A 55,848-nucleotide genomic window follows, 5' to 3' on the forward strand; every position below is an offset into this window, starting at 1 on the left:
CTTCTCCGGGATCGGCAGAAACTGGGGATGAAGAAGGAAACCATCTTTCAGAGCGCTCAGCAGGAAACGAAGGGGAGGAAGGGGAAGGAAGAGACGGCAGGGTGAGGCCTGACCCCTCCACGGAGCCGGTGATGGAGTTCAGCTGTGGCTTGGAGGCGAAGGAAGGGGAGTTGGGAGGAACTTCGGTCTGCACAAGAGGAGGAGGAGGAGCGTCGGAGCTGCACCAGTACGACGGTGTCCTGGAGGAGGCAGAGGGCCAGAACGGTCTGGACTGCTTCCTGATGCCCAAAGTCCCTGCTGTCTCTGTAATGGACAGACTGACGGAGATCCACGGCTCAGAGGCTCTCAGCTTCAGCTCCGCCCTCGCCGCTCAGGTGGCGGCGCGCTCGCATTCACTCATCAACATGGAGGAGCAGACGTTCGGAGATGAGGAGGAGGAGGATGACGACGAAGAGGAGAGCGACAGACGAACCCCTGAGAAGGACTGAAATGAAACCTTGCTGCTTTAACCGAGCACTGAGTAGAGACTGTATTTATGTCTGATTGTCTGGGTGTCTTTTATCGATGGGGTCTGTGTTACATCTTAACTGTTTCTGGTGTCGAGGTATTTCAAATTTACGCCACTCTCTATTACCCGTCCGTCCATGTTACTGTACTTCACCCACGATTCTTACTGCTCTTTTGCTGTTAAAACTCAGGTACCAGAACCACTAAAACAAAACATGACCTTACAGTGTTGAGGTCAGAAGACCAGAATGTCTGCAGTTCACTTGGTGACATCCACATAGTGTATATTGTTCACACTCGTTCAAGAAACAAGTCATTGGCTCCAATACATAAAGAGTAATAATGTGTAGTAGGATTCTTTGAGAAGAAAATAGTTTTAATTGCAGTTTTCTCGTGAGTCACTGTAATCAAAACACTCCAATCTGAGTGACTGTGAGGAAGTGTTGAGAGCATTATTCTGAGATAGAGTGGTACTTCTGTGTTCAGGCAGAACGCAAAGATAAGAAAAATTCGAGCTTATCCCGGGGCTTTATGAAATGTACAGAGATGAGAGGGGAGGGGAGAGGAGAGAGACTGGAGAGAAATAACAAAGAACTGGAGTTTCTGATGAGTTCTTAGCTGAACTAACACAGACTCACTCCCACAGACATGGTCGGTGCGTCTGTTATTAGCTAGCTTACAGCTAAGCTAACGTGTGTAACCTTACAGATGGTCAGTGGTGGAAGAAGTATTCAGATCCTTTCCTTCAGTAAAAGTAGCTGTACTTTCCTATATATAAAAACACTCTGTTGCAAGTAAAAATTTGCATTCAGAATTCAACAGAACCTAAATATTGCCAGCAAAAAATGTAGCTAAAGTATTCAAACAAATAAATTTAAAAATAATGTTTTTTCAGTAATTGAGTAAATGTACTAGTTACTCTCCACCACTGCACTTGGTCCAGCGGTCAAGTTCGCTCAAATGACTTCGCTTTGCTGTCTATCTGTACACACTTTATGCAGAAAGCTGAACCCAGCAACCCAAGTGAGCGAGAGGGAGCTCTGCAAGAAGAGGAAGTGGAAAGCTATTTTTACTATCAGTCTATATTTTTGTCCCATCCATCTCTCTGCTGTCTAATTGGACACAATGGAGGGGTGACAGTTAAGTGAACACATAGCTGACCACATATTCACAATCCTATTTGGAATAAAACACTACTGTATCTAAGAACAACTCATGACTGAAACAATCCCATTTTTTCAGTGTCTGTGTTTACAGGGGCACACACGTAAAGATCAGGAAGACTTGTTTATGACTTGACACTTTATGGACTGAATTGTGTGGCATGAATCCAATGAGCTGTGCTGCTGTGAGGTTTAAAATCAAATACCTGTACGGGTACAGTAATATAAATATACAAAAAAAGAGGTTGATTTTCTCTCATGTGAGGGCAATCTATAACTTTATGTTTCATATGAAGTTGCCATAAGAGTCTGACAGCCCTGATGTATGTCCCTCCACCTTCCCAGTCTTTCTTGTCACCATGTCTGCCTTGTCCTGACCCCTCCTGCACCCTCTCTCTGGGATGAGGTCTACTCCCCCCTCCTGCATTTTCCAACGTGAAATAAAATACCATTCTGAAAGTGTTCGTTGTGTCCTGAAGTCTTTTATGACGCTCATGTCTCAGAGACTCTCACGGCGTCGGGATAACGAAACAGGTTCGGTGAGTCACTTGATATGTTTTGTGGGATTTTGCATTTGTCTCACCCACAACAGCTGGTGCTCCACTTTAAAGCCACTCCTGCCTGTGGAGACTTGCATACAGACCTGATGAAGAGGACTAAAGACTTAACATATAAGTGCCCCTGTCTTGGGATTTAATACATATAAGAAGGGAAACACCATATTTCAGTAACTCTAGCTCTGAAGTTTTAGTTTAAACAGATCAGGTTAGCATTTGACTCCCACTAAAGCCACCCACACTGAAACTGTCTTTTCTATGAAGACAACGAAATGTGCATCAAGTGCACCGCAACAACTTAATTAATGCCATTATTTTATTAAGTTGTTTACTGTTATAGCTCTGCCATCTAGTGGTGTGTGACTGCCACACGTGCTTGTGGCAATAATGCAGGATTTCATTTATCATGGGTGACAATGTGTGCCAGCATCTCAAACTTCAAATACTTTTATATTTCTGTGTAAAAAACAACTTTATATAAATAACAATATATATATGTGATGTGCTGTTTTTGTGATAAACGATAGTTTTATTTATTTTTTTTTGCTCACAGATCACAGCTTTAATCCGTTTGGTTTTATTTAACCTAACTTCTGATATTGTTATTTACATCACATTGATGATATCGTGATCAGTGCAGTTCATCCGTGTATTTATACCTCTCCACAGGTTATTTCCTCATTAGGCTCACTGCTCAGTGCTCAAGCTCCCCTTCAGCTGATTCGGCATGTTTTACTTTGTGCTGCCTTCAAGTGCTCCCATTAAGGTCCGGATTTCGGAAACTCATTTTTATAAGTCCAGTTATGAATGCTATCAAATGTTTGTGATAGGATTAAAAAAAATTTAATACATCTGTATCAAAATAGACACTCTTAAGATGTTATTTTAATTTACAATAAACAGTACTTAGAATAAAGAAGAAAAAATAAACTGTGACACAGAATCTTCCTTTTGATGCAGTTTTGCATAATAAAACGCTGGATTACCAAAAGGGCAAAATGGGCAACTGCACCGGGACCCTAGACCATCAAGGGGCCCCAAGGTTCACTGTGATGCCCATTAGATTGTGATAATTAACGCAACTACTAGTACTAATACTACCAATACGAAAGGAAGAAGAGAAAGTATATTATCGGTAACATTTTTAAAAACACCGAGTGACCATGAAGGCAGCATCACGCACAGCACTCCCACAGTCCCTCGCGCTTCCTTTTCCAGCAGCGCCTGCGATCATGGCGGACGTGGTTGCGGAGCAGGTAGCGGACCAGAAACCAGTCCCGGACCGGGAGCTGAATGGGGAGACAGAGGACAGAGAAGAGGCCGACCCTGTTGAGGAGACAGCTAAAAAGAAGAAGAAAAAGAAGAAGAAGAACAAGTCCGCAACGACAGGTGAGACTGGTCTGATCAGTTTCTTGCTAACAGGCTAGCAGAGCTAATGTTACTTATTAGAGCTGCGTCTAGTTAGCCAAATTTAGCTACGACACACCCGGAAATCACAGGAAGTTGCCTTCAAAATAATGGAGCCCAAGTCTTCGCTTGTGGGAAGTCTTGTCTTTTACTGGGTTGTATTGAAGAATCCCTGCTTATTGTTGTTATACGTCATGTTATTGTTTGAAGAGGAGACTGGCAAGGGACTGATTGATTTTTATCAACTAGTAATATAAATAACAAGTAATGTTTTTTTATTTGCGTATTTACATTTGTGGATACGTCACCAAATTTATAACATCCAATTGTATTGATATACGCAATTAAATATACAGTAAATTAGTAAAATTGTTGTTTATCAGATTGTCGCTGCCATACCTTGCACTTACAGTATATTTTGCATGATATTTGTAATCGTTACTTGTAACATTGGAGACATGTAGCCTATATGTGACGTTTATTTAGATAGCCACACCGGAAGGTGGGTGTTGAAACATGTGTAACTTGACGCTGCTCCTCATTAGCCATGCGGGTTGGGAGCAGTGTGGATGGTGTTGCTGTAGCGCCTGTCAGGCCTTATGAAACACGCCGGGCTTTAGTCAGAGCCACGTCCAGGAACAGTGACATTTAGCACAGCTGAAACAATAAGTAATTTACTGTTGATTCAGAGAAGAATCACAAGAGGCTGGTGATGTAACCGCTCCACTCAGTAACTGTTTTCCTTGCCGACTGCGCTGAGCCTCAGCCAAGTTTTCCTGTTTCGTAATTCCCCCTTTGCCAGAGATATTATGCAAGGAAAGATGACCCAAAGGACGATTTCCTTAATAATGCAACCACATCAACACACCATGAACATATGCTCTCTTTAATCTCCTTTCACTTAGAACTCCACTAAATCACCTGCAATATAGAGACATTTTACTAAATGTCAAATTTTCATATGTTACAGAACATACCCCAGGAGCATTTAACATGGGGTTTATTTGTGATAACAATCTGTTTATTACATTTATACCTGCTTGTAGTGGAGAAATACTTGCTCATACCCTTTAGAAACCCTTTAAAGCAAACCTAAGGAATATCAAGTGTTTTGTACAGAATTGTGTGAATTGTCATGTTAAAGTTGCTGAAGTGAAGACGGACATGATTTGATTGTTGAAGAATGACTCCTTCTAAGACCCACTTAACATGGGTCTTATGGGTTATGAGTTAGAGTAGCTGTCACTTTGACAGAGCAAGTAATTAATGTTCAATTAGCAGATCCTCCGCAATACACTCAATGTTTTAAAAATCAAATGATCCACTACTCACCTCCAGTGAATGTATGAAGTGGATCTGGTATCGGCCATGATGTGACAAATCCACATTAAATACAGATTGTCCGCCAGCGTCGCTATAAAATGCAGTATTTCCAGTTACATTAGTTTAAGTCACAACACGTTTTTGTTCTTTTAAGTGATGCAGATGAGTTCCTCTTAAATTTGGGGAAAGGAGAATGCTGGTGTCGGGTCGGTAGTCAGAATTGATAGATATTCGGAGTTGAAGTATTGTAATCAGGAGAGAGACAGTCGAATTGATGCATCTCTAATTTTTGTATGTATTTTTCTCTGCTTTCCTTGTAGACAATAGTTTACATTCTTCGTTCACACGTAGCTGCTGTGAATATACATCTAAGAGATCTGCCAATATAGGAATTTGTATCTCTTGTCATGGCACTTTTGTTTTCCCACATCGCCCTCTCCTTTCTGCTGCTTGTGCTGATGCAGCATCTTTTGCCTGCTGCTGGTTGATTGCTTGTTGGACTGTGTATGTGTTCTTGTTGTTGATGGTGTTGTTGCCGCTGCAGGCACGGAGGCGGAGGCTGATGGAGTGACCGAAGTGACCAAACAGCTGGAGAAGCAGGCGATAGAAGACAAAGAGAAAGAGGAGGATGGCGAGGAAGGTGATTGTCTGATAACACACACACACACACACACACACACACACACACATCTTCTTACTAAAACACAGTACACTTGGTAGTTTGTGTGACAACAATATCTTCACTCGCACAGATGGAGATGATGGAGAAAACTCGGCAGGGAAAAAGAAGAAGAAGAAAAAGAAGAAGAAAGGACGTGAGTGGACCACATTTTAATTTGCTTTATAATCTAACCGTTGAAAAGAGCAATGGCCGCGCCTCGCTGAAGGTTCACTGTTTGTCTTGAACTCAAACACAGAGTCAGTTTGATGATGTGTTTTCTTTTTTCTGCCTGCAGCCAAATCTCAGACTGATCCTCCATCTGTGCCCATCTGTGAGTTATACCCAACTGGAGTATTCCCCATCGGACAGGAGTGTGAATACCCCACCTTACAGGATGGGTAAGAAGAGCACACATACCCCACACACGCACACTTATATTAGCATTAAAACTGCTTCCATGTCTAAAGTAAAATGGCAAACATTTTGCCAATCACAAAATGTATTCCACTTACGGGTGGACTGTGTTCAAATATTCAGATTTGCGTGTTAGTAAAAATAGGCGATACCCTTGCAGCTGTCTACACTATGTGCTTCTGTGCAGATGATTCTGTCAGGTGACATTAGCTCGACGACGAGTAATGAGCGTTGCTGTTGCTATGTTGTAAAACCAGTTCATGCCTGAGCGTTAACATGTTCAGAATTACTACACCTCTGAAGAAGAAGCATTCTTTCCTTGAGGTCCGTAATTAAAGATGTGTGTTGTTGTTGTTGTTGTTGTTGTTGTGTTCTTCTCCCAGTCGCAGTGCAGCGTGGCGTACGACCAGCGACGAGAAGCGGGTGATGGATAAAGCCAACGAGGAGGTGTGGAATGACTTCAGACAGGCAGCCGAGGCCCACAGACAGGTCCGCCAGCACGTCCGGAGCTTCATGAAGCCCGGCATGACCATGATTGAAATCTGGTGAGACTGCCTTTATCACTGCAATCCTCTTCATCAGTATTATTATTTACATGTATAATTATTATCGTTGATGTGCACCGCAAATAAATTTACTTATATCTGCGCAGAAGTCATAGAAAAAAAGAACCTCCTTCTAACTCCAGATCTTGCCTGAGAATCATCACATTTTAAAGTTTTCTTCAGTATGAAAGTAATCCTGTGATAGTTCTCTGTACATCCACAGGTACATTGCAAACAGGAACTAAGTCGCCATTCTTTTAATGGTGCTAATTTGCCAAAATGTCAGCTAAAGAAAATGGGTGTTGGGGATTTGAAAACCCCTGAACCAGACAAAGCAGTTGTTTATAGGTTCAACATTGGGAGTTGTTTTCAGACCAGGATGCTGCTTCATTTTAAGCTAATTTCCCATTAAATACTGTTTTATATCCACGTTAATCTTCTCATTTTATTTTTCATCCCTCCACCCAGTGAGCGATTGGAGGACTGCTCTCGTAAGCTGATAAAGGAGAACAGGCTGGATGCCGGCCTGGCCTTCCCCACCGGCTGCTCCCTGAACCATTGTGCTGCCCACTACACTCCCAACGCCGGAGACACCACCGTCCTGCAGTATGACGACGTCTGCAAGATTGACTTCGGCACGCACATCAACGGTACCACAGGAATTAAGTGCTGCTTCAACTACATTTTGTGCTGATGGTTAAAAGCGATGCATTCAAGGCCCACTCTGTATCCATAATGGATAGTCAGAGTAGCTGCAGGAGAAGATTTACATTTCAGGCAGCTAATTACATTCATTACTGTACGAAATGAAAATCAATTGTCAGGCTCTTGAGACTAAACTCATCACGCTGAACAGTTTGAGTCGGTAATCATTCTCCAAACAAGTTCCATTTAAAATATAAATGGAAACAAATGGCTGCCCGAAAGGAAAACAATACATGCAGAAGTCGAATACACAGGATAATTATTAGCTGTAATGTCATGAACATGTAGTGCTTGAGTATAATATTTTAAAATCTTCAAAAGCGATGATAGATGAGATTTTAATTTCCAGCCCCATTTGTGAGAAGCACAGTATTTAAAACTATTTTTTAAACTTCAAATTTTATCCCTTAACTCCACATGAAAGCACCAGATGCTCAGATGTTGATCTTGGTCGACTTAAGAAAACCTACCAAAACAAAACCAGTTTTTCGTCTGCTTTGCTGGAGGTTTGAAAATAGGCACACTAGTTTCAACAGTACCTCTAAAAGAAAAGAAAGAAAGAAAGCTGTGTTTATAATACGTCAGCTAAAAGATTTCTGCTTGGTGTCTGTTTGCAGGGCGAATCATTGACTGTGCCTTCACTGTCACATTTAATCCAAAGTATGACAAGCTGCTGGAGGCTGTGAGAGACGCCACCAATACAGGAATCAAAGTATGACTAACACAGACACACACACCTCTCTGATGTGTTTCATCTGCCTGAAACTCATGTTTTCCTGTTTGTTGCAGAACGCCGGCATCGATGTGCGTCTGTGTGACGTTGGAGAGGCGATTCAGGAAGTGATGGAGTCCTACGAGGTCGAGCTTGATGGCAAAACATACCAAGGTAGGTTCTTCTAACTACACACTCGCTGCACGTTAGAGATGCCACGATCTGAGTCCTTTTTTAATGTTGGTTATCTGTTGATACAGAGTCCGATCAGATACTTAATTATACCTATGTCAGTAATAACAAGAACAATGATAATGTTTCCTGTTTATTTATTAAACTTGTTTCTTCTGTTCCAGTGAAGCCAATCCGAAACCTGAATGGTCATTCGATCGGTCAGTACAGAATACATGCTGGCAAGACTGTGCCCATCGTTAAAGGAGGAGAAGCAACGAAAATGGAGGTGAGTTAATTATGACCATCGTCATTCTGACTAATGTTATGTTTATTTTTTTTTATCTCTGTAGCTGTGAGTTAAATGCAGCTATGTGTAAGGCCTCAATTTCAGTTGACTTCAGAGGCTTTTTATTGATCTTGTGTTTTCACCCTGCAGGAGGGGGAGGTTTATGCAATCGAGACATTTGGCAGCACAGGTAAAGGTGTGGTCCACGATGACATGGAGTGCTCTCACTACATGAAAAACTTTGACGTCGGCCACGTCCCCATCAGGTAAGAGCTTGTCTGTCTTCGGATATTTGCTGTGTGTTTTTAAACCTGTGGACGTACAACGTGTCCTACAACATGACCTGGAAAGAACAATATTGCCATGCCCAGCTAACAATGTCAATAAAGGCAGTGAAAACAGAGCCTGGGGTTCAGAAAACGTTCAGGTAAAGGTGGTTGCATTATATGTGTACCTGCTGCAGGGACTCCAGGTGGCTAGTTGGCTATCTTGTTGTGAGGCAGAACAGAAGTGCGCAGACAGGTTGACTTGTCACCATGCAATAATGTAACTGAACACTGTGAATATTTAAATTGTGGTCTTGGAGTCGCTCTGGTATAATAACGGATGTTTACCTCCCTCCTTCCTCTCCAGGCTGCCCAGAGCAAAGCACCTGCTGAACGTCATCAACGAGAACTTCGGCACTTTGGCGTTCTGTCGGCGCTGGCTGGACCGTCTGGGCGAAAGCAAGTACCTGATGGCCCTGAAGAACCTGTGCGACCTGGGCATCGTGGACCCCTACCCTCCCCTCTGCGACACCAAGGGCTGCTACACCGCTCAGTTCGAGCACACCATCCTTCTCAGGCCCACTTGCAAGGAGGTGGTGAGCCGGGGAGACGACTACTGACACACCAACACCACCCTTCAACAGCACCACACCCCCACTCACCGCCACACAGCACCTCCAGACCCTGTTAGCAACTCCTCCTTCAGAGAAACAAAAAAACAGAAAAGAGCTTCTAAAACAGGACGTGGTTGTCTCAGAGCAGCTTTGAGGGATGCCAAATGCTACTGTATTCTACCCACAATGCACCACTCACAGCTTGCAAGGAAGAAGGACTGGCCTTCTGAGTTTTTCTATCATCAACCACAGCTAAAGAAATTGTAAACAAGCCAACACGTTTCTGTTGGAGGAAGCATTGTAGTTTCCTTCAATGTCCTGTGGACCTCATTTTACAAAACCATTCAAAAGTTAACTGTCAAACAGTTAAACGTTTATTTAAGCTGCCGCTGAATCTAATGCACCGTCAGTATTCAAAGAGGTGGTGAGCGTGTGAAAACCCACCTTATACCTCCCCTTCATTTTCAAAGTTTCTATGGCTCCACTCTGAGCCTCCAGTGCTTTTAGTGCTCAAGTTAAATTAAGCACAAATGCCACTGATGGGTTTAAGAAGTGGGTAGGCCGATGCATGGCCAGAAATATCTGCAAACTGACAAGTCCCAACATTTAAAGCTCGGGGTGTCGTAGTGATAAATGCCATCTTGCTACAGACACTGTGCATCTGCAGCTGTATGTTTGGCTTCTGTCGCTACAGGAGGGAACTCTGCACTCTGGCCCTCTAGTCGTCGTTTCTTTGATATTTGTAAAATATCTTTGAAATGGTTGCTGCCACTGTATGTTCCCAATTACAAAGCTTCATTTTGGACTCCCTGAAAATGTTTTTGTAAGAAAAAAAAAAAAGAGGATTAAAATGATTTTGCTCATTGTGGCCTGTTGTCTTCTGATGTCTCTGATCACAGTACGAGAAATCTAATCTCACAACAGTATATTTAAGTTATTGCTGTATATTAGTTCTCAATCTGCTTTTTATTTTCTTGATAACCTGTTAAATGTCCATCAAATAAGTTTTCAAATTGCTTGAAAGGTATTCAGTTAGCTGTCGCAGAGGACTAAGAAAACCAGCAAATACTAATATTTTAGAAGCTGGAATAAATCCATTTTTGGCAAGGAATAGTTTGATATTTTGGTAAATGCACTTCTAAAATTTGTTTTCTTGCTGAGAATTGGGTGAGAGTGTCAAACTATTAATTTTATGCAATAAATAAAAGCAAAAGATCGACTGATTCCAGCCTCTAAAGTATGAATGTGTTAATTTTTATAATAATATATGTAATCTGTTTGCTATAATATAATCTAGCTAGCTATCTTTGGATTTTGGAGCTGTGATACATTTGTTAATACATTAACCCTCAAAATATTGACATAAAATATGTATCTGGCTGTGAAAGGTGACATTACCATTAGCAAATTTGTGATTTTGGGCTATATAAATAACTGACCTGACTAGCTTCCTGGACAAACTGACAAAAAAGGAAGACACTGGCATCTTATGTAGAAAAATGAAAAAATATTCTCATTTATTGAGGTAATTTTCTCTAGAAAAAAATTGAGGTAACAATTTGCATAGTATAACTTCCATAAATTTTACATTCTCTCTCATGCACGCGCACACACACACACGCACACACATGCATACATCCATGGAGTAGTAACCAAAATGCCAACAAACAATGTGTCACAACATCTGACAATTAAGAAAAAAACAACATGAAGTGTGCTTTGAATTCCCCTCTGATGGAGAAATCAGAGGGAACATGGTTGAGGTGGAGAATACCTTTTTTTGTACAATTTTCTCCAGTATGGAGAAAAATATCACAATCTGTATACACTGTAGACAATCTGGATGTTGTACTGAACAGATGGTAAATAAAATACAGTATGTATACAGTACACACACACACACACACGGTGGTGGGAGAACAGTGATATCTGTCATAACTGCTGGTGGTGTTGAACAATCAGCCGTTGTATAAAACTTTAAAAACAGTCAATGGCCTCTTTTCTAAAACCTCTGAGAAGGATTGTATAAAATTACATTCATAATCTAAATGCTGGTCTGTGTGGGACTGCAGCTGTGCAGATTCCACTTTGCTGATTTGATATATAATATAAAAAAATACATCTGCTTTCTCAACAAAAGGGCACTTTTATAGCACACTACTTTGTATGGTTGGGGATGGTTCACACTCTGAAGATAATTACATTCTGGAGTAGAGAGGTGGCAGCGTTTAGCCAAACAAAAAAATACATTGCTTTGGAAACTCCACCCCCACACCCCCCTCACTGAAAGAGGGGAAAAAAAACAAAAAAACACCCAGAATGCTGAACCGTTTTGGAAATGCTGAGAGGTTTTTCCATATACTTCCCCCAAGGCTTTGGCTTGAGGTCTGCCAATTCTTCCTGACAGACTTACGAGTACTTGAGAGTGAAAAATAAACTTCCTGCTCTGCTTGTGTACAGATCTTTAACAATGAACCAACACTGAGTTAAAAACAACGCTGACGACCTATTCTGTAGAAATTAGTGCATTTCTGACAAGAAAGTGGCCATCTTTGTTAATATACCTGTCTAGAACACAGGGAGGCCATTTCTAATGAGTGAATGACATTTTACAAGCCTACATCCAGTTCTGTGACGACTATCTAAAGTGACTGAGAAACATTTCAGTTGATTTAAACAAACGAACAGCATTTACAATCAACAAGCCACCAAACGCAGGTTGGCAGAATAAACCTGTACGACCTGCGGAGGACACATGTAGTCGTGCCCTGGGCAGAGTCTGTCGGCTGCTACTGAGACACATCTTGGCTGATACTCTTTTCTTTATAAAATACAACTGTACACAAATCACAAACCAGCTTTTAAAAAAATACCTACATATAAACACCATATACAAGAAGTTCACAAAGCAGAACCAGGTTTTAAAAAGGAGTTCTTCCTCTCTTTTTTTTTTCCTTATTTAGAAAAATAGACTAAAAGACCCATCCCCCCAGGATATAAAATGCCCAAAGAAAGAGAGAAAGAGTGATAGGTGGGGCTGTGCTGATATCGTCTCGCTGAGTGGTCAGGCTGCAGCGGAGGAGAGGAGGTGGTTTCAGGGGGATTGTGGTCCTACACGGGCCGGTCTTTGTCCTGAGTTACTCGCTGTGTGTAGAAGAGGATGTAGGCCTGAGCACGACAGACCTCCTCCACCGAACACACATTCATCTTAGAGTCATTACAGTGAACCCAGAAGCCTGCAGGACACACCAAGGAAAAACTATTTAACACGAAGGCAACAACAAATCAGTGTGAATGAACCTCAGTGATTCCGTAAATATACGTATTTACAAAGCACTGAACCAATTCTACACATAAAGATTAGTTTACTCAACACGAGGAGCATTCTCAGCGTGTGGAAACAGTTGTAGAATGAGTGTGTTTACATGCAAACTAGTATCCTGGTTTTGTTCTTATTCAGAACATGATGTTTACATGGATACATCGCCGATGATTCTGACAGTATCCAGGTTTCTGATAATCCACTAATTTCTTTACCAACAAAGAACGTTCAGAGACCTGGATAAGGTGTTTAGATGGCACAGTATCCTGGTTTCTAACGGAGGTAGCAAGTAAAAGTTATTTGGGCGCACAGGCGTGACTTCTGGCTAAGGATGTCCCCGGAAACCTGGTTCTGAACTGGAGGTAATTCAGTTAAAAAGAATTAAGTTCTATATTTACTCACCTCCTTCTGTGTTGTAGCAGTAGGAGGTGTAGTGGCCATAACCGAAGCCCTTCCCATGATGCATCACCACAGCGGAGAGGTCGTAGAGGAAGTGCTTGGGGCGCGGCGAGCCTGCAGAGCTGGGGCTGCTGGGACTGGTGGGACTGGCGGGACTGGAGCAGGGCACGCCTTTGGGCGAGGGCTCTCGGCAGCAATAGGGCTCCATGTTGAGAAGCTGGTCGAAGCTGACGTGGACCCCGATCTTCTCCCGGTGGTTCCGCCCAGACCACCTGGGGGCCAATCACAAGACGGAAAGCCAATGAGCTACTAGTCGACACATTGCATCATCACTGTGTGGAAATTTAAAAAACTTTTTTCCCTTCGATCTTTTAACTGTAGTTAGAGCATGAAAGTAAGTGTTGGCGGTTTACACCATTTTATTGGAGCCTTTAATTGGTAACATTTCCTTTTTACGTAATAGTTTGCATAGTTTTAAATTAATATTCCAACTGGAAAATTAATTTCACGTCATCTTTCAGTTGATAAAAGCTACTTGTCACTCTGACTCTGGTGTATCATCATCATACCTGAAGCGTTTGAGGTGAAGCCGGAGGACCTGAGGCAGTTTGTGGACCATCAGCTGTTTTTGTGCTTCGGTCAGGAGGACTGGTTTCGAGGAGGTCCGCCGTCGAGCAGCTGCAAGCAAGAGGAGAGAGTCAAGTTTATAGACTTAAATTACTGATATGAATAAACGTTTAACTGGATGAGCGTGACGTGGTCAGCTAGAGAGAAGACACTAGATTTGTTGGGACTACAAAAACAACAGTCCACTTGCGGTTGTACAGTGGTGTTGTGGAGTGGAGGTTTTTCCCTCACACACAATCTTTGGCAGAGTACAGACACCGGCTGCGGAGAGCAGACAAGCTTATTGTTCGCCTGTTATCAAGTCAGTCACGGAAGTAATGTTAATTGCTGATGTGACCTGTGGCACGCTGTCATAAAGGAGAGCAGCGCTGCAACACTAGCAGGCTGAGATGAACAAAACATAGTAAAGTATAGAAAGGAAAGGATCTGTATTCGATCTGGTTTATTTCAGCAGATACTAATCCATTAAAATATGTCCAGACTGACCCAGATGCCGATCCTTTGGATCACATAACTTTGATTCTACTCCAATCATTCTGATTTTGACTTGCACAGCAGTAAATTAAGGACACATTTCCAACATGGATTTTTAACAATATTGTCCTCATACCTTTCTTGTTGCCATCAGTATGTATTCTATTTGTTTAATTAAGATGTAAACCATAGTAACAGGGCTACTCCTTGGCTACTTGCCACACCTGTTGCCCGTGTCCTGTCTCTACTATCTCTATCAATAAAGGCTTCACAATATTACTGCTGCAGTTAGTTTTTATTTGCACTGAGTGTAATGAGTTCTCTGTGTAACCATGTTACACTCAAAAGCAGTCCGGGACTTTTGTGCGCTATCTATCTTTTCTATCTTTTATGTCAATTTAACAGAAAGGCCACAACAATAGTCAATAAGAAAACCTCCATTAAAATTGCTTATAGTTTTCAGGTTTCCAGACAAATATGAACATTTGCTTGCAAGGTTTTAAATGAACATCCAACTTTGGGTAAACAGACAGATCATTATCACTTTAACCACAAGCAAAACTGGTCCAGGACATGTTTAGACTAGCTTAATACAACAACCGGCATTGGGGAGGGAACAGAAAAGACTTAGCCACAGTCTGGATTTTAGATTCACATTAAAGCCAGGTGTAAAGATAAAGTGTGTGTGCTGACTCACAGTTACAGTGGTCACAGGCATAGATGTTTCCCTCCAGTGCTTCAGTCTCTGTAAACTTGGCCAGCATTTCCGTCAAATGGCATGAAGCCTGAGCAGCCGACTCCCTGCTATTACTGTGATACCGCTCAGGGAACTCCAGAGACAGATCCCAGAAAGGCTCCACAGTGTTGGAGCGATGGTCGCAGGCCACGCACGTCACCTGCACACGAGAGAGGGAGGGGAAATAAAGACATGAGCAGGTGTAGTGGTGTATTATACGTATAATCTAATAATATTCTTCTTATTAGGCTTCTTGTAACTGCCCATTCTGTGTCCTGTACTACTGTCTCAAAGCTATAAAAAAATAAAATACAAAGAGGTGATTTGCTTTAATTCTCAAATACAAAAAACAAACTTCAACCAACTAATTTCAGGTATAGTGATTACTGCCATTGTCAGAGTGCAAAACAGTCCAAGTGCTGTTAATAGCCACAGGGCCGAGATACCCCCCAAGCCCCTTCCAGACACACAGCCCTCTATTCAGCAAGAGCAGGTGTCACCGTGTGTGCTCAGCCTCCACAAGTAGACGCTAATCTCTTGTCCTCATACTCTACACTCCCTATGTCTCTCTTCACCAGCTACGAGAAGAGATACTGAACTTTGGTTGTATAAATCAAATGTTGTCATTATCACACTCTAAATCACATATAAAGCAACAGCAAGTAGAATTTTTACAATAAAAAGCGAGTCCTTTTACTTATTCTTGAGAAAATGAAACTATTCATGTGATATCACACTTTCAATTTGAGATGCCCCCACTGGAGCTGAGACATCCCAGAAGAAGAAAATACAGGTGGTGTGCTTTCATAAAGTAATTCTGATTCTGTTGATAAATGACAAAGAAAAGCAGCAGAAAAGTCCCCACACTGGTAAACCAGAGAGTTTTATTTTTTTATTTTTGCTCAACTCAACCTTAAAAATATGCTAAAAATGTTAGACTCATGTCAGTGCTGGAAGCTTAACCTCCACTTAAGGATTTAAAGTGATGAATCCATCAAGGCCAATTTAATCTGAATTATGAATAAGTGACACAGTGCAGTCAGAGCTGATGATGACTGTTGAATTATCAATGCAAGTGTGGGCTGATGTGAGTGGGTGAATGTGTGTGGGCATCATGATGAGTCAGATGAAGCTTATGACCACTGCTGAGTTAGTCAACGATTACAATGATGAAGGTGTGTGTGTGTCGTACCTGGCTGAGGAGCTGGCCATGAAAGATGGTGTTGACCACACTGAGCACCTGCTTGATGAGTCGTTTCTGTGTCTGTGGGACCCCTGCAGTGGTTGTGTGCTTGCCAGTGCTCTCCAGCTCATGCTGCACCTTGTCCAGCAGCTCACACAGGAACTCCTGAGCATCCTGCTGAGCGTAGCCCCTGAACGCCGGGATCAGCTGCCACACCGAGTGGAGCATGGCAAAAGGCGAAACCAGCGCCCACTTGCCAGACCACATAACCTGGAACAAGGTGTGCAGCTCATGGCAGAGAGAGATGTGCTTCGAGCTGGGCTCTTTGGGTTGTATCAGCTCCATGCTGCGAGTCCGTGAGGCCCCGCCGCTCAGCCCTGCCCCAGAGCCTGAGCTGGCCTGGAGTACCTTCCTTTGGGTCAGGGGGAACTGGGATGAGGCCTTCCCTGCCAGTTGGCCGTGGACGGCAGATGCCAGTAGCTCCAGGGCCTGGGTCAGATCCAGGCGCAGAAAGCACTCCCTGAAGACAAGTAGGTGGCTCAGCACTTGCAGGATGGAGTTCATATAACAGGTGTTGCCTAAATTCCTCAGGCCTGTCACTCCAGGAGTGACAGTGGGACGGCGTTTGAAGGGTGAGCCACCCTGTTTGGTACTCTGCTTGCGGCGAACAGGGGTTTGGGCAGAACGGGGGGTCGCTGAGGGTGTTTTGGGCTTAGATTTGGTGGTAGAAGAATGGCTTCGGGGTTTGGGAGTTGGTTGGACCTTTTTCGTCCGTCCAGCTTTCTTGGGGGTAGCAGTGGCAGGGCTTCGAGTCCTTGGCCTGCGGGTGAGAGACGGGGGGACAGGGGTTTTTGTCTTGTTGCGTGCCCTCCGAGATGGTGTTGTGACTGCCGCATCTGCAACTCTCTGGCTCTTCCAACGTAACCGGCGACTCTTCCTGAGAGGGGCATTCTCCAGCTCCTCCTGTAGCTGCCTCTTTAGAGCCCGCCTCCTCTCCCTTGCCTCCCTTTTCTGCTCTTCCTCCTCCTCCCTCTTTCTCTCTTCTTCCTCCCTCTTCTTTCCACCTTCAGTCAATCCAAACCAGAAGCGAAAGACACGTCCCATAAGCGCCCTGCGGCGGTGCCAGAGAGCAGTAAACATCCTGTCCTCATCCCTCAGCTGCAGCTCGCGGGCACCAGATGGTATGACAGCATCAGGGGCAGCGCTAGCAGAGCGGAGGGTGCGCCCACTGCGGGTGGTAACCTCATAGCGCTGGCTCTGGATGGCGCTGAGCGTACTACGAAGCAGCTTCAAGTCTCCGGTGGCATTATCATTCAGGACATAGTCGTCACACAAGTAACAAAAAACATACAGTTCATTAACCTCCATAGCCAACGGGTGGTGCTGCTGCTGGAAGTGCTGCAGAGCATGTTCCTCGATATAACGCCCGCACGCCACATGAGCACAGCCCAGGCAGGCCCACATAGACTCTGTGGTGTTGCAGTCCACGCAGTGCCACTTCTGGGGGTTGAGGATGGAGTGGTCTGGGGCCAGCCGCAGCCGCCCCACATGCTTACACCTGTCCATTACACACGCCTGCCTGCCGAGCTGGCTGGCTGGCTGTGTCAGTCAATAACTGACCGTCGGTGTGTGAGTCTGTGTGTGTGTGTCAACGCTTCACACTGGCTTCATATCACCATGGAGACCATGGTGAGCTGAGAAATGGGACCCTCCCAGGGCATGGTGGTGTCTAGAGAGGAGAGAGAATAGATCCGGTTAGTCAAGATGAATAGATGGAATAAGAAAGCAGGTACAGGACAATTAAAATGGACTTTAGAGAGTTAGATCTAAAAGTTCTAAATAATTAAAAATTATATGGTTTCCTTTTGCTATCGTGTGTTCATTGTTTGACCATCTACTCTTACAGGCCAAAAACATAATTAAAAAAAAGCACATTTGGTATATTTTTATATCATAATGACATCCTGTTCTTTTCTTGGAAACGCATCAAAACACACAATAAAATTACTATCTACAAGTCACATCATCTAACCTCGAATTACTCAGTTTTATGAGGCCATAGCTGCACAGTGAACTGTGGCAAACTGCCAGGTGGCAAGTAGGATTTGACATTTCCCAACATTAAAATAACTGGTTGACAAACATGACCACTGAAAAACAGAAAGGTGTGCACGTTAACAAGACAAACCTTGGAACTTCCAGAGATGGTATGGAATAAAAGCTCAACAGGCACAGTCACAGTAGCCTGAGGTGTATTCACAGGGATATGAACATATATTCACGTATCAAAACTTTCCAATATGCCCTATATTAACACCCTAATAAGCAGTACAGAAGCTCCAGGATTTGCCGCTTGATGAAATCCTGTCTTTGTGTTTTTTTAAGCCTCCAACTGCGGGAGAGTTGTTCAAAAACACTGATTGGAAAATGGGTCGTACTTTGGATTAAAGACAGAAGAACAACTAAACTCAACCAAAACCCAACAATGAAGTCTCCACTCAACCTATTCTGGCTTCTTTTCACATCCCTGGGGGTTGGTGTATTTCAGCTGAGAAAGTGGGGATCCTTGAGTGGGCTGATCCCCATCAACCCCCCCAACTGAGGTCAAAAAAGTAAGATTATCCAACAAAAGGGGTACTGGGCTTGCAAAGTGGTGCAACCTTTGTCTGGGTACAGGACTACCTTTGCTGGGGAGATGAAAGAGCAGAAACCAAGGGAAGAAAATTGACTGATTGTTAGGAAATGGCTTAGGTAACAGAGAGGGAAAGTGATGGAGAGAGTGGAATACAGGAAAGATGCTATATTATCCCTTCAATCCATTAAGCACTTTTAAAAAGCAAAACAAGCTCAAAGTGATAAGGTCAAAGTAGGCGTTTGTTTATCAGATATAATGTGGGAGTGGGTGTATTTATTCAGTAAGTGTTCATCAGATTGTGCTGCCAGGAGTGTCTGCAGCCACTGTGATAAATAAAATGTCGTTGCTGTCAGTGATCCAAGACAGACCCTGCTGACTTGATAACTACCATAAAGGCTTGATAAGATTGCTAAATCATGGAGCACGAAATCCTTTCAGGTTGAGTCTTCAGGTGGTACAATACAGAGTGATAAGCGATAAAGATGCAGAATAACGTGGCACTTTGCTGTCGCTCCAGTCAGTAACTTCAATGTCCACATCTGAACCTCGCTAAGGATTATCCACAATGTAAATTACAGAGCTACAGTAGTAACAGAGTTTAAGGAACAAAGTCATTGAGCTGATATGTAGAAAGAAGTGGCGTCTAATACAGCAAATAGTGCGAAGACTCGTGGGAGAGTTGTTCCATGGTTTCTAATGTCACCGAAGTTTTATCAGCAAGTTAGCGCGCTTTGCCTGGTTTGTCCTTGTGACTGCATGGTGTTAAGTGGCTGAACAACGCACAGCCTTGCGTTAAAACGCGCAAAACAAGTAACAACAAAACACCATCCGCTTGTCTAGCCTTTCAACAAACTGTACGACTTAGCAGTAAAACGCGACGGACGATAAGGGTAGTTGAAACAGCCCAACTTTAAAGTAATGCTACCTCTACAGCTAAGGTTAGCTAACTACAGCTAGCCTGTAATTGATACAGCTATGGGGAGTTGCAATTGCAACATACTGAAATCATACACAAAGAAAATCTAAACCCCTGTAAAAACCTCACAGAATAATTGTCTAAAATATCTTAAAATATAATAGGAGTACACACAAACAAGCGCCACTCTTGCCAGCTCTATCGTTTTTATTATATTTATACAAGAGATTAGTGAGCCCTAGCTGTGCTGCTAACCTAGCCTAGCATGCTAGATAGCATTAGCCTGCCAGGCTAACTGCGATAATCCTAACAAGTTCATGCGTTAGCCGGAGGTCAGCTCCTAGCGGCAGGCTCGGCTTCAAAACCACCCTGCTGGATGTGTTTAAACAAGAACACACGTATCATCGGCTACAGTGAGACACATTAATTATGAATGACTCTGTGTGAAAAGAAAACAGCATACCGAGCCTCTCCTTCACGGCAGTAACTCCTCTGTTTCTAAAATGATCGCCATCTTGTCAGTCCCTGTCGCGTGGTGTTGGCTCGAGCGCGTCCTCGATACGTGACGTTGTTGTTGTTGTTGTTGATGATGATGATGATGTTGAGCGTGAAGATGTTCACTTATCTTCTATTAAAACAATTTCTGAGTACTCAGAGTCGTGTTATACTATCATTCTAGTGTTTTTAGTTCCATTTGGTATTTTTTAGTTTAATGTCAGAATGTTGAATGTTAGTTTTATTATAGTTTAAGTCCTTTTTCACCCCCAGTTTAGTGTTCCTATGAGTTGTTGCATTATGTTTTTTCAGTGGGCCTACATGTTGTACTGTTAGTTGTTGATTATTGTGTCATTCATAAAAATAATCAACAAGCCAGAGGGACTGGACAAAATCACTGCTTGGCACTGATGGTGAAATAGAAGTAGTACAATTTTATACCACTAGGGAGAAGTGTTGCACCATTTACACACAAATACTGCCCCAATGACTTTTGTTAAGACAAAAATACTATAATAAACTATAATACTGACAAACCAGAATTGTAACCAGTTTAGCTCCATAACAGCTGATTCATTAAAATCATGGTCTGAGCGAACAAATGATGTGGGTCATGTACATTTTATTTAAAAAGTACAATATTTCCCTTTAGAATGTGGAGTAGATGTATAAAGTAGCAGAAAACGAAATTCCTCGAATAAATTACCACAACATATATAGTATAGTACAGTACTATACTATAGTATAGTAAATTTACTTTCCACCACTTGAAGTAGCAATAGTAAAAGTATGTATACAACTAAAACACATTACAGAGGTAGAAATGATTCCACTGTGTGTGTTTTCACTATTTTAAATATTTAAATGCAAACATTTCTCTTTATAGTTGTCTGTCTCAGGTAACTAATGGGATCACATAACTATGCCTAAGTATGATTTTAAGGTACTTGTACTTTACTTGGGTATTTCAGTTTTCTGCTACTTTATACTTCTACAGATATAGTTACATGTTACTTCACAAATTAAGATTTTACATAGAAAAAACATCTTACCATCTTATAAAATGATGCTTTATTATAGAGTAAACTACAAAACAGTTTATAAAATACTCAAATGTGTTCCACCCTGACCAGCTACAACATTAACATCCTCCTTACATGTTCACTTTATCAATAATAATCCATTAATATAAAATATATAATAATAAAATAGTGTGAAAGGGGCCTTTCTGCATAACACAAGTTGTTTACTTTAGATATTTTAAGTATATTTTGTTTATACTTTGTTTATACTTATATAAAGGTTTAATTCAGGACTTTTACTTATAATAAAGGTATTTTACAGGTGGGTACTGCTGCTTTTACTTAAGTAAAAGCTCTGAATGCTACTGCCTTTTACCTTGAAAAGCCCCTTCTTTTCATGGATAACAAATGTGTGTGTATTATCTTTTGCCCTCTGGCCCCGCGGTTGTACTTTTAGGAGGTATGTTAAAGTCTTGTGTGCTGCTGTGGGATGCAGGTGTAGCACTTCATGCTGGTTAATGGGGGCTGGTGGCACTCACTATGTAGATCCTATCAGTGTAAGGCGGCGTTTTTATAAGACAACAACACTTTACTGTCTGCTGTGCCCATATAAGTCTCAACTCCAACAACCATAACAGGGGAAAAAATATTGTACAAGAATATTGTGTCAGTATACAGGGGAAGAATCAAGACGCTCATGGGAGAAATAGTGATGTTATCATAACACATTGTGAATTGCTATGTAAATATTACAGTAATTTCACATTAGGTAAACATCTCTATGAGAGAATAAAGGGAGGAGTTGACTTTTCATTCAGGAAATTGTGCCTGAAGGAGGACTTTTAATCTCAACACATGCATGTGAAGAATCCCTCTCATGTCCTGATTAGTGGGGAACTGATCCACACAAGCCTCCTTAAACCCCCACTGAACAGGGGGAGTGTGGTAATAGGTGTGTGTTTTTATGCCAGTGTGTGTCTGTCAATGGACCAAAGGCTTGTGTGAGAGAGATTAAGGGGCGTTTGTGAGTGACTTAGAGAAAGAGGTATGTGTTGATGTGCCATGCGATGCCTGTGGATCACCTCTAATGTTTTTCTCCCTCTATGTCCCCGGGCCTTTACCGCCTTCATGTCCACACATGCTAACTCTCCCTCCCTCTCTCCCTCCCTGTCCTCTTTTCATCTGCACTCTCTCTCTCTCTCTCTCTCTCTCTCTCTCATAAACACACGTTTTTCTGTTACTATACTTCTGAGGACCCTATGTGATGTGATTCACTAGCTTCTATCTTTAAAGCTGCACTAAGAAATATCTTTTAGTTTAGAGAGCTATCACTCAACGCTGCAGCTCGACCTTGCTTTGCTGCTACTTTTAGCTCATTGTTTTGGTTTTACGGCATATCTATGGTTGGTATGGTTCGATGTCACTTTTCTCATGAAGCCTTGTTGTCATCAAATAACCTGATGAAACCCAGTATACACTACCTGCTCAGCATCAAACAGTAAATAGATAGTTAGCCTGAAGCTACAGTGTCTGCTGAGTGTGTGAGTGTGTGACCTAAAGGATACACACAAGTTTGTTGACAAGAAAACTCCACAGAGGAACTTTAAACTGTTATACTGTTCTCTCTCATTGTATAGAGACAAAGCCTATAGCCAGTTTATTAAACTTCAAAGGAATAGTTTGACATCTTGGGAACTATGCTTATTGGCTTCCTGGAGTCTTGATGTCACTGTGCGCAGAAAAGAAATAGTCAGGTACATGTACCCTGTACAACCACAAGTTGTCATTTTTACGTTTCATTTTTTCCAAGAATTAAAGAAATGAGACATAACTTGTCAATTAGCGAGCTTTAGAGGTGCTGGTAGGCAGATTTTGTTATGCTTCTTTTGGACAGAGCCAGGCTAGCTGTTTCCTACTGTTTCCAGTCATTATGCTAAGCTAAGCTAAACTGGCAGTAGCTTCATATTTACCGTGCACAAATGTGAGTCAATCTTCTCATCTAACTCTCAGCAAGAAAACACATGAGCATATTTCCCAAAATAGTACTACTACTGGCAGCCAAGGTTATGTTTAAGGCAGCAACAATGTTTTGTTTTGACTGAACAAGACAAATAAATTCGTCAACAGTGGCACCTGATTAGAGATAAAGTAAAAGAAAGAGAATTTTGAACATAATTGTAAATAAATCCTCATCAGTGTATCGTATCATATCCTAATGTTGTACTTAACTTTTGCAAAAAGGCTGACAAAATTGTAGCTGGTTTTAAAGGGTTTGTCACCTGGACCTCATAGGAATAGAAACTAATAAACACACACAGAGAAACACACAGCTTTGTAACCTGTTTTCATTGAGAAGTGGTTGATAATTTCAGTGAAAGGAAGCCATTCCGGTGGTTTCACGGTGGTGTTAACGCAGCTGGATACGGTGTTGGTTTTGTGGCGGGTGAAAACACAGGTGCCGGCTGAAGCCAGGGGGAAATGCTTTACAGCCTGTAAACAAACACATCTCCTGTAATTTCTGCTCTGAGATCTGCGGCCTGCCTGCTCTGGTTGGAGAGGCTGAATGTTAACGTTGGCCTCTCGACAGCTTCTGATGTTTAATCTGTTTTTTAAAGAGTGTCCCAACCTGTCATGAGCGCCTGTTTTCCCTCCCAAACTGTCTGTCTGTTGTCACGTTGATGCGCGTGTTCCTTCATAATGACTCGATGACATCAGGTCCTTGTTTGCATGGCAGTGTAATAATCAGCAGTAGCGTCTCAATCGCTCTGCTATGTCAACATCGCCCTCCCTGTTCTGGCTTGCTCTGATGCACTTCAGGTAGAGAAACATTCCTGATGCGTGTGTGCATGTATGTGTGTGTTTTCATGTGCAATTAAGGAAAGACCAAAGAGCCTGGATGGTTTCTGAGGACAGAGCTGGATGTTTTCAGGTGAGGGGCTTCAGTGAAGGAGTTTCAGTCTGGCTTCCTATGCCATAATCTTCTCATTTCCTCTGTAAGTGAATCACAGCTGATGGGATAATACTGACCACATGACTCACTTATCCAGCACACACTTCCTCTGACCGTATTCCTGAGGAGAAATCCCCTCTTTGCTTTTATTTTACTCCTTCTGCCCTCCTCAGGACCTCTGGGTGCTGGTAGCTGTGTGACACCCATAGCAGGCCAGTTTCGGGGCGTCTGTCTCAGGGTGATGGGTGCTGCCGAAGAGGAGCATTGTGACTCCCAGCGAGAGGAGGGGAAGGTGGGGGGAGTTATTGTCCCCGAGCCTGCGGGAGCTGCCATGCACTCCGAGGCCAATAGCAACACAAGAATGCTGACAGGACAAAGGCCATAACTCCATTCTATAGCAACACAAGCGGGGCATTGTGTTCATACAGGCACGCACACACACTCCTATACACACACATGCATGCATTTGCCATTACTACATTAACACACACACACACACACACACACACATAAACTATACTGGAGCAAACTATGCATCTGTGCAAGCATGCCAAACACTCATTCATCAACTAGTTTCCCACACCATGCAACCCCCCACAGGACATCTCCATCACAGGCTGAGAATGGCCAGTCAATCTGTGGACAATGAGTGAGCGAGCGGGCAAGAGAGAGAGAGAGAGAGAGAGAGAGAGAGAGGAGGTCTATAGTTCAGCTGCAGCAGTTCATGTGTTTGTGGCTCTCTGTTGCGTCTACGCTTCAAGGCCAGTTCCCACCACAAAAAACGCCTCCTTCCCCGACTACCCTGAAGGTCTGAGCAGAGCAGTAGAAGAAGTACTCAGCTACTTGTATAAAAGCATCTTCATTTCAAGTGAAAGTCATTCAAGCATTCAAGATCCTACGTAAGTAAAAGTGCAGTCATATTATCAGAAAAATGTACTTAAAGTATCAAAAGTAAAAGTTGCCCCTGATTTATTATTATACATAATATTATTGTGTATCAGTGTGTGAGCAGCATTTTCCTGTTGTAGCCTGTCGAGGTGGAGCTAGTACCGCTAGTGACTACTTTATATACAGTTAATCCAGTGGTTCCCAACCAAGGGGTCGGGCCCCCTCCAAAGGGTCACCAGATACATCTGAGCGGTTGTGAGATGATTCTTTTTCAATTTAGAAATATTGCAAAAAAAAAAAGTTTTTACACTTGGCTGAGGTGGAAAAGTTGGCAAAAAGAAAATGCAACAAAGCGGATAAATCATGGCGTACATGAAGCACGTGACTTAAACGTCCACTGAAGAGATGAAAACATCAGATCTGTGTGGAGCGACGAGGAGACCGTAACCTTCCTCAAACTAATAACTAAAACAAACATATATGCCATATTTCCATCATGTTTCTACGTGGTTATCCATCGTTTGAGGTTTGCCTGATGCTCTTTTAATTATGTAATCTCATTGCACCCTCTTCTTCAACAATGGTATAATGGCACCAACTGTTTATCTTGATACTCCTGATATTCGCATTACAGTCGTGGATAGAAACGCTCATTAATTTGCATTTTCTTTTTGCCGATTTTCTGGTTGTAGACATCTGAAATTTGGTGCTTTTCTGTGAGGAGTTGAAAAAATTACTGGATTTTTTTAATATGGCTTTTAAATGTAAAATCTTTGTCTGTAAAGTAACCAGTGACTCCAACTGTAAGATAAATGTAGTGCAGTAAGAAGCACCATTTTTTCCTCTGAAGTGTGGTGGAGTAGAAGTATATAATAGCATAAAATGGAAATACTCAATTAAAGTACAAGTACAGTACTTAAGTAAATGTACTTAGTTACTGTCCACCACTGGCACCGAGGCATTCCTTCCAGTCACATTCCTCCTCCTGCATGCACTCGTTCACCCCTTCCCCTGCTGTCTGGAAACAGCTTGGCAGAAACTAGGAGGAGCCGTGACCCCTCTGCCACAAATCTGTGAATGGGCCGTGAATGAGGAAACGTGGGTACACGAGGCTATCCGGCCACGGCTGTGATAAAAAACATCCACTCCCGCTCACCTCTCGTTGAGGAGGCGAGGCCGGCAGACAGGTGAGCGACCTTCAACCCGGCCTGCCGCGGAGCGCCGCTCGACGCGCCAGGAATGTGTCCACACCTCTCGGCCAACCAAGTCACAGCGAGTGGGCGAGGAGGCGGTGGAAAACACGCACGCCGCCTAAACCCAAACAGAGTGTGTGTGCTCGCCCCGGCCTCTCTGTTATGGTCTACATTCTGTGGCGCTGTGTGAATGTAGGGGAGAGTGTTTTGGGAGCGAGAGTGATGGATGACTTAATCTGAAGGGACACGGAGAGAGGAACAGGAGGTGTGTGTGTGAGAAAGAGAGTGGGGTGATAAGGATATTTTTGTCCAATTTATGTGAAGTATTTCAAGGCCCTGGCAGTTATATCAACTGTTGTTGAGAGTTGGAGTTCATGTCTGGGAATAGTTCTGCAACAACCTTTCACTGACACAGAGAGAGATTGCGGCAACCTATTAAAGGATAAGTTTATTACAACTTGGGTCTAATTCTTGTAGTTTTGGACATCGTTTCTTGTGGTTGTTGTTCTTAGTTAATTGCTGACATATGGGAACGTTGCTAAGATAAACAACGACAGAGCGCAAGCAAGTTCTGAACAAACCCTGGGTTAGCCAAACTTGTTTGGAAGAGAACATGAGTGCAAACGTAAAATTTCTCCCAAACTGTCCGTAAATATCCATCACAGTTTGGGAGACTCCGTATGGACCGCTACAACCTGCAAGGCGAAGGTCACGTGACCAACAGAGGAAGTCAAGCGAGCACTACTGCTAGCAAGCAAGTCTGCTAGCATGTTAGCTGCCCGCTATTGGCTGTTAGTTAGTGTAACACAGCGACTGTCGGTTTGACCTCGTTCTTTATATCAGCTTTTATTTATGAAATGTGACAACTGACACATTTCAGTAGGAAGTGATTATTTAAGAAGACGGTTTTTGTCTTTTTACTAGCATAGCATCATGCTGTTTCCTCTGGTGGAGGTCTTTGGGTGTGCTCACATTCAGGTTTACCTTCAAATACAGTGGTTTAGGTAATCTGGCTCAACCGTCTGATCATCTAACCACCCATTGGACTTTCTTAAAGCGATGTGTTCCCAGATCTCACCAAACACTTAAGCAAACACAACATTATGATAACCCATAGAAATGATGGCCAAACCTGCGGAAATATGACCAAAGTTGTAAATAGGCTGGAATTATCCTTTAATATTACCATATACAAAAACAATCAAACAGAGATGAACAATAATATTTATATAGATATATACAAATAATACTGTACAAGAGCACAAAGGAAGGAATAACAAGAATCTTCTGAATTCAGCAGTGGAGTGTAATATGAGATGAATCAATATACATGACGCTGTATCATTGGAAACATTGGAACGGTTGTTTTTGAAAGTGTACACAAACCTACAGAAAGAGCTGGACTGAATCTGGACTGTGCTCGTAAATATACCTCTGCATTCAACCACTCTCTCTCTCTCTCTGTCGCTCTCTCTCTCACACACACACACACACACACACACACATTTGCAAAACAGGCAAATACATTCACGTTCGGGGTAAAATCCACTCACTCTGATTTCAACACAGGCACACCTGGACTGGCTAAGATTTAACCACCTGTAGTGGCTTGTATGGCTTGTTCAGCGTCACTCTGGGTGCTTCGCACATTATGTCAGCAGCACACACACACACACACACACACACACACACACACACACACACACACACACACACACACACTGCTGCCTGTGTGAGTGAGTGTGTCCACTGTAAAGGGGCACATAAGGAATGGACATGCTCCATCCGCAGTCCATGTCAGGGGGTCATTTAGTGTGTGTGTGTGTTAAATCTTCCTCTCTTTGTGTGTCCATATTCCCTCAGTCCATCTTAGGCTAAAGTGCTGCAGAGAGGAAGAGATTCAGTCTTTCTGTGTGTGTGTGTGTGTGTGTGTGTGTGTGTGTGTGTGTGTGTGTGTGTGTTTTAATGTATGTCAATGGGTCCAGGGAGCATCACTCAAAGCAGAGAGCGCACTTGGCCATAGCGCTGAATTCCTCAATTTCTTTCCAAAGAAATCCTACTTAGGAACGTGCAGATATGTCTTAATAAAATTAAGTCCCGTGTGCTTTTAGCTGGTGCAGTCCGCCACTAGCGTCAGGCTCTCATTGGACAACAGCAGAGAGATAAAGGGGTTTCAATCGTCTCAGTTCAGCCCCCAAAACCTGCTCCCAGACCTGTGCGATTCAATATTCCACATCTGGAGGGCAAGAAGACACAAATCCACTGCGTTGTTTTGTTAAAAAAAAAAGCAGTCTCGTCTGTGTGTCCCAGTCGGTCTACCAGTTGCAGTCTTTCTTGAGTAGCGTGAGGACTTTGCGCCCCAGGCTGGCTTTCCAAGGCTTGACGAAGCTCTTCATGTTGACCAGGAGGCGGCCCTGCTTACGGTCCGAGTGGCCCGCCACAACGTACTCCACCCCTGAGGAATGTCGTCAAAGGTCAGGGACGCTTTAAATGTAGTGTTCAAAACTGATGTATTTTGCATTGTATATCAGGACATCTTGTACATTATCAATAAAAGGTGTTGATATTCTGTATTTTTGTTATTGAAAGGGCCAAAACCAACAGCACGTTAGTCCGTCCCTCGATACTTTCTGACTTTGGCTCCCAACACCAAGCCCATTGGTTCCTACTGATGAATCTTTAAAAATTGGTCACAATTACATAGTTAATTAAAAAAAAAAAAAAAGGATAAATAATTTCCTTAAACAGCTGGTTTCTCAAACAGGAGGAAATACTGCATTTGTTGGGGACTATTTTCAGTGGCGGATTAATCCACATTTGTTGCTCTAGTGAGTATTCGGGCCAGCAGGATGCTGTATGTGGGATTGAGTCAAAGTATTTTTTAATAGTTTTTGGACAACAATGGAGCTCTATGGCTCACAGGAAGAAGATCACTTGTTAGTAAGATTTATTGTTGGTTTTGGTCTTTTCATGGGATTTGTTAACAATAGCAGATAAATAGAATATCACCTGCCTAATCTGTTAATCAAAAATCAGAAATGGTTCAGACACACATCTATCTCTGATATGAACCGCAGTTTGTTTGATGGGGAACATGCTGAAAAGTCGAGGAAAATACTTAAATCTGATTTAATTGTACTGTAACATTTATAGAAAGTACATAAATTCATCTGAAATCTTGATCGAAAAGCTGATTTTGTGAGATTTTGATCTGATTTTTAACACATGTGCATGATTATTTTGTTCTGTTATTATGTTTATTCTGGGTTTCTGTGGGAAGCTTGAATATATTTATGTGTTTATTTAAGGAAAACTTGACCAGTCTCTGAGTGAGACAGTCATAGGTGAGTGTTTGTGTTGGTCTGACCTGGGTTGAGGATGGGGCAGGTGCAGCCCCGTGCGGTCCAGGACTCGGGGTAAAGCGTGACCCGACCCCGCTGGATCTTCACCTTGGTGTTTTGACTGAGCACCTTCTGAACTTTGACCTCCACCTCAGCGTGGGAGCCCTTGTCGTGGGCTGACAGCACTTTCACCTTCAGTACTGAGAGTCAGGTAGAGAGACAGGATGTAATAAGACCTTCAGTCTACATGTTTGTGTATTTGATTTTGTTTTTAAGACAGGTGCTATATTTCCCCCACAAGTGTCAAACTCAGGAGCACTTTCAACCAAAAGTTAGGACTCTGCAATCCTGTTTCGCTACCGGAGGAGCTATACAAATTATTATTTAATTGTCATACAGGACAAGATGAGAAAATGAGGAAAAGAAACACACTTTACCGTATGCATAATTCATGGTGCAGAAGAGTTTACTGTTGGTCAGGGCTTGCTCTTTGCACTCACACTTCTCTGCGGGAGACAGGCACAGATTAATATTTGTAACATAACTGGTGTGTGTGTGTGTGTGTGTGTGTGTGTGTGTGTGTGTGTGCGTGTGTGCGTGTGTGTGTGTGGTCTCAGATACTGTGCATGGCGTCCTAAGAATGCAAGCACAGTGTGTGTGTCCAGTGAGGAATGTGCCTATGAAAGCTGCAGTTACATGGTGGTGGTGGTGGGGGGTCTACGAGAAGGGACACTTGGAAACTGTCCATGCGCGCGCACACACACACACACACACACACACACACACACACACACACACACACACACACACACACGCAAACACACACATCCATCTTTGTTCCATGTCCTTCTAAGGCCCTATCAAGACTTTCATTACTTAACCATTAATGCTTGGTCACTGGACTGTGGAGGAGGATGAATAACACACACACACACACACACACACACACACACACACACACACACACACACACACACACTGTCTGTGTATCTCACCTGAGTAGTGGAGAGCAGAGAAGAGTTCGTCTGCTCTGAAGATCCTGACCGGCTCGCTGGAGTTTCCCTCTAAGTTGTACAGATCCAGATCGGAGCTGCACAAACACAAACACAAACACAAACACAAACATAAACACATGGGGATGTAAACTGGAATCTAAACTAAACAAATTGTAAGTTTAAAAAGGTATTGGAACTGTTTTGGTTTTTTTTACTCACCCAAACATACAGTCTCCAGTAAACGGATCACAGTCTCCTGCACAATCACACGGACGGCAGCCATATTCATGGAAGCCCCAGTATCCCACCATGCACCTGTCACAGTGGGCTCCACCTACTCCAGGTTTACAGATGCAGTTCCCGTTGGAGGGGTCGCAGAGTGAGCCGTCAGCCAAGTGGAAGGGCATAGAGCCCAAAGGGTGACAGCTGCATGCTGGGAGAGAAAAAAGTGAGAGAATGAATTCAGATATGAAGGTTTTACGTGCTGCATTTTGACATCAATAAATCAAAATCATTTCGAGGCAAACGTTGTGGTTGAGTGGGATTTCTCTACGAAAAATACTTTAAAAGTAAAGCCCCAAAAAGATCAAGAGGAAGAATGACATAATTCAGGAAAGCAGCAACACCCTTTTTGTGACAGGAAGCCCCATGATTTACAGATGTGGTCTGGCTGTTTTTCCTTATTACATCGCTGAGAATAAAACAGGAAACACAGAGAGAGACAGAAGGGTGACATGTGAGGTCTGAGTCAAACCAGGGACAATGTGGTTAAATGTTAACGTGTCTCTGGTGTCAAACAGAGGCTAACATTCGTCTCAGCCATGGTGTTATTCTTCACAGCGGTTATACCAAAGTATCACATTTCATTTCGATGATATGTTGATGTTTGAAAAACCACTTTTTTACATCCTGTAGTTTTTAGCAATGCTGGCAGCGTGACTCTGAATGCTGCAATATTTGAATTAAGAGCCACATCACACATGAATATTTACAATATTTATGATATATTTTGTGCAGACATTCAGGATCCCCAGAGGATGAATCCTACTGACTTTAGCGAGCCCCTGATTTTGAACTTATGATCAAACATACTTTGCATTTAATGCCACAAAGATGCACCACACATCATTCCCAATTCATGGATATATTCTCCTGGAAAATTATTTGATTTGTTTATCACACTAATGGCAAATAAACGTTGAAGAAATCTTCTTAATGGAAAACTGAAGCGCAACAGGAAGAAAAATGGGAAAAATTGACATTATACATGAGTCAAAATGCCAACGTTGGAAAGAAGCTATAAGTGAATCCAAGATTTAAGTGGGGGAAGAAGTAAGAAATATCGGCATGCTAACACTAAACTAAGATACATTTTGACTTGAGGATTTTGCTGAATGAAAAGTCAGAAGTCATCCTCTGGACACCATGAATGTCTGATCAACATTTCATTTAAATCCATCCAATAGTTGTTGAGACTGTTGCACGGACTAAAAATACAAAAACATGATGAATAGAAAACAATCGAAATGAAAAAAAAAAAAAAAAAGTCACATTGAGTCTAAAGGTCTTTAAAGCTGACGTGCAAATTATAATTTATTACCGGGACTTAAGTATTTCATCACTCATCAGTTGTTCTATTTGTCTGTCTGTATTGTTGCAGGAGCTTGTAATACAAAGGCCTCTCTCTTTTTCTTATCACACACACTCTCTGCAGCTTTCTCCCTCCCTCATGTCCCCTCTAATTGTGTGCTGATAGGGTGTTCTTTAAACAACCTCCAAAAACAATATACTTTCACACACACACACACACACACACACGTTTCCACTGGTAGTCTGAGAAAAAATGACTGCTGTCTTTCTACTGTTATCAACACTACGACCTGGAGCCTTTGCAGGAGGAGGTGTCAGACCTCCCCCATAAATCTGCATAAATCCCTATCTCGGGGGCAGACGGGGAGAGAGGGCAGGGAGGGGAGGTGGGGGAGACGCGGTGAAGGAGAAGCAGAAGACGAGGAGAGAGACACAAAGAGGGGGCGTTGTTTGGAGCCATTTCTCTGCTGTTTAATGATGCTTGAAGCTCGACTGGCAGTAAATGACTCTAACTACTTACTGTACACCCAGAGGCCTGAATGCTGTTTGATTATAGATTACAGGCAAAAAAGAGTCATTGTTGTAGTTCGAGAGGTTGTTTTCCCTCAAACCAAAGTTCATGATGTGATATTGTCGACTGTAAACAAACTGACACGCTTTTAAAAAACACCTCCGAGTTCATTCTTGACCTTGGAAACAGTCGTCAACAAAACAATCTCACCACATAAGTGTCTTCGCCTCATTCCTGAAGTGTTACTGCGGAGAAAAGTCTAGAGAAACAGCAACACTTTCAAGCCTATTTAATGCTTTTAAATTGATTACTTAATGATTAAAATGCTCTAAAACTCGTGAAATCATCACGTGGTCCTGACTTCAGACAGACTGAACTGTTGGTTGAACAAAATGAGACATTTAAAGATGTTTAAACTACTAAAGTAATGCTGAAACTATTTACAGATTAACTGATTAGTTGATCAATAGAAAATAAACATCATAAAATACTTCAAGGGTCACAATTTCTAGCTTCTTAAATGTGAGGATACAAAACAATAACAACAAATCATGTACAATATTTTGTATTATTGATTGTATTGATTGTTGATGTATGATTTACGCGTATGTTTTTCTGCTGGTGGGTTGGTAAGTAGTGGGTGCACATGGTTAGTTGTGGGTTATATGAAAGTAATATTATATTTTTCTCAGAATTTCCTCAATAAAAAGGGAGCAGGAATGTTGCTTTTCCCACATTTGACTTCTCAAATTACGGATTAAGCACATCCGTGTCTTTCAGCCTGTAAAAACGATGTCACATCAACCTGCCTGAGCTCCAACGAGACGTTTCATCAGACAAATCGCCCGGGACAACAAAGATAAGATAAACCTTATCGTAAGACCGAACTGCGCTGTATCAATAAAATCATAAAGATATAACATTTATAGGCCTGGACAAGCACGCAAGCACACACAAGACACACAAATACCAGACATATAACGAACATTAGAAGACAATATTTCAATATACAAAGTGAGAAGCTTTGTGTGTGTGAACAGGGCACACACACACACACACACACACACACACACACACACACTCACACACACACACGCACACACACACACTATTGTTTAGGGAGCAGCCTCCACATGTTAATAATTAACTGAGATTACAGCACCGCCTCAGCACCACGTAAAGCCAAAACACGTGTGACGATGTGTTTGGTGAGCGTGTGTGTTTACATATCTGCGTGAGAATTTATGAGCATTTGAAGGGGGTCACCACACAAGGACTCCTGTGTGTAAATATGTGTGTGTGTGTGTATCTAAGATAGTTGTCAGCTGCAGGAGCTCTGACTATGAAAACTTCATGAGCGTGTCCTGAGACATGACAAGACACCTGCCTGAGCAGCCAGTGGAGACAACAAACTCCCCACACACACATATATAAACACACACTGTAACCCCCCCCCCCCCTCGCTAAAGTGTTTTGGTGTGTACGAGCATGCGAGGAGCTTGACAGGAGTGTTTTCTTTCCAGGGCCCCTCGGAGCCTGGTATGAAAAAAATGTTCCTCACGACGGAGGGAAATTCCTCCATTGTCAGCGAGCGGCCACGGTGGGATTTCACAACCTGTACCTTCGTCTCAGGGGTTCTCCACGCATGCCATCGCTCCCTTTTCTCCCTTTTTTCCATCAATCAGCCGTCAGTGAGGATCATTAGCCCTTCAGCCTCCTTAGTTACACCACAGGTGAGTTTTCAGGTGCCAAAAACACACGCACGGCACCCAAGCCAATCGCTGAAATCCAAACCCTAGAACACGTCTGTTTTGACAAAGGTGGAGCATTAAATGTCTATGACCTTATCAGACATGCAGACACACTTAAACTCTATGGCGTTAAATACATTGAGGACAACACTGAAGAACAACAGTGGAATAAGGCTGTATCATGTCGGCATACCTCTGCTCCAAATGCAATACATCAACTATGAGACCCCGATAAGATCGATGCTAATGGACTCCAAGCAGAATGGCTCGGCTCAGACTAAGAGAAGATTTATACTGACGCTGTCATAAGAGGTTGATATACATGTACGACTGTGACAAGGTTACAGATTTATGGGGGAAAACTAGACTAAGAGTCTACAGCCATGCTAGCATCTCTGTGGGGCTGTACTATGAGCTAAATGCTAACGTCGACAACACATTATGGGTTAATGGGCAAATACCTGCAAAACTAATGACACTTCCATCAACCTGAGCTGTAGTTTGTTGTAGCGCTAATTAGCTAATATTAGCATTAGCATAGTCAGCATGGTAGCATTGCCACTGTGAGCGTGTTAGCATGCTGGTGTTAGCGTCTAGCTCATAGTACAGCCTCACAGACCTGCTAGCACGGCTTTAGACTCTTATTCTTGTTGATTGCTGATGTTTATCTGTATTGTACCACTATTTATTATCATTTCTGTATCATTTATTTGTTTATGATACAAAGTTTGGTGAGTTGAGGGGGTTAAAAAATAAAAAAAGAGAAATGTTTGTATTGTTATTGTAATGGATGTTTTGATATGAAAAGTAAATAAATAAAACATGCATGACATCCCGACTCTGAGTGATAAAACTGGGCTGATAGCCAACACATACTCCCCCTCCTAGGTGTTTTTAAATGGTCTGGTGCAAATTGACAGTTGTTTTAAATTCAACGTGTGCGTCTACACGAACACACACACACGTTCTGGTGATCACATGCGAGTCCAGACTACCTGCAGGACTGAGCTCGCTGGGTCAAATCAGACAGATAATCAGAGGGAGAATGTAGCCACTGCTGTGTGTTTATGGATGACTATCGCGTGTTTACTTAAGACTCGTCTCATCACCGGGGGGCAGCACGCCGCTCAACCCACCCACCAACACACACACAGAGGACCCTCACACATTTACAACTACTACCAATGATTACACTGAAGCTCCTCGAGCTCTGACTCACTCATAAAACGTTGCAAAACAAGCCGAGATGGACAAGCAGGGTTTGTTTGTTGAGCTTTGAGTCAAGACGTAGGAATGCCACCATCTGATGATTAACTACGGTGTAAATCTTGGATGGAGCGTGGGCCGTCTGCCGTCTCACACACACACACACACACACACACACACACACAGAGCCAGGTGCCCATCAGGAATCAGTATTATCCAGCACGTCCCGGCTTGCGATCTCAGTCCTCTGCATTCCTTGTGAGAACAAGAGCGCCGTGCCAGTGTGGTGTGTATGAGGTTAATGTTGTGATTCACACCAGCAACGTTTTGTCAACACTGGTATGATTAATTATGCTTCATGACATTTTACGGTGTGTTTAACACGTCGTGGTCGTGGCTGTGTTTCTCGGTGTCAGTTTGCCAAAACACAGGATATGGCAACATCTCCGCACCTAATCCTTCCTGTGATATAAACACACAACAATTTGGGGCCAAAAAGAGCAACGACTGCTCTCTGAGGATATATAATGTGGTCAGTTTGACAAAATATTTGATATGGGTGACCTGATTTTACATCATTTTGTTCAGATTTGACTAATTCTGCTTCATTTTAAGATAAACTCTATGATATTAAAATATTTCTTGACATCAAAATATCATTGCCAATGCTGGTGGAGTCCTGCATCATGAGGACTTTACATATATGACCACTAGGAAACATAACCTTCCTTGTTTACCCTCACAGTATTAAAGTTAAATGGAAAAAAACACAAATTTCACTGGAAAATCGATAAACGTTGGTAAATTCACAGTTAGCTCACTACTTCCTAGGACCACACCACTTTATATATCTTATACCTTGGCGTAATTACCATAAATACCATGTTTGACATCAGTGGTGCCTACTATTACTCAAATTTAAGACCACATTTCCCATAATCCCTGCTGCTCACTGTCACCTGAAGGAAAGACTACTCGGTACCCCTTGTTAGCATCACTCCAGGTGCGTTTGTGTTATTTTCTTCTTGCTGAACAGTTTGCTGATTTTCTAAGCAAACTTTTTAATTTAAAATCACTTATAACCAAATGATGCCAATAAGAAACCAACTCCACTGCTCCTGAACTATCAACTTAAGTTCACTGTGACGAGCAACACGCTTTACATGTAAGATGTAACTGGTGTGTGTGTGTGTGTGTGTGTGTGTGTGTCTTACGTCTGCAGGAGTCGGGGGCGGTGTGTGGTCTCTGGGGGTCTCTGTGGAAGCCGGCCTTGCATTTCTGACACTGATGTCCTTCAGTGTTGTGCAGACAGTCGCAGACGCCTCCGCTGCGCTGGCCGGACTCACGCCACGCCGTCCAATCGAAATGGCAGCTCTGAGCGTGTCCGTTACACTTACACTCTGGTGGGAGAGGGAACAAATCAACGCATCAGCGACAAGGACACTGTGGCTTTAGACTGAAATATAGGACTGTTATATACTCATCTGTGAATGTTTACTATGAGAAGCACTAAATCTAAAATGACTTGAGAGGCATTTTGATCAGATTCATTACAGAATAGAAACAGACAGTCTGAAAAGGTAAAAGGTGAAAGGTAGCTTTCAATAGTTTCTCCACAATAATATCTATATACTTTATTTTCACGTCACACGATCGCCTCATCATAGCTCCACAGCTCGAATTAAAATAATATTTTTAATGAGATCATTTACTGGTAAGGTAAGTTTTTAATGGACATTGTGAGACTTTATGAAATCCACTTTCAGCCACCTTTTCTCTTTGTCTTCCTTTACTATGAATCTTGGTGTCACAGCTCTGACTTGTGATAAAAATCTACTTTCTATAATCTACTTTTCTAACTTTCTATAACTTGAACTTTTAACAATGCTTTTTACAAGCTTGTTTATGGTCCAGTTGTTTCGCTCAATTTTTTTATAATCTCGTTTTATTTTCTTAATCTTTCCCTTTGCACTGGTTTACCATTTGGTGCACCCCGATTCTCACAAATGCTGCTTGTTTTTACAGCTAATTCCAGCACCATCTTCTCCCTGAATCCTCACCAGGGCTTGGATATCAGGCTTTGTTCAACATGCACTTTGCAGATACAGCAGTAAATAGCCGCGTGGTTACTGTTTAGTTGTTTGTTCTAGTAGTTGTTGTTGCTTTGTGACACCACATATGATAGACCTATCATCATCAACGGCACTGCTAGCACCACCTGAAACTACCAGGAATCACATCTTAATTGTAGGAACTCTGTAGGAAGGAAAAGGTGCGACTGTGTTTGTTCGACTCACTCCGACATTCGTGCGGAGCGCCCGTCAGTCCGTCGGCGGGCTGCCAGGGACGGTCGTTGTAGAGAGGAGCGCAGCGCTCGCAGTGATCACCTGCGCTGTTGTGTCTGCACACACACTTCCCATGGACCTGAGAGAGGAAGAGAGAGGAAGAGTGAGAGAGAGAGAGAGAGAGAGAGAGAGCTCATTAGCAACAAGAAAAATGATAGACTGAGGTAGAGATGGAAGGATGGGAGGAACAAAGAGGTCAGTGTGATGGAGAGGAACGTTTCCCACGTGAGGACAAGCCTGTTGGGGGTGAGGACTCTGGATTTCACACTTGTTCTCTCCATTTGTTCTTCACTTTTTCCTTTTCTATGACTCCCTGCCTCTCTCTCTCTCTCTCTCTCTCTCTCTCTCTCCTTTCTTCTCCATTTCCTCTCACTCCATCTCTCGACTGAAATTAGTGAATGGAGATTGATTGTTTGGCTTCATCACTGGAAACGAGAACGGGCCTCTGGTCTGAAAAGCCTGTATGTGTGTGTGTGTGTTTGTGTGTGTGTGTGTTTACGAGTGTGTGTGTGTGTGTGTGTGTGTGTGTGTATGAGAAGAGTGCAAGTATGCAGCGCTGAGAGCACAATAACAATCTCCTTGTCATTCCTGTGAGCTGGAATGCCATGTATGCTGGGTAATGATTGAAGGACACACATTGAAGGACACACACACACACACACACACGATTATACAATGATTACAGAGGTAGACACACATTAACACAGACATAGAAAATAACTGCACAAGAACACACACACACACGTTCTTGCGTTTGTTTCCCATGGTGTGTGATGGCCGTGACTCACACGCAAACACACTGTGCTGAGAGTTAAGCACATCCACATGCTATAGAACAGGGCCAGGACCAACATGTTCTCCGTCTGAACTGACCCCAGATCAGTCCTGAACACACGCACACACGACTGATTTTACACCATTTCAATCACACTAATAAGGGGAGTGATTGCATAATTGAGAGGTCCAGGGAAATAGACCTAATGACACATATCACAAAAATGGAAACGAAGAGGTAATTAATGGAAAAGTCCTGAGTGGAGGGAAATGAGGGGCATGGAGGAAGGAGAAGAAGGGGGGAAAGGCCAGCAGCAGCAGCAGCAGCCGCTGGCTCGGGTCCAGACAGCTGGTATTTCAACCCATTTCACATGTTTACCATACCGTGATACGGTACAATTAACACATGTACACACTGAGAGCTGCACACACGCAACCATGTAAACTCTGCCACGCAGACGACAGAGAAGAGCCCGGAAAGATATTTGGGTTTTGATAATGTTGCCGAAAGCTACCAGAGGGACGAGTGTTTTTAGTATTTCCATTCCAGATGAATGAGGTGACAGTGGAGAAGGGCACAACATCAGAGATAAAAGCATTAAATCCTGCAGCTTGTGCCATTATATAGAACTCAATTAATCAAGGATTTGACAACATTTTGAGTCAAAACTTTACATTGTTTATGTAACTTTCACTGTTTATCAAACGCCTTCTCCTCCACTTGTCACATTTTCATTTTCAATATAGATGCTAAAAAAGTTATACAAATAAAAAAAACTGGGGCTAATCTCAATGAACTATTGACCTTTGCTTCTTTTGGGATCACCTCTAATGTACAGATCTAATCACTGCGGTGATTTAGTATATTTAGTTTATTTTAAAAATCGATGCTTCTTTGGAAAGTTTCTTCCAGATGTTACATAACTGTTTTTGCAGGCTGGGTGCTCCTCTTGTACTCCTCTTGTACTCCTCTTGTACTCCTAAACAGACTGTGGCTGTGCGAGACAAATGAGGCAAATAAATAAGGAAGAAGTGAGTAAAAGAAATGGAAAGAAAGATGAAAGGAGAGGCAGACAGAGAGAAAGAAACACACACACACTCATGGCTGGACTAATTACTGCTAAAACTCCAGTAGCTGTCCCTGGATGTCATTATGTGTGTAAGTGTGTGTGTGTATGTGTAAATGTGTGTGTATGCGTTGGCTTTGTGGCTAACTAACAGACAGTGTAATCACCCTGAACCGCAAAACCCCCTTGTGTGTGTGTGTGTGTGTGTATGTGTGTGTGTGGGGGGGGGGGGGGGGGGGGGGGGGGGCAGCAGCACAAAAAAACAAGTATAAACAAACTTGTCTGGGCAGTAATGACTCGACGTATCAGAGCCACTTTCACCGCTGATTACTGCACACACACACACACACACACACACACACACACACACACACACACACACACACACTCTTTGAGCAGCAGACCAAACAAACAAGACTTACTGTACATAAAAGAACATATTGCTGCACTGTGTGTTAGCGTGTTAGCGTACAGGAAGAACCGTACTCAAGTACAAATTTGAGGTACTTGTACTTTACTTGAGTATTTCCATTGTATGACACTTAATACTTGTACTCTACTGCAGGTATTGTACTTTTTACTCCACTACGTTTGTCTGACAGCTTTAGTTACTCTTCAGATTATAATTTCTCATACCCTTCCTGTCCAGTGAAAACCATGAATCTCCAGATGTGATGATTTTGAATGTGAACATTTCTTATAAACTGAAGGATGAAGTTTTCCTTTATGGGTTGAGAAAGTTCTCCTACTTCTTTAAGCCAAATTAACCATTTAAAACCCTCCTTGGATCAGCTGGAAAATGCATCGTCACAAAGCTGAAAACGTGTTGAACTTTTAGAGACACTTGGTTCTCACAGGACAGCGACGCGACAAACATATGATGATCTTATAAAACATGAAGCATCGAATATAAATATGAACATCATATATAAAAGTAAAACACCGACGGGGACATTTTACTGCACAATGAAAACTTACATTTGGTTGATAATACTTACATACTCAAGTAAGGGTCTGAATGCAGGACTTTTACTTGTAGTGGAGTATTTTCACAGTGTGGTATTAGTACTTTTACTGAAGTAAAGGATCTGAATACACACCCTTCCCCTCCCTTCCCTGAGTGATCAGTAATCTCTGCCCTCATCTCCCATCTTGAGCCGCTCTGCTTGTTTGGGTTTTGCCAGAAACGGCGGCTCTGGGTCGAAACAGAGACACAAAACAAACCGCTGATAGGCGGGAAAAGGCGCTTATGTAACTTCTGTGTGTGTTTACCGAACGCTCCCGCATGGCACACAGCAGAGCGGCGCTTCCATGACCTGAGGTAATGTTGTGAGGACATTTCAGAAGGATTTACTGTTCATACTTTAAGTCTTGGGTGCAGTTGGACTAATATTTGTGATGAAAAATGAACATCAGCCACTTGGTGTCATATTCCACACAAGTAATCATTAAAATGGTCTATTATTATTATTATTATCCTGGCGTGCAAAAGAGTTTCACAGCTCTGTGCTCTAAAGACTGTTTCAGAGGATTTTCTGCCCTCAAAAGAAGGAAATCCTGGTGAAAACACTCGCTAGAGCCACTTGGAATTTCTTGGCATGAAAATAGTCAGATTTAAAGATTTAAAGACTGTGCCCAATAAATCGGCTGTCAGCAGCTTCATTACAGAAAACGCTGGAATCAGAAAAGAAAACACATGAATCGTCTTGTTCATTTATCAAGTATGACGCCAAACATTTTCTCTGTTTCGTATCAGGATGAAATATGAGCTTTACTCAGCTGCAAAGCGAACAAGCCAATATATTGGATGATATTAGCTAATCACAAATACATTGTATCGGCATTTGTCGATAAGTATGAAGACATTTCAGTACAGAAATGCCAAAAATATGTTTGAGGTAGCTGAAAACAAGTGATCCAGAGAGCACTCACAAGTTTATTTTTCAGCTGTAAAATGTCCATTTCAGTGCATATCTTCTTTAAAAAAACAAGAGATCCATGTGTTGTTTTGTTTATGCAGAAAAACGAGTAAATAACAAATACATATATCCCTATCAGCCTTAAACATCCATTATCAGTGGGCTTTACTGCTGTATATATTCAGGTAGAGGATTTGTTTTGTCCTTGCTTATATACGTTGTAAAGGAAACTCTCACTTTCCCCGTCGAGCCTCGCTGATTGCAGCTCGGCTTCAAAGTCATCCAGCGTTTCTGTTTGTGGAGATGGCCGTGATAGGGGCCCGGCTCAGAAACACTCATGGTTGACAACCAGGAAAAACACAGAATCACACCTTCATCAACACACACACACACACACACACACACACACCACACACACACATCAACACCGTCATTAACCCTCGGCTGAATCAATATCTACATCTCTTGGGTTTGTTATCAGCGGAAAGGCAGCTGTTTATCTGACCAGACAGAACCAGAAGAAAAGAGGCAGCAGGAGAAAGAAAGGTGTCGCCCCCCCCCTTCAGTCTGTTACTATGACGACTGCCAGCACAAAACGAACAAGTAATTTAGTCTGTAAGTATCAAGCCTTATGATCTTGATATCCTTATATGAAGTGAAAAGCCGGCCCACGGGGCGTGACTACTTCATGATAATTATCAAAACAAGAGAAACTGAAGGATGGAAACAAATGTCAAAACAAGTATCACAGCATCAAGCAACAAGCTTTCAACAGACTGTGAGGCTACTAAGGGGGGCCTTGAGTTAAGATTTTAAACTACTTTTTACAAGACAAATGTAATGTAAATGTAATTTTTGTTATATTTCAAAATTTTAAAAGGTCCCATGGAGCTCTTGACCACTAGAGGTGCTTTGGAGCGATGTTTTGACAAGTGGGTTCCCATTTTGTTTGTATCTCATGCTTTATTAGCACAAACTCATGAGTGATATGATAATGTAAATGTGTAGTGCATGCAAGCCATAAAAGAAGAAGGAGAAGAAGAAGAAAGGGTCAAACAAGATGCAGGCTGTGTCTGCAATCACTCCTTCATTCATTCATTCATTCATTCACTACTCACTATATAATAGACACTGAATACATAACTCTATAGTTAAGTAAATTGAGATTTAGGCCATACATAATGCATACACTTCACACTCAGACTCTGACGGTCTAATAACATGGCCTGTATGGACTGTAGATGTAGTGCACTATTTCGTAAATAAGGAGAGATGCTGGACTAACCTGCAGAGGAGAGTAAGCGTTAACGTTACCAGTTTCTTGGCTGTCAGTTTCTAACTAGTGGTGGTGGTAACATGCCAAGAAGGTAACAATGAGTACGAAGACGTGTGATGTGAGAAACTCTGGATGTAAATATTAGCATACATTTACTTTTAATCGTAAAGTAAAAATAATAATAGTTAGTTCAAGACATTTTAGAGGCCTGATAGTAAATGTTGACATGTTTATAGTAAACAAACGCACTCAAATACACATGATGAACAGCTGAAACACTCGATGCTCCTCTCTTACCACATGGTTGGTCCGGTCTCTGATGGGCTGGTACCCCGGAGCAGGAACACACTGCTCTGCGTGTCCGTTACAGAAGCAGCTTCCCTTCACTATGAGGTCATAGATGGCAAAATGCCGGCTGGGAAGAGCTTCATGTGCGGCGGCGAGGTCTTTGGCCTGGCAGGGACACGGCTGCTGCTTCAGGAGTCGGATTCGGATATTGGTTACCCTCAGCTGCTGCTGGCCCTCCGCCCCGAACGGATCCAGAGACTCCCACTTTGGGAGGGTACGGTAGATCACCTGTTAGTCCGAGAAAGAAATCTTCTGTCACATTTTATAATTTATCAGCTATGGAAGTTGTTTTACCTTCTGAATCTTTACGGGCAAACATTCCTAATGTGTTAATGTGCTTAATGTTTTAACACAGCAAAAGACACAACAGCAACCTGCAATCTGAGCAGAAATCACAATTCAGGTAGCCGAATAAAGACAGACCTCCGTGAACACTTGACTGGAGGAACGTGCTGGTGGCTGTCTGGGCTGTCAGTAGTCTTTTCCTCTGATTTTTAGATGGAAAATATATTGCTGTTGTTGTAGTTGCAGAACAGTGCTAGTTCAAACACTAACCCATTAAGTTTGTGAGTTTAAAGAGGTGACTGGTCAACATTCAAGCTGCCAAACTCAACAGATTCTCAGGAGATGTTTCTAGACAAAAAAAACATCTGACCAAAGACTGAGTTTGGAGCATTGACTGGCTCAGCAAAGCTATATTTTAACAGCCAAATGCATCAAAAAAGTTCTGTGACACGTCTCGACTTGCTTAACCTGCACAGGCGTTTGCTCCTAATCTGAATAGCAACATTTAAGGACTTTGATAAGCCAAAATCAAGCACTTCTGGACATAGCGACAGACTTTCTGTTCTACTAATCATTTCATTTTGGTGTAGACAGGTTCCTGTCAACAACCACACCTGAAATCAGTATTTAATTTAGCCAAATCAATGAAATCTTGTGTAAAAGAGCATAAAAATGTGTCCCTTTGAGTTTCTTGAATGTTGAATGAATGAAAAAAATGAACTTTTTGGACCTTTTAAGACTTGATGGGGGTGAGTGTTATATGTTTTCCATCCTCTTTGGTTTACTTTTGCTTTATGTCTTTAATCACGGAAAAGAATAATACAAATCTCAATGGCACAAACGAGAAGACGGGACACTGTTCTCTCTTGCAGCCCCACTTCATGATTTAGAGGGATTAGACGGCTGCATTCAGGGGCACAATCGGGATCATTGATGCTACTCATGTCACTACATCTGTCATGTTAATGGGGATTTGTTTTGGTATCATTTGTGCCCTAAACTCTGACCTTATAGCCCGCCGTCATTGACTACGTCCTCACGTGACCATGAGGGTGCTGGGTGTCCTTAAATGAGTGCGCCCAACCTCTCTCTCTCTCTCTCTCTCTCTCTGGTCCCTGGACATCCTTCAAATCGAAGATCCCTTTATGGGCTGCCATCGCCATGGCTACTGCTGCCACTAGCAACCAACACCGCTGCTGTTGTCGGGGGCAAAAAAGTTGGTGTCTGCCCCAACTCTCGCTGTGAAAGAAATGTGTGTGTTTGTAGTCTCTTTATAAAGTGGGTGTTGTTGTCACTGGCTGTCATTGATATCATGGGATGTGTAGTGTGTGTGTTTATGTGTGTGAGTGAGTGTTTTCTTTGGTTGAAGCTTCGGTCGAGATACAAGCAAAGCCCACATGCGGCTCCCTCATTGGCAGGATGACTGGCCGAGAGCGTGATAGGAGGAGCACTATTAATTTCCCTGTTGTTGGAAAAGGTCACGGGGTCGCGGCATTGTGGTCCACAATTAAGAGAACACGACAAATAGGACGAGGGGCGCCCGGTCCGCGGGAGAGCACGGACAGCAGGGCCAGACAAAGACGGGGGACGGAGATGCAGCTTCACATAACTCAGGGCCGGACAAAAGGCCTGCGACAGCCCGGTGACACCACAGCAACACCAGCACACACACACAGCCACACTGGCATGCACACAAACATCAGCGTCGAGCATCTCTTTACACAACCAGAGGGCTTCTTGGGGCTTTTACTACACAATCACGCCTCATAGTTTTCCTTTGAATGTGAATGAAGATATCAGTGTTCGCAAATATGCTGATGAGACCCACGTTTATGTTAATCTGAGCCGTGAATAGGTGCAAGTCTGGGGACACCCCAAGAGTGCTTAAGGGGTTTAACGGGCCAAGCAGAATGGCTGTTTAACTGTTTATTGCTTTTTAAACTATTTTAGGACTACGGTGCACATTCATGTGGATATTTTTTTGGTGACAATCTTGAGGAAACCCAAACTGAGAACCAAACCTAAAGTGGGTCCAGCTTGCGTTTGACAATGAGGACAGTGGCCGACCAAACTCTCTTCACCAGGCTGACAGTTACGTGTTTTTTTAAGAGGACTCCATGAAGCGTATACAGGTAGAAAACCGCTTTTATTTATTAGTTCATTCATTTTATTTCCCTGCCGAGCCCAAAGCGAAACTAAGGCCTTGATCAAACATCACAGATGCTGTTAAAGCGTCTCTGAGACATGCAGATTGTTAAATTTGATCAAATAAAAGTCTACTTAAAAAAAAAGGTACCCTGTGGAGTTTTTGACCACTAGTGGTGCTGCGGAGGAATGTTTTCACAAGCAGGATCTTGTTTTCTTTGTATCTCGACCTCTACTAGCACTGGAACAAGGATTCACACGTACGTGAACGAACACATGACACATATTCCTACGATTTTGCACTCTCTTGGCGGTGCTAACATGCTAAAACAAACAGACGCAATGTCCCAACAAAAACCAGGAAAGAATAAGACCGCTAGATAAATGGTGCAGGTTCACAAAATACTGACTATAAACATGTATACTGCTGTGTGTCTAATGTGGAATCTGAGATCCTTTGCTCTTTGGAGGATTTTAATCAGTAGTATAATTATGGAGGTCGAAAACAGAGACAAAATGTTGATGTAGTCTTCAAAGTTTTATACCTGCCATCAAAAATATGCAACAAATGCCTTGTTTTGTGTCTGAGGCAGTGGGTTCACTGAGGGCCATGTGTCCACTTCAGGCTGAAAAATAAAATAAGTCTGGCTTTAACAGGCGTAATTCCATCAAAGCACTGTGGACTGTAATCTGGTAAACAGGCACAATGGGCATTGATGGAAGGAGAAAGACGGAGAGGGAAACAGAGAGGGGGGATGGGTGTCTAGCCAACAGTACCGACATCCATCAGAGCAACGGCACTTCCTTCCCAGCAGACAGACGGAGAGCCGACTGTATGTGTGTTTATCTGAAAGGGCACGGTGTGTGTTCGAGGAACTGTGGAAAAGAGAAAGAATATGTGTGTGTGTGTGTGTGTTGGCTGGTTTGCCTCACTCTCTTCCCTAAGGAGGTCAGCCTCTACAACAAACACTCACATTCTTCCAGCCCGACTGACCTCATAAATAAGACAAGGAGTCCTGCATACTGCACACACACACACACACACACACACACACGCAGCACCTTTTCCCCACATTACAGGTGAACACGGAAAGCTTTCAGCGCAAGAGATGACATGCTTTCATGTTTGCGGGAGAAAGACGAGAGGCAGAGAGCTGCTCCCTGTAATCGCTCCCAGCTACAGTACGACCCCCAAAACCTTCGCTGCCATCTGTTAACCTGAGCCAACAGCAACCCTACACGTGCACGCAGGCAAACTTTAAATCAAGTTATCAGTCAGGCGATGTGTCTTATTTACTTTGCTTTTACGACATGCTCTGAAGCGGTGGAGGATAATCCTTCCCAGGCGGATCACTTTATTAGGCCTGAATTAGGCTTCATGATAAGTTTGTAAATAAAATAATGTGTTGATTACGTCTTCAATAAATCAATGAATTGTTTAGTCTATGATATACAAAAAATGTTCATAACAAGTACCCAGAGTCCAAAGTGATGTCTTCAAATGGCTTCTTTTGTAGAAGCAAAGGTGAGAAATCAAAAAATATTCAATTTACAATAATATACAACAGAGAATAGCAGTACATCAACACATGAGAAGCACAGAAGAGGTCTTTTTTTGCTTGATAAATGGCTTAAATGATTCTGAATATTAATAAATGTTTTGTCGAGTCTGTTCAGTGCTACGTGATAGTACGTTTTATGCAAATAAGGTTGTATTTTTGTTTAAAACCCATTAATTATTGATTTGCTGAAACATTTGAGGTTAGAGGATAATTTCCATGTTCATATTTATTCGCCATGACAACAAGATACATATCCAGTTAGTGGACAACAATGTTTTGTCAAACTGCAATTTCCAGGGTCAATGATCAATAAATAAACCTTGAAACTAAAATAGATGTAAGTCTGTGGAAACGTCACAAATAGGCAGGTGCACATCCATGTTTATACTCATACACACTGCAGTATAAGGCTCTGCTGTCAACACCTTGCACAGGTAATAGACTGTTCCACTGTCATTATAGGTGACGTACAATCACAACAAAAACACACTGAAGCAGAAAGTGTGTGAACAGCTGAGCAGCAGCAGCTGCTGATCTGTCAGAGCGCTACTTGACTTCTGTTAACCTCCGGGTCATCAGTTGAGGGGTTAGAGGTCGGAGGTCATGCTCCTATCACAGGTGGCTGAGACATACGTTAACCAATATGTGAAGCACAGAGTCAAGAGAGAGACGGAAACAGGAAACGGGAAAAGAAGCTGCTGTTTTCACACCATCATGCACAAAAGATGGAACGAAAATCATGTAATAAATGTAAAAAAAGGCAAATTCTTGGGTTTCTTTCTTACGTGTTCAGGCCCAAAAATGCAAACACAAGTACAAAGTAACACAGCAGGAGTAGATAGAGAACGAGTTATGATACAGCAGCAGAATAAGGCCGTAACAGCCGCCTGTAAACACACATTACATATGAGAGCGCTGCAGGGAGTCCGGAGCAGCATTGTGCTTAGCATGCGCCTCCACACACATCTGTGGAGCAGCTCCCGACACACACCGCTTCAATTAAACATCAATGGACTTCAGGAAGGCCTCTCGTGCTACAGTCAAAGTACGCCTATTAAACACTCACTCATGCACATGCACACACACACACACTCGCAGAGCTTCCCCCACCTGGCTGCGCGCTCGCTTTCACTCTGCTAACGACGCCGTATCACTCTTGCATGTTGCGTGACTTACTGCAGAGAGTTTGTTCCAGTAGGGGGGGGGGGGGTGATGATTGGTGAGGATGCACTTTAAATCATTTGATTAGAAAAGCATGTGTCTGTTAGCGTCTGCCATACAAGGCATGTGGGATATGACATCATTAACAATTCATTCATAGAGGAAGAAGAGGATGCCTACTGAGCAGGAAGCTCTCTGTCACCCCCTCCAGCGTTTCACTGCAGGTGTGTATCCGCCCTCCTTTCCACCTGCGTTAACCTGCTTTCTGAGCGTGTTTGGATTAAGAGGAATTGTGGGAATTCGACCAAGACTTGATACAAATCTGATCATACAAAGCACTTCTGGCAGGTAGTCGTGAATTGCGAAGAGAAAAGGCAAAGTGTGTTTTGGTTAAGAGAAATACGATTTGACACTTGAAACTCTCAAACTTTTTTTATATGATATATTACTTACTTTTATCACAACAACTGCTACTTCTTTCTACTCTTTCCCTCCTCTGTTGCTCCTCCTGGAGATTCATTTGGGGTTTTTTTGTTGTTTGTTTTTGGCCACTTGGGGGCAGCGCAACAAGCTGTACAACCTTGACATATAGTCACCCAATCAAGTTGTTATGTTTGGGAACAAGTTCACCATAACCCGAATACTCAATCACTGTAGTTACACTTGTAAAAACTTGAAACTTCAAGTTTATTTTCTTCCGTTTTACGTGCGTAACTACAGTTGCGCCTGAACGCCTCCTGTGTTGACACAGTGTAAGTTCAATATGTTTTGGTCTTCGCCAACTCCTTTGGAAAACATCTGGCTCTTGCTAAATGCTCAAGCTAGTTGCTAACTTTGTCTGTTGTTTGGTGCTGAGCAGTTAGTGTACAGTGGGTTGTGCTGCTGGAAATGATGCTGAGGAGAACAGTAAAGTAACAGCAAAGCTGCGGGCTGGAAAAACCAAAACAATGAGCTTAAAAAAGCTAAAATGCTGCGTGTGTTTAACATTACATGTAGTTATTCGATCCAGTGTGGTTCAGACAGTTTTTAATGTCTGATGTAAAGGTAAGAGACATAGAGCTCCCTCCTCACCTCTCCACGGTTGCAGGGATAAGACCCGGAGTACTTGGAGGTGCAGGTGGCCCCGTCCCGGCCCCCGCCTGCCTTTCCCTCCTCCAGCCCAAAGGTGGCGCTGCAGTTGGTGGCGTAGTACTGCAGCATCTTCCACGTTCTCCCAAAGTCCTGCGACCGCTCCAGGGTCATGGCAGCAGGCCTCGGTGAGCGAAACACTATGATGAGATGTGTGAAGTAGAACTCCGCCTCCAGGTCCAGCTGCACCGTCTCAGACTCCACCCCATCCGCCGACTGCCACCAGGTGTTGGGGTGACGGAAGGAAGAGTCGGACATGGCCCCGGCCAGGTGGGACAGGAGAGGCAGGCCGGCGTTGCATTTGGCGCACTTGGCGGCGCCGCAGGCCAGGTTGGCGTTGGGGTCGGAGTAGGAGCAGTAGAGCTCGGTGCCGTTGTTGCCACAGACGGTCTGCGTCAGGACCCGGCGACCCAGGGCCAAGTTACCCATGCGGGGGTTGCAGGCCCGGCTCTCACAGCGAGGGGCCACACCTGCACGAAACACCTCCACTGACAGACCTGGAGGGAGAAAAAAAAAAAAGAGAGTTTACACATGTACTTGGCAAACATGGGCTGAGGTGACATAACAGCTTTCTAGAGAAAACAAGAAAAAAAAAAGGTGTCAGGTGGGCATGGCAAGGTGTGGCACTCACTACACCTCAGCTTAAAGGGTCAGTTCACCCAAATCACACACCTCTAGTGGTGTTTAGCCACGCAGATACTCTTTGTCCAAATTTAACTTTAACACAGCTTTAAGGCTGGGACTATTTCTTTGGTCGAGAGGAAGAAGAAGAAGAGAGAGAAAGTCTGAACAAATAAAACCAAAACTATCTGCATGCCTCGATACCATAGAGGTAAGTGAGAATTGACCTTTTAACTCAAACATTACAATAGAAGAACACTTAAAGATGATAATTGCGTGACCAACGTCTAATAATTGACCATATTAACTGATAAGAAATATCTTGTTAATCAGCATTAAAGGCCTCACTTTGACCCTAGAAATCTAGGTTTGGAGGATTTGGAGATGTTGGTGAACAGTGAACAGACACACCTGAATCTAAGTATTAACAACAGTATGTGTGAGAGTGAGTGGGCGAAGAGTGACTAAGTGTGTGTACACAAGTCAAGTGATTTACCTCGATCGGAAATGTTATGCAAAAAGGATAATGGAGGCATTGTGCACCTGCCTGCCGCAGACTGCAGCCAGCGTGGACTCTAACACAGAAAAGGTTTGGCAGCTCGGGAAGGATGAGCAGCATTCAGACGCTTTCCAGACGCTTTGCAAACCCCCTGAGGGCCACAGTGTCATCTTCCAGCGTGGATTTATTATCTAAAACCTGGAGCTCTCTTTGTTTTTCATGTCATGAACCCCTGACAGATGGACTCATATTAAACATTAGAGCCTGGATTAATGAACTTTTGCACTGAGGAACCTTTTCTAAAAGCGTGTTTTTTTGTTAGAGTGGAGTTCATGCTGAATTACATAACTGTCTGTAGGTGGGGGGGGGGGGTGGGGGGGAGAGAAAGACTGTAATCATTTATTTTCATTCTCACAATGTGCTAATTAATAGGGTAAACTGATAACCAAGAGAGTGTGTTAAACGTAACTATATTTCATTTTAAAGGGACTTGGATGTACCTAATTTGGAAAACTGTTGATCTAAATGTAAATTCAAAGAAAAATCACAACTCTTGTGTTTTTTATACCAAACCCCCATCCAAATCTGTGGCAGTGAACAACAATGAAGCTCGCACATATCTCCTATTGTTCTGTGTCTCTTAGAGGTTAATATGGAAACTGGAGTTTAATAATTTAGCTTATTATTTACAATTAAGTCTAAACTTTTTATATATGTAGGTTCATGTGTCAGAAATCCAGAGTAGAAACCCTTCCAGTCAGAAATTAAATTGCCTAAAAATCCAGGCGACTTCTGCATTGCTGCATTTCTCCCTGAGGGGCAACAGCACATTGTTGCTCCGGTGACAATAACTGACAATAGGATGTTTTAAAAACAACACACACTAACCTGCTTCTGACAACACGGCCAGGCTGATTACAAATAAAATCGACATATCTCCTCGTGGCAGGAATAATCCAAAATATGTGAGAAGAGGGAGAAAACCCCGCCGGAGTTATTCACACATCAAGTATGCAGAGAGCTCATCCAGAGAACAGACAAGTGCGTAGGTTCAAATCCAGTGTGGACTTTCTCTTTCACTCAGCTGCGATCCAATAAGGCGATAATAACTCATGAAGAAACAACATGATCCCGGACGGTGTGTGATGTCCCGCTGAGAGAGCAGAAGAGTGGGGAAGAAGAGGAGGAAGATGATGAAGGAGTGAACGGGTCTGGCCAGCTCGTCTGCTGCTCCGGGACCTGCAGCGTGTTTCATTTCCCCACAGTGTGCGCCTGCTGCCCGCTCTGCCCCGCACATCTATTTCTAAGGAGCGCAGAGAGCCGGAGAGGTGGTGTAGTGACAGCGGCAGCAGCTCCGCCTCTCCTCCGCATTTTTTCTCGGGCTTAAAGGAACATTCCAGTTAAAGTGCGGAGCTGCCACAGATGGAGCCCACAGCCAGTCCAGTACTGTGCTTAAGTACACATGTTGAGGTACTCAGTGTAGAAATACAAAAGCACTGGCAAAATACCAAAAGTGCTCATTTCAGAATAATTAAAACAATTATATTTTTGTATTAAAATCATTGTTGAAGCTAATTGTAGCTACTTTATATATTTTATCTGCTGGGTAGTTTGTGAATCCCCTCAATAAAGTTTTGTCTTAATCTATAATATTACATAATGCATACATCTGTGAAGTATCAAATAAGTATAAAGTACTCAAAATACTCAAGTAAAAGTACATATTGATACCAGGGGTCCGGGACTTGACAGAGTTTGGGACCCCCTGCACAGACCACGTGGAGTCTGATGAAAAGCTGGGGCGTAAATGAGTGCTCATATCCACATTTCTGACTAATTGGCTTTGGATGGAGAACACACACACACACACACACACACACACACACACAAAGTGATGCAGGATGAGCCGCTGACGCACTTCAAATTACGCCGATTGGTTGCTCAGCTGAACCCGGGCCGCGGCCTTTGTTGACAACATTGTTGGTGTCCATACAAAACCAGTGAAATATGCAAGCCAATAAATTGAAAAGCTTTTTTTTTTTTAATTCCAGTTCTACTTCCCACATGGCCGTCTACTCCCAACAAAGGCTGCTCAGCAGCCCATAGAGAGGGGCAGGGTGAAGGCATTCATACATGAAAAAATGAACAATTTTATGCTTTTAAAAAGAAGCTTCAAACTACCACAACTCTGAGTACTTGATACTGGTGTTCCAGCCTGCCAGAGTGCAGGACACAGTGTGCCCCCCTGTGCTCAGTAATGGTACAAAAAGACAGAAGCATTTGTAGGAAATTGATGTTGGAAAACTGTTCTTTCAGCTCCGGCCCATTTGGGTCAAGCTCCAGTGAACACAGCATGGCTTTGGCTTCTCTGTCTGCTGTGTAATCGGACCATGACCCGCTTTCTGTGCATCTGACCCGTGTCCAATAAGCAGTGAGCCAAATGAAACTATCTCACCTGTTCGCTTTGTTCTGTCTGTCCCGGTTCAGTCATCGGTCCTAGAAGAAAACTATGATCTTTCTCAGAGATTTAGACTCTTTTAAACCCTGTTTCCAGTCCTTATGCTAAGCTAAGCTAACCAGCGAATAGGGAAGTTCCCCAAAATGTCAAACTCCTTCCTTTAAGCAGGTATAATGTTTACCATGTTCATCATCTTAGTGTAGCATGTTAGCATGAATGTCATTAGTATTGCGGCCTGATGATGGCGCTAAAGGAGAATTCACCAAAGTTATTGCAATTCATCCTGAGGAGGACGTGAAGGTCTTTATTAAATTTCATGACAATCCATCCGATAGTTGTTGAGATATTTCAGTCAGTGCCGTCCACAGAGACATGCAGCTGGCGTGGCTAAAGCCTCTCATGTCTCAGTGGACTTGAGGAGGTTTGTGAGTCCCATGCTTTACGCTTCCTGCAGCTCGTCCTCTCCACAGGCCCATCCAGTGTTAACTTCTGTCTCTCAGCTGTGCGGAGACTTCAAAGGGCCGTTTGGCATCAGACTGGAATGATCCCACCGGCCTCTTCAACAAAGCCGTCTTCCTCCAGATGACGATACCAACAAGTTAAAGGCAGCAGAAAGATAATGTAGCCTCACGCAGAGCTACACAGGCTGAATAGCTCCCTCCTCAACCGCGGCTGGGACTCACATTTAAAGCCCTGGTTCTAGGCAATAATTAACTGTACAGTATTTATCGTTACATTATTTATTCAATGCCAAATAAACAACTTTAAATATTAGCAATAAATAGCAGGTATTTATAACTCCAAATAGTCTACAGCCATGGACAGATTATAAGACAACAGGGCCCTGGACACAGCCTCATAAGACATATGACACCTAGACTGTCTCTTTTTGCATCTCTTTGTAGTCGTTTGTGTCTCTTTGTGGTAATTTTGAGTCTCTTTGCGGTTGTTGTCGTCTCTGTACTCGTTTTGCGACTCTTTGTGGTTGTTTTTGTGTCTTTTTGTGGTCGTTTTTCATCTTTTTATGTTGATTTTGTGTCTCGTTACAGTCATTTTTCCTCTGTTTATGGTCATTTTGTATCTCTTCATGGTTGTTTGCGTCTGTCTGTGGTACGTTTTCACCTCTTTGTGGTCGTTTGACTTTCTAACAAGAGATGTTAAGAGTCACTTCAGTCCTGATACTAACAAGCCAACTACCTATCACCTTTTGACCCCCCCCCCCAGCCCCGGCTCTCTACATACACCCACACACACATTGCTATCGTGCCATAACTGACACAGTGACTGACTGACGGATTGGTTAATTACACAGAGGGCAACTAAAAAGGAGAGGGAAGAAAAATAGGCTAAATGATGTAAGGACACGAGTATTTCAAACACGCAAAGAAAGCTTCACCGCAATTTCATAGGAATTTTCTGACAGAACCAAGCCCTTTACTGTAGGAAGTCAGATGTTAGTTTTATTCAAAGTATCAGGTTTGAACTTGTCAGACGCTTTAGTAACAGATGAACGCTTCAGCGCAGAAAAATGAGTGAAATCTTCAGACTGTTTGTGCCTGGAGAGAAATAGCTGCCCAGACATGGGAGCCAGCGCGACCCAGATATGACAGTCATTTCACTTTTTGTGAAAGTTGTGAAAGAGTTTTCAATTCCTGGGTCATTCTTTGATAATGTTCATGTTAAAGTGAAATATTCTACAGAATTACTGCATAGTTAAACTCAGGGCAGATAGAGAGATTGACAGAGATGCTGGATGTACCTCAGAAGAAAAAAAAACATGATTTCTTTTGCTTTGGATGTAACCCTCTAGTAATCATATGACAAATCTTAAAAGAATGTCCTCTCAAGCTTATTATTATGATGCAAGAGGGAGTAATACGCATCATCAAGTAATGTGAGGTCACTTTAAACTCATCACAGACTTACTCTAAGTTGTTACAGCTAGAAATTAGTCAATTAATCTATTAGTTAATCGGCAGAAAAATAATCAGTAACAGCTTCTCAATAGGGAGGATTTGCTGCTATTCGATAGTGAACTGAATATTTTTAGGTTTTAGAATCAGAGGTAAGAAGAGGGAGGAGGATGGCGACGGCATTTGTGTGCTAGTTTTATTATCTTCTTTTTTAATTTAAATATTATCACTTATTTTACATTTAACAAAGTTAATGATAAAAGTATAGATTAAAAAATTAACAAAATCAATAAAACTTAAATGAAACATGACAAACTGAACCAGGATCAGTCTGTTTCGTAAAGCTGGTTTGGAGCTAATGTAAACAGTCAAGTCTGGTGGTACTTTACTTTACTTGAGTATTTTTGTTTTGTTGCCACTTCATACAATACAATTCAGAGGGAGATACATTTATCTGACAGCTTTAGTTAATAGATACTTTACACATCAAATATATGAAGAGCTTATAAAATATGAAGCTTTGCTATAAATTAAACTACCCACAGTTTATACAAGTATGGCTGGAACGATTAGTCGTTATTTTTCATCCAAAAATGCTTAACATTTCATGGTTCCAGCTTCACAAATGATTTGCTGCCTGTCCTTTTAATTATCTTAATTATTTTATTTTGAATAGTTCTATGGTTTGGTTGGGAAACACAAGTATTGTGAAGGTGTCACTTTGTGCTCTGGGTAATTGTCAAGAATCAATCAGTTAATCAAGAAAATAATCAGCAGAT

General features: G+C 42.6%; 4 protein-coding genes across 9 annotated transcripts in view; 2 read left to right on the plus strand and 2 right to left on the minus strand.

Annotated features, from left to right (window-relative positions):
• vezt (vezatin, adherens junctions transmembrane protein) overlaps positions 1-2,132 on the plus strand; it is a 13,584-nt gene extending 11,452 nt beyond the window's left edge. The window contains exon 12 of the mRNA XM_070928744.1: positions 1-2,132. This exon is cut by the window's left edge and continues 66 nt beyond it. Within this exon, the coding sequence (XP_070784845.1) occupies positions 1-488 (488 nt within the window). The 3' untranslated portion in view covers positions 489-2,132.
• A 1,322-nt stretch (positions 2,133-3,454) lies between these two features.
• On the plus strand, positions 3,455-10,202 carry metap2a (methionyl aminopeptidase 2a). Of its 5 annotated transcripts, none has more exons than XM_070928992.1 (11): positions 3,455-3,625; positions 5,502-5,603; positions 5,716-5,772; positions 5,914-6,016; positions 6,416-6,577; positions 7,046-7,227; positions 7,900-7,994; positions 8,072-8,168; positions 8,351-8,454; positions 8,605-8,720; positions 9,088-10,202. In XM_070928992.1, the coding sequence occupies exons 1-11, from the start codon at positions 3,460-3,462 to the stop codon at positions 9,338-9,340; spliced, it is 1,437 nt and encodes a 478-aa protein (XP_070785093.1). In that variant the 5' UTR covers positions 3,455-3,459; the 3' UTR covers positions 9,341-10,202. The 5 variants fall into 5 exon arrangements, with proteins under 5 accessions (XP_070785093.1, XP_070785091.1, XP_070785090.1 ...); XM_070928990.1 differs by having other exon boundaries at positions 5,502-5,597; positions 5,710-5,772; XM_070928989.1 differs by having other exon boundaries at positions 3,455-3,616; positions 5,502-5,597; positions 5,710-5,772.
• A 2,116-nt stretch (positions 10,203-12,318) lies between these two features.
• On the minus strand, positions 12,319-17,641 carry usp44 (ubiquitin specific peptidase 44). 2 transcript variants are annotated; one of them, XM_070929199.1, is made up of 7 exons: positions 16,964-17,641; positions 16,085-16,786; positions 14,854-15,052; positions 13,625-13,733; positions 13,241-13,327; positions 13,059-13,177; positions 12,319-12,570 (listed from the first exon to the last, which is right to left on the minus strand). In XM_070929199.1, exons 1-7 carry the CDS (start codon positions 17,639-17,641, stop codon positions 12,446-12,448), a joined length of 2,019 nt encoding a protein of 672 aa, XP_070785300.1. In that variant the 3' UTR covers positions 12,319-12,445. The 2 variants fall into 2 exon arrangements, with proteins under 2 accessions (XP_070785300.1, XP_070785299.1); XM_070929198.1 differs by having other exon boundaries at positions 16,085-16,729; positions 16,871-17,641.
• A 9,692-nt stretch (positions 17,642-27,333) lies between these two features.
• On the minus strand, positions 27,334-51,868 carry ntn4 (netrin 4). Its single transcript, XM_070928787.1, has 10 exons — positions 51,587-51,868; positions 49,522-50,075; positions 43,247-43,525; positions 37,866-37,992; positions 36,783-36,968; positions 30,730-30,943; positions 30,511-30,605; positions 29,953-30,021; positions 29,542-29,715; positions 27,334-28,629 (listed from the first exon to the last, which is right to left on the minus strand). The coding sequence occupies exons 1-10, from the start codon at positions 51,630-51,632 to the stop codon at positions 28,490-28,492; spliced, it is 1,884 nt and encodes a 627-aa protein (XP_070784888.1). The 5' UTR covers positions 51,633-51,868; the 3' UTR covers positions 27,334-28,489.
• Between the last annotated feature and the right edge of the window lie 3,980 nt (positions 51,869-55,848).

This window comes from Enoplosus armatus, chromosome 22, assembly GCF_043641665.1.
Source record: "Enoplosus armatus isolate fEnoArm2 chromosome 22, fEnoArm2.hap1, whole genome shotgun sequence".
Taxonomy (NCBI): Eukaryota; Metazoa; Chordata; class Actinopteri; order Centrarchiformes; family Enoplosidae; genus Enoplosus; species Enoplosus armatus.

What these genes read in the sequence shown, in the direction of transcription:
- usp44 (XM_070929198.1), bottom strand. Translation starts at nt 17,641, where the DNA reads ATGGACAGGTGTAAGCATGTGGGGCGGCTGCGGCTGGCCCCAGACCAC. An exon ending in GGACTCGAAGCCCTGCCACT is followed by an intron (nt 16,730 to 16,870) that starts GCTACCCCCAAG and finishes CGCCGCAAGCAG; the next exon opens with AGTACCAAACAGGGTGGCTC. An exon ending in ATGGCCAGCTCCTCAGCCAG is followed by an intron (nt 15,053 to 16,084) that starts GTACGACACACA and finishes TCTCGTGTGCAG; the next exon opens with GTGACGTGCGTGGCCTGCGA.
- metap2a (XM_070928992.1), top strand. Translation starts at nt 3,460, where the DNA reads ATGGCGGACGTGGTTGCGGAGCAGGTAGCGGACCAGAAACCAGTCCCG. An exon ending in CGCAACGACAGGTGAGACTG is followed by an intron (nt 3,626 to 5,501) that starts GTCTGATCAGTT and finishes TTGCCGCTGCAG; the next exon opens with GCACGGAGGCGGAGGCTGAT. An exon ending in GAAAAAGAAGAAGAAAGGAC is followed by an intron (nt 5,773 to 5,913) that starts GTGAGTGGACCA and finishes TTCTGCCTGCAG; the next exon opens with CCAAATCTCAGACTGATCCT.
- ntn4 (XM_070928787.1), bottom strand. Translation starts at nt 51,632, where the DNA reads ATGTCGATTTTATTTGTAATCAGCCTGGCCGTGTTGTCAGAAGCAG. An exon ending in CGCTCCGCACGAATGTCGGA is followed by an intron (nt 36,969 to 37,865) that starts GTGAGTCGAACA and finishes CTCTCCCACCAG; the next exon opens with AGTGTAAGTGTAACGGACAC. An exon ending in ACTGGAGACTGTATGTTTGG is followed by an intron (nt 30,606 to 30,729) that starts GTGAGTAAAAAA and finishes GTGTTTGTGCAG; the next exon opens with CTCCGATCTGGATCTGTACA.